The 69,593-nt window shown below is 53.9% G+C and overlaps 1 protein-coding gene, 1 long non-coding RNA gene and 1 other non-coding gene across 9 annotated transcripts; all 3 read right to left on the bottom strand.

Moving 5' to 3' along the window:
• Nucleotides 1–29,670: 29,670 nt before the first annotated feature.
• LOC128310985 (uncharacterized) lies at nt 29,671–39,489 on the bottom strand. 6 transcript variants are annotated; one of them, XM_053213174.1, is made up of 2 exons: nt 35,393–39,489; nt 29,671–30,156 (listed from the first exon to the last, which is right to left on the bottom strand). In XM_053213174.1, the coding sequence occupies exon 1, from the start codon at nt 39,167–39,169 to the stop codon at nt 38,171–38,173; it is 999 nt and encodes a 332-aa protein (XP_053069149.1). In that variant the 5' UTR covers nt 39,170–39,489; the 3' UTR covers nt 29,671–30,156; nt 35,393–38,170. The 6 variants fall into 6 exon arrangements, with proteins under 6 accessions (XP_053069149.1, XP_053069154.1, XP_053069153.1 ...); XM_053213179.1 differs by having other exon boundaries at nt 36,984–39,489; XM_053213178.1 differs by lacking the exon at nt 29,671–30,156 and adding an exon at nt 35,048–35,194.
• Nucleotides 35,305–51,326, bottom strand: LOC106970568 (uncharacterized). Of its 2 annotated transcripts, none has more exons than XR_008294563.1 (2): nt 51,189–51,326; nt 35,305–37,065 (listed from the first exon to the last, which is right to left on the bottom strand). It is a non-coding gene; the product is annotated as an uncharacterized LOC106970568 (long non-coding RNA). The 2 variants fall into 2 exon arrangements; XR_008294562.1 differs by lacking the exon at nt 51,189–51,326 and adding an exon at nt 39,488–39,625.
• Nucleotides 51,327–67,142: 15,816 nt separating this feature from the next.
• On the bottom strand, nt 67,143–67,214 carry TRNAT-CGU (transfer RNA threonine (anticodon CGU)). Its single transcript has one exon. It is a non-coding gene; the product is annotated as a tRNA-Thr (tRNA).
• Nucleotides 67,215–69,593: the final 2,379 nt, after the last annotated feature.

The following is a 69,593-nucleotide window of genomic DNA, read 5'->3' as shown; positions in this document are numbered from 1 at the left end:
TGCAATTCTTCTCAGCACCTCACTGCCAGCTGGACTCAGGTTTCAAGGTCTCTGCCCGGGGAAGACATGGGGGACATGACTCTGGATTATAACCCCGCATCTCATGCCTGCTGCACAGAGGGCCAAAAGAATGTGCCAGAACTCCCTCCGTTTTTAAGTTTATTTATTTTGAGAGAGAGAGAGAGAGAGTGAGAGAGAGCAAGAGCGTGGGTGCCAGCGTAGGGGAGGGGCAGAGAGAGAGAGGGAGAGAGAATCCCAAGCAGGCTCCTCACTGTCAGCGCAGAGCCTGAGGCAGGGGTTGATCCCACGACCATGAGATCATGACGTGAGCCGAAATCAAGAGTCACTTGCTTAACCAACTGAGTCACCAAGGTGCTCCCCTCATGTTTTTTTTTTTTTTTTTTTTTAAGCCTAGAAAGGGGACCTCTTGGGTCTGGGGGTTGAGAAAGGAGTGACTAAGACCCTTTCCCAGAAGTTAGAATGGGACACTTGTATTCCTGATGAATGTGTGATGGTCTTAGGGTACAGTGGTGAGCCATGCTTTATTCTTACAGTTACATGTTGTCTTTAAAGCCACGAGGGCAGGTGTAAATGGCCCCTTGGACTGGGAGTTCACCAGGTAGTGACAGAACATTTCCATCTCAAGTGCATGACGGTTGTATTTTTTAAGGGCCCCTCTTGTAAAGGGGATTAGGTAAGTGACTGTGGGGATAACACACACCAATGCAGCGACCTGAAGGGGCCGGGGAGACAGTGATGAAGTTTGGCAAATGCGATCTTGGTGGAAGCAGCTGGAAACAAAAGCCCATAGCCTCCTTTACCTTGGGCTTCCTGCTGCGGCCACAGCCAAGTTCTGCTGCCTGGGTTGGAAAGAGTGACTCCCAGCTGGCTTGCCTCGGAGGTCAGGGTGACCGTGAGCCGGGCCCTGTGCCCACCACGCAGCCACACCCACCCAGCTTGGCCAGTAGCTCCCGTGGCCCTCGTGTGGGTGCGGGGCCCGGGGCTCCCCATCCCTGGGCCCCGCAGAGCAGACTCCCCCTGCCGACATCTGGGGAGCCCCTCAGGGTGTGCATCAGCTCCCCTTGGGGTCTCCCCAGCACTTGCACGGGCCTCGGCCTCGTGTCTCCTTGGCAGGACCCCAACGGCCAGGGGGCGCAAGCCGTTAAGCATTTGACCCCCGACCAACTGGTGTGTCTAAAGTAGGATAAAGTTCGGACCACCGGGGTCCCAGCTCTGTGGCTCCTCGCTGTGTCTCTCTGAGGCCTCCTGCGGCTTAAACCACAAAATAGGAGGGTACTTCCGGCAGGGCTCGGCATACAGTAAGTGTCAGATACGTGCGTGTTTGGAGGTTGCTGGACCCTCAACCCGCGGGTCTTCCTTCATTCATCATTCACACCCGTTTGGGAGTGTCTCTAGACATCAGGCATTTGCCTTTGGGTGTGAGCGGAGAGCCAGGTGCTACCCTCGGGGGACAGGCAGGGGACAGGATGGTGTTTCCAGCCACCCTCCGCTCTGCCTTTGCTGGGGCCCGTGCTGAACGTGGGTGATGGAACGAGGCTTCTAGGAGACAAAGGGATGGGACAGAGGCCCTTTGGATCGAGGGCTGTCTTAGAGGAGGGTCAACCCTGGCCTGGTGACGGCTCAGCCGTCTTTGTCCTTCACTCTGAGGGTTGAGGTGCGTACTACAGGGGATGGGTCCCCAGATAAAGGCCAGGAAGAAGCGGGGGGCTCCCTGAGGCCCATCCCATGGGTTTGGTGTCGGCCAAGAGGCAACTCTTGGGGATTCATGAAGACCTGGCGTGCCACCCCCTGTCCTTCCGTCTTGGGAGTGTCTTCTTGATATTGAACATGCCCTTGACCCCTTCCAAGTATCAGGAGCATGGCCAAGCGGTGCAGATGTATGGACTGCTGAATGGAATCCCCCTTTAGAGGTGCTGTGATAGAAGTGACCCTGGGTACACAGGGGTTAGTTCTACCAGGGGAGGGGGGTAAAGAGGAGCTGGGGAAAGTTTCAGGAGGGAAATGTCCACAAAGCAGCTGGGACAAGGCAGAGAAGGTGTTCCAGGAGGAGAGCGCAGCCAGTGCAAAGGCCCTGGGGTATGAAAGAGTCACGACATCAGCCCAGTTGCATGGCCTGAAGCCCCTCACACTGTTGTTGTTTTACAGATGGGGTAGGTTTGGGGTCAGCTGAGAGATGGACCGGCTGCCCTTCTGGGGCACGAGGTACCACGTATCTCCCCGATCCCAGCCCAAGTCAGAGGATCGCTGGTTTCTACAGAAAATGCCTCCGCAGCATTGTTGTGTGAGGTCTAAAGAGGAGAAGACTGAACCTGAGGTGGGAGCTGGGCCAGAAGGGCAGCTCCTCCCCGGGCCTGGGGGCAAAGGCCATGTCCCCTAGAGGCTGGGCCCGCGAGCAGATCTGTCCATGTGCCAGGCCCCGCTGATTCACTGCCTGTGCATGTGGATGAAAACATTCCAGCAGGTTCTCCTCTGGGGCCACCCCAGCAGGGCCACAGGAAGCGGCTCCCCGGCCTGGGGCTGGGCTCAGAGCTGAGCTTTCTTGGCAGGCATTCTAGCTGCTTCCTCCTGTCCCTACTTGAGCTTCCCCATGACAGCCCAAGGGGCAGACTGGGGAGTGGGGTGGGGGGGCTCATCTTCAGCCTCCCGAGCCAGCCTCAGATTCCTCATCTGAAAAATAAGGATAATGCCACCTGCTGCCTGAGCCTCTTACAAGAGGTCGTGCTGGCCTGGCACTCGCAGATCTGGTCCGTGCTTCATACTCCATATTCGTCCTCTGCGGAAGGAAGGGCCTGGAACGTGGGGTCACAGCCTCGAGCCACCGAGATGCCGCCTGGGGCCAGGCACAGGGCGCCCAGGAGAAGACAGCACAGACATGTCCTCGTAGGGGGCAAGGGTGCCGAGGGCGTACCTACTTTAGACACGATACTTTCTTGCGTCTGAGATGTCGTTGTTTCCCCTCCGATGTGAATGATTTCCAAGATCTGAATGTCTTCCAAATAGCAAGCCTGTTGAAGAGGCCTTGACATAACGTGTTTATTGTCGCTCACTGACGGCTGGTGGCTTGCGGGGCCCTGGGGAGGCAGCAGGAAGGAGACCCATGAGAGCCCTGGCTCTGTGGCGTTCACATCCACCCGGGGAGACCAGGGAAAGGAACACCTTAACAAGGTGACGTCAGGGAGCCGTGGGTTCCAGAAGGAAATAAAGCAACGCAAAGGGACAGGGAGTAGCCAGCCAGGGGTCGCGGGGAGACCTGCCCTGGAGACGGTGGGCGGTAAAGCTTCTCAAAGGGGATGACCCCAGAACTGAGGCCTGAAGGGAAGAACTGATACAGGGTTCAAAGGGGTTAATGTTACGAGAGCGGAAGGAATGGAGTGGCAGGGGAGGTGGAAAGGGGGGGGAGGAAATGTCTGAGAAGGAGCTGGTCTTGGGACCAAGTGGGAACTGGCATCCTTGGCTACGGGAACTGCCCGGACAAAGGCCCTGAGGTATGCAATAATCCGTGATATCGGCCTGATTGGGTGGCTTGAAGCCAGTGAAGGGGTCACTTTACAAGGGAGTATGGTTGGGGACGGCCGGCAGATGAGTGTTCTCCCACCCACGCACACCCACCGGCTCAAGCCGTCTCTAGATCTGCTGGGAAAGTATTCCAGGCACAGAGAGTAGTGTGTGCAAAGGTCCTGAGGCAGGATGGAGTTTGACACATTCAGGGGCTGAAAGATTAGTGAGGCTGTTAGAGAGTGAAATGAGGGAGGGGGTAACATTCAGAGAGGTTGCCAGGGGCCACATCATGTTGGGTGTTAGGGATGAGGTGGGATTTGAACCAGTATATATGTACATTTTTGGTCTCCTTAGATGCTTTTACCAGCTCAGCAGTGGGTTAGGGAGGAGAGCCGTTAATTGAATCCTGTGTGCTGCACGACTTTAAAAGGCTCTGGGGGCCCCAGGGAATGGGGTCCCCTCACCCCAGGGAGTTCAGGGATGCTTTTCTGTGAGATGAAACTCCAAGGCGAGGGGTAGTGGAGGAAGCCGGGAACCACTGTCTGTGTCCGAACTGCAGCTCCTCTAGGATTCCCTGAGGGCAGGAGAAGGAGGAGAGGGGCCTGGGCAGGCGGCCAGAGGCTGGTCCACCAGGGTTCCCTCTGTCTGAGGCCGAGGGGCGGAGCCGGCTACAGTCCAGCTTCGCGTGGCTTGTCCAGCCCCTAGATTCTATATATATTTTTGGAATTGTGGCGTTTATAAATCAGGATTAAAAAATAATCCAGGTGTCTGACTTGCTGGGACAACAGAAAACTCTGGCAGCCCTGGGCCCACATTCCTGCATGACAAGCACCGGTTGGAGCCGAGTGACTGCTGTCCACCGTTGGGGGCCTGGGAGCCCCCTTGTTCACAGCCCCCATCGTCTCCCACCTGCCTCCTGCACTCCTGGGTCCCTGGCCTCTCCCTGAGGGCCTGTGAGTCTGTGGTTCCAGCTGGGGGCAATGAGAGGCCTCGTTAGGGAGCGCCATGGAGACTGGGGGATGGCTTGGAGGGGACAAAGTGTGCCAGGAGCCCGAGGTGTCATGGTCTCCCCGCCCTCGGGAGCTGACAAGCCTTGACCGCAGGCAGTGGGTGTGGGATGGAAGGATGGCTCACTCTAGCCTCTGGCCCAGACCGGTCTTTCTGGATTTCTCACGATGACAGCCCGGGGCTTTGTCACCTTCTCCCCGTTGCCCTCCATCCCTGTCCCATCAAGTCCTTCCAGCTGACCTCTGATCCCGCAAGGAACCTCTTCAAGTCTGGATCAGACCCTCCAGAAATTGCCCCATAAAGCTAGCCAGGAGGTGGTCATCGGCGATAAGTGAAGGCTTTCGGCCCCACCCCGGGGCTCCCTGGGTGCGGAGCCTTGGTTCGGGGTGCCTGGCTGGTGGGAGGGCCTCTGCAGGGTCCCCAGGGCTCTGCTTGCATTTGCCCCGTGCCTGTGTGCACCCTCAGTCAGGAACCACTGACCAAGGTTCTCGGTGACTCAGCACGCCGTGCTGACAGTGCCTGTGGAAACCAGAGTTCCTCAGGGCTTTTCAGAAGGGGACCCTAGATAGAAGTTTCCGGCCCAGGAGGGGGCAGAGCCGTGGGGCTTCCCCTGCGTGTGCGGGTCTCACCGAGCACAGATGGTCTTGTCCCCGCGGGCTTCGGGCTGGAGACATCGCTTCTAGCTGCTTCTAGCCGTTTGTCTCTCCCCCACACACCAGCCTTTCATTTTTGTGTGGTATGGCCTTCTTTTCCTCTCTGGGGGGAAGAAACGCTTCAGGAGGGAAGAAAAGTCACGGATGGCTGTGGATGTGTTAGGAGCACTGGCCACAGCTCAAAGCCCCTGGATAGTACTGGCCCCATTGCGCAGAGGGGGAAGTAAAGGCTTGATGGCACAGTGATGAGGGAGGGGGGCATTGTTTCTGAGCTTGGCAGCCGGGAGGCCTGCCCTTTGCCTTCAAGCCCCTGCTGCAGCCCTCTGGCTCCTCTGTGACGGGTGATGTCGAGAAGGCCAGCCACTGGGGTGGCCGGGCTGGGGGCTCCCTCCCAGCTCCCCTCACCCCATTTGCCAAATCTGACTGGCTCTTTCTGGCAGGAGTTGTGGTCTTTGGCCTGGACTAGCCAGGCCCCTCTGGTCCCCACCTTCCCAGCTATGGCTAAGGGTGGGCAGGTGTTCAAATGGGAACAGAGAGACATTTTTCCGTTTCCTTCCCAACACGGGCTTCAGCTGTGTGCACATACTTTAAAACTTAAAATCACCCTCACGCCTGGGGGGCTCAGTTGGTTAAGGGTCCGACTGCTGCTCAGGGCATGATCTCGCGGTTCATGAGTTCGAGCCCCGCGTCGGGCTCTGTGCTGACAGCTCGGGGCCTGGAGCCGGCTTCGGATTCTGTGTCTCCCTCTCTCTCTCTGCCCCGCTGCCACTTGCCTGCACTCTTTCTCTCCCTCAAAAATAAAAAAAATTAAAAAATTAAAAAAAAAGAGAGAAAACTTAAAATCACCTTCAAAATAATGTTTTCTGAGGGTCTTAAACTTGGTGCTTTACCTGCACATTTGAATCACAGCTCTTCAAGCTAATGCCTCCGTGACCTTGGGCAAGTTTCTTAAGCTCTCTGTGCCTTGCTTTCTCGTTTGGCAGATGGGGGTGGTGATGGTGGTCTAATCTTGAAGGATCTGGTATGCACAGAGTCCTTAGTGCAGGGCCTGGCACCACGTGCGTTCAGGGCATGGCTGTGACCAGCTCACTCGGCCTCCGCAGCAGCAATCCTGTGACTTTCATTCATGCCTCCACTGGACCCATTTTATAGTTGAGGAAACTGAGGTTCAGAGCAAGAAGTGACTCCCCCCCACCCCAAGGTCAAGACATCATTGTAAAATCTCTTGAAGTAATAATGCCATTGAGGAGATGAGGTGGGGTGGACAGTCACGGCCACCCCTGTCCCCCAGGCACACTGAGAGACCAGATCCCCCTCCCGGCAGTGACCAGCCCCTCCCCCACCCGAAGCCTCCCTTGCCTAGGAGCCAACTCCCCCCAGGTCTCCAGACTCTGCGGCCACCTGGGGACACTGCTGTGGATCTGACCTCTTCTCGGGACTCTTCTCTTCCTAACACCCCCCACCCCCGCCATTAGGAGCCATCTCCCACCCCCCATCACTCACCCTCTAACCCCACTTCCCAGAAAGTTCTCTCTCTCTCTCTCTCTCTCTCTCTCCTGGAGTTCAAAACAGCCCTGTGGACCCCTTTTGGCCTGGCCCTGCCCTGCAGATGGCCCGACAGACGTGTGACCCGGCGTGGCCGGATTCCACAGCGGTGGTTAAGCGTTATTTATTTCCTTTGATGCGCGCGTATACACGCACAGCCGCCTGGCAGGAAGCCCGGCTGCGGGCGGACAGTGAGTCAGGGCGCTGGGCTCCCGCGCGTGCGCGTGGCTGTCCGGGCGGACGCGGACCCGCCCCTGCATATCAGCGTTTTTAATTTAACGTCTTTACTTTGGAAAATTTCGGACATGCACGGAAGTCGGGAAGACCAGACGGTGATTCCGGCATCCCCACCCCGCCGCATCACCCCTGGCAAGGTTTAGCAGTCTTGCTTCATCACCTCCTCATGGGCTCCCTCTCCTGCTTTTTCCCCATTTGGCTGGAGTATTTCAACGCAAACGGCAGACATCGGAGCATGCGTGTCATTTACAAAAAAAAAAATTTTTTTAATTTGAGTTATGAAATAATTTTAGAGCCGCAGGGAATTGAGAAGATAAAGCCACATGGTGCTGTGTTCCACCCTTCACCCGGTTTCCCCCAATGGTTACACCGAACGTAATTATGCTACAATACCTAAACCCGGAAGGAGATTAGGAAGGTGTGTAGGTGCCTGTGGTTCCACGGCATTCTGTCACGTGTGTGGATTCACTTTGCCACCACCACAGTAGAGAACAGAACTCCTGAATCACTGTGAAGATCTCCTACACCCACCGCCCTGTCCCCCCATCCGCGAGCCGCGGGCAACCACTGATCTGGACTCATCTGTATAGTTTTGTCGTTTGGGAAGGTTATATAAATGGAATTACATCGCACGTTCCCCTGGAGACTGGCCTTTTTCTCCACCCCCCCGCACAGCGTAATGTCCCTGAAAGCCATGAGTTGTCTTGCTTTTTTTTGATTGTTATTTTTTAATGTTTATTTAATTTTGAGAGAGAGAGAGAGAGAGAGACAGAGACAGAGCATGAGCAGGGGAGGGGCAGAGAGAGAAAGGGAGACACAGAATCCAAAGCAGGCTCCAGTCTCCGAGCCGTCAGGACAGAGTCCGACCCGGGGCTCGAACTCCTGAACCGCAACATCATGACCTGAGCTGAAGCCGGACACATAACCGACCGAGCCACCCAGGCGCCCCTGAGTTGTCCTGCCTTTTAAGGCTGGGTAGCAATCCACCAAATGGATGAAGCTCAGTCTGCTTAACGGGCCACCTCTCGAGGGGCGTCCAGGCTGCTTCCGGTTCTTGGCCACCGTGAGTAAAGCCGCTACAGATGTTTGTGTGGATGGAAGTTGTTGTTTCTCTGGGGTAAATGCCCACTCAGGAGTGGGGCTGCATAAATGTCTCCTTCGGCGTTCAGTATTTAAGAAGCAGACAAGCAATTTTCCAGAGTGGCTGTACAGGCTTACCTTTTGGAAGAAAAGCTTTTGTAAACAGGAGCTCCGTGGGGCTGGCCCGGGGCGTCCTCAGCAGCCTGTCCGCGCCCCACATCCCATCCACTGAACACCTCCTGTGTCCCGGGCTCCCCGTGAGGTCCCTTTCCCGCAGGCGATGTGCAGCCCCGCTTTCCAGGAGAGCGTTCTCCAGCTCAGAGACAGCTTGCCTGAGGCCACAGCCAGCAAGTGGGGAGCACCGGGATTCAAATCCAGCCCCGTCCAGCCCAGAGCCTGTGAGGTTGACACCCACCCTTGCTGGGTTGCAGAACGTGGTACTGAATGTTTGGGGGAGCAGGGAGCAGACCGGAGAAGGGGAGGACGTGGTGGGGAGCACAGACCTGGTGATAGGAGGGGAGACGGGGCCTGCCCAAGGCCTGGCTTCTCTCTCCTTGCTGGGCTGACTTTTGTAGTACCCCCTCCCTCCCTCCATCACAGGTGGAGCTGGTCCTGTGTTGTTAGCTGGGTCTCCTTGGCCCCAGGAGGTGACCTTGCCTTCCCTGCCACCTTGGTCCCTGCATGGGTGGGCTCCCCACCAGCCCCATCTACACCCTGGAACTTCCTGTCCTCCCCTGTGAGCCCGAGGAGCTGTGGATAATGCACAGAAAACCTGTCCTCTGCTCATCCTTCTTCCCTGCCGCAACTTCTGAGCCTCTATCCTCTTTGCTGTGTCTGATGTCGTGAAGATGCCCTTGGCGGTGAGAATAGCAATACCTACTGTTCACTGGATGCTGTGGCTGGTGCTCGGATATATGACTTCATGTGATCGCCGTGGCCATCCTGTAGGCAGCCCCGATTACCGCCACTTTAGAGATAGGCATTCAGAGGCTCACCCAGTTCACAAATGGTCCGGGTGACCCTGGAGGCACCCTAGAGATGAAGTTTCTGCCTGGCCCGAGGTGTTCCAGGCTGGCCCTTCTCTTCAGCCAGCCACTCCTTACCTCACACCTTGCCTTTCCAGCCGTGTGAGCCCAGGTGGGTGACTTGGGCTCTCTGAACCTTCTTGTCACCTCCCAGCAGGGGAATCAGGCTTTCCCAACCTGGCCTGACCATCAACAGACTGACAACCTGAAAAACACCCAGTGGTCAGAAGGCAGACAGGGGCACTGGCAGGTGAGGGCCCTGTACCCCGGGCGTTGGTCCCAGTACTGGCTGTGACCCTGGGCAAGTCACTTTAGCTCAGGGCCCTGTCACATAGCAAAGATGATTCTTCGGACAGGATTTGCTGAGTTGACTCCTACGACAGCTCTCTGTGAACCGTGGTGCCCGGCGCCTGGTGTGTGCTTTACCCTTGAGGGACTCACAGCACACTGGGGAGTCAGGAGTGAACAGACCATCACCATAGAGCGTGGTCTGGGGGCACCTGGGTTGCTCAGTCGGTTAAGCGTCCGACTCTTGATCTTGGCCCAGGTCATGAACTCATCTCAGAATTCGTGGGATCGAGCCCTGCGTTGGTATCTGTGCTGATGGCATGGAACCTGCTTGAGACTCTGTCTCTCTATGCCCTCCCCTGCTTGCTCTCTGTCTAAAAGAGAGGAAGGAGGGAAGGAGGAAGGAAGGAAGGAAGGAAGGAAGGAAGGAAGGAAGGAAGGAAGGAGGGAGGGAGGGAGGGAAGGAAGGGCACGAATCAAGGTCCTGAGGTGTACAAGTATAGTCACACACCCCTCCCCATCGCCATGTGTCCCAGAGGGTGTGAATTGCCCAAATCACTCTCCACAATGGCCTCCCTTCTGGGTGCTGAGATTTACTTTAAGACTGGGCAGTTTCTGTCATGCCCAGTGGCATGACACTGCAGCGTCTTCTCCCCTGTCCTTAAAGATTTACAGTGTCATCTCTGCTTCCATCTGTCTGTCCATCTGTCCATCATTCATCCATCTACCCGTCCATTTATGTCTGTTCATCATCCATCCATCCATCCGTCCGTCCATCATCCATCAGTTCATCCCTCCATCCGTGCATCTGCCTATCTGTCTGTCCATGCATCATCTATCTGTTCCCCATCCATCCATCCATCCATCCATCTGCCCTCTGTCCAGCCATCCGTCAGTCCAGCCAGCCAGCCATACAACACGTATTTATTGAGAGCTGATGGCGTGCCAGGCCCTGCTGGGCACAGCCTTCCCTGGAGAGGCACAGAGCGGGTGATGAGCAGACGTAGGCTGAGGTTTGCTTTGCTCCACTGGGACCCTGCCCAAGATGTGCACAGACTTGCCCCCAGAGTCCCTCCCTATCTCGGGCTGCCTGATCTTGTTAGGAGGGAGGCGGCCCTTGCCTCTCAGCCTGGGAAACCATCCCTGACAATCTGCTTTTGAGAGAGTCGCCTCCGCAGACAGAGGGTGAGGAAATCAACCCAGACCACAGACGGCTGCGTGCTCCTCAGGACGTGGGCTTCCCACCCGCCTCTGCTAACGACGCCACCCCTCGCTGCCTTTCTAGGGATGTGAACCCTGGGTGCTCTTAGTCACTGCTGATGGTGTGTCCAGCTTTGTCTCCCCATCCCAGGCCTTTGAGCTTCTAGACAAAACTCCAAGTGTTCATGCTGCCCATGGAGCATTTTTATAGCCTGTTCCACCTGGTCCCAGAGCCTGAAAGCTACCTTTTTCGGTACATAATTCGAAGCAAGTCCCCACCGATGGTACTCGGGAAAACCAAAGCCCTAATCTCACTGTGGACCCTTGAGTAAAGGAGTGGGACGTGTTTTACATGGAGCTCTCAGCTGAGGGTGGAGAGTAGATGGGGGAGAGACACCAATACAATGCCAAGAGGAGGCCGTGGATAGTCAGAAGGGGTGAGATGTGGGAGATGTTTGAATGGGGTGCTGGGGACCCATGGCCAGTGGTGGCTTGGGGAGGAGGTGTCCTCTCTGGGAGCTGGGGAAGCCGAGCCCCCTCCATAAAGAGAAGTCACAGATCACTGGGCTACAAGGGTACATGATGTGGGCGGGGGTGGGGGACAGGAAAGAATTTAGATCTGAAGAAGGGCGATGAGCTACATCCATGTCAAGGGAGAATGGGGGCATCTGTGGCAGATGGCACAGCATGGACTAAGGCCCTGTGGCAGCAGAAACAAAAAGGAGGAGGGGCCAAAGGTGGCCCGCATGGCTGGACAGGAAGCAAGGTGTAAGATGAGGTAGGAAGGTGCAGGAGCCAGTCGATTAAGCGTCTGACTTCGGCTCAGGTCATGATCTCATGGTTCGTGGGTTCGAGCCTTGCGTCGGGCTCTGTGCTGACGGCTTGGAGCCTGGAGCCTGCTTCGGATTCTGTGTCTCCCTCTCTCTCTGCCCCTCCCCGCTCACGCTCTGTCTCTCAAAAATGAGTAAACATTAAAAAAAATGAAAAAAATTAAACTGTATACACCCTACGTATCACTGTCCTCAGGCTGTCGTTGCAAGTTGATAGCAAGAGCTTGTCTGAAAACAATAGAAGGGGGTTCTCACAGAGTTCTTCAGGCTCTAACTCTGAAATTAAGGAGCCGGCAGGGCTGTGCTCTGTCTGAAGGTTCTAGTTTCTCGTGGCTGTAACAATCCTTGGTGCTCCTGGTTCCATAGGTACATCACTCCATTGTCTGCCTCAGCTATTACATGGCTTCCTCACTTCTTTAGAAGGATCCCAGTTCCTGGATCAGGGCCCACCCTAATTCAGTCCGATCCTACCTTGACTTTGACTATATCAATAAAGACCCTATTTCCAAATCAGGAACTTGGAGTTAGGACCTCAGTGTATCTCTTGCAGGGAGGGGGGCGGGGGCGGGGGGTTGGGTGCGGGGGGGAGAGGACATAAATCAAGCCACAACACAACAGGACCCTGATTTTGTTTAAAAAAATGCATTCGTGGTCACGTTCTGTTTCTTCATCGGGTTGCTCATTACGTGAGAGATTTCGCTCTGAAAATCCAGAAAGCTGTACGTTTCTGATCCGTGTTCTTTTCCACACATGTGTTACATTTCCATCAATGTATTGGCCGATAGGCCCGTGCTGGAAACAGACTGGCAGCTGCTGTATCGTGATGCTAATGGAGGCTTCTCCTGGGTAATGGGTTTATGGATCAATTTCACTTTCTCGCAGTATGTTCCAAATATGCTGCCCTAGGCATGCACTACTTTCATCAAGTAATAAATCCATGCATATCCTAAGAGAAGAGCTGGGGTTGGAACCATCGTCAGTCACCCATCCTTCCCTGTCCTCAAAGCGATTGGAACAGGAGGTGGGTGACTGGATGGGAATGTGGCCTGCCCGGAGAATCTGCTCCGAATAAACATTTTTAGCCCCATTACCCACCCCCTTCAAATGGCCTGCTCATGACTGTGGCCCTGATGATACGCACAGGCTTTCTGTGGAGCGGGGCTTGGCAGTTACCTCACCTGAGTCCTCTTTGGGAGGACGGAGAACCGGGGTAATAATAGAACTGACCTCACGGGCGGCTGGAGGCTTCACTGGGATAATGCACGTGAAACCCTGGGGCCCTGGCACAGGGACGAGCTGCCACGAATACCGTCCTGATGAGAAAATGCCCAGAGTACGCGGCAGGCAGCTCAGTGTCTTTGTTTAACGGTTCCGCTTGTCGGGGAAGGTCCACTAAATGACATCTCGCCCTGTTGCACGGCATCCCTGGGGGACACACAGGGTGGCGAAACCTGCCCCCCCCCGGCAAGTTTTCCCATTTTGCTCCTTTTTAACACACCTTGGCGCTCGCCCCCGCTCACCGTGGCTGTATGATGTTTTATCATGTGCCTTTAAGGCCATGTGCTGCCATCACAGCGAAGCCATCACCGGAAATTTTAGAGGAAGCAGGCGGGCTGAGATGCTGGGATGCTTGTGTCGCCCTCCAGGCCCCGCCCCTGCCCTGGCCCCACCCAGACCACGCCCCCAAGAGGCGGTACTTCACCAGGTCTCAGCCCCCGCCCAGGGTTTGGCTCCCCAGGGTTTTGGGGATGGGAGCCCACTGTGTTTGGGGCTCGGTCTCCTTTGGCAATGTCTGTCCGAGTGGCAAATGCAGAAACCCTCTGCCCCAGCTGGGCTGCAGCCCAGCGGCAATCCTGCAGATAAACTTAGGCTCGTGGGACGTGATTTATGTACAAGGTTATCCTTTGCAACATTGTTTATAAAAGGGAAAGATTGAAAACAGCCTAAACCCACATCGGTAAGGAGCTGATTAAAGAAACTGGCAGAATCCACATCACGGGATACTGTACTCGGCCACTGTAAAGAACAGTGAAGAACCATCTCTAAGCTTTATTAGGCGAGTAAAGCAAGGTTCCAAAAGCATTTAGCACATACACACCTCTTTGCATTAAAAGGGAAAGATGCGTCTATATTTGTATTAGCTTCTATTTACATAAAGAAACTGCAGCTACCCACTGAATGACTAAGTGTTACTTACGGAGGTGGGGGGTGAAACATGGGGACTTGGGGAGGAGAGGGGACAGAGATTTGTTTGAGGCCTTCTTTCTTTTTTGGACCCATGTGAATTTCCTACTTTTCAAAATTCCAAATTGAGGGAAATTGTAGCCTCTGTAAAACAAAGGCTGTCTTAAAGCAGCAGCTTTGGCGTGAGTGTCACTCTGAATGTCATTTCAGGCCCTCAGAGCAGTGTGACCTTGGGCAAGTTACTCAACCTCTCTGTTTCAGTTCCTCCATCAGTGAAACAGGGGTCATAACAGCTCCAACTTTGGGCCGTTGGGAGAATTGAATGAGATCAACTGTGTCTAGCGCCTGGCCCGAAGTAGGCAAGCAGCAAGAGTGAGCGTCCGCGGTCTTCCTGAAAGTGTGGCCATCTGGACTGGGACCCGGGTGGCAGGATGTGAATCCCGGGGCCGCTGTGAGCCCTCTTCTGTCAGTCTGGTGGCTGTCTGTCCTCCATTGCGGGGGCCCTGGCCTCGTGGGAGCTGCTCATTAAGCAACAGTGGGGTCTCTCCCCGCCCTCCCCCTCCCATCCCCACGCAGGCAGCAAGGAGGGGCGGGCTCTGGTAGGCTTGAGTCCTCAGCGTGCATCCGCCGGGGACCTGGGGGGAAGAGGGTTGATGTAAAATGCATGAGCCTCAGATTGCTGGCGCTGTGCATGAGGACACGGAATGGGGAGTCCCCCTTGGGGCCAGCTCCGGCCTCCTGCGCTGCCTGAACCTTTGGCTCCACTTTCTGGAAACCCTAAGAATGAGGAACCCCAAGTGTAGTCCACAGCACCAGCCGAGAGGGACGCCACCTCCCCCAAGTCAAGCATTGCCTACAAAGCATCCAGACTCTAGCAGTTTGCGGGCTCTCCCACTTCCCAGGGAGAGCTTTTTCTAGAAGGTTCAATAGAACCATGGCTTTAGGGGGTGGTTTCACTGAATAAACAGCCCCTGTGCCTCCCTTTGTTCACCTGTGAAATGGGGATGATAACCTTCCCGCCTTCTCCTGGTGAGCTGAGGCTGGCGGTTGCTCTGGAGGGACCAGGGGATCTCGTTTGTGTGTGTGTTGTGTGTCGGTCGGCCTTTACTCAGTGGAGACATTCCTGAAATATGAGTCAACATGACTTCTGTCACAATTGCTTTTTTTCTTTTTTTAATGTTTATTATTTTGAGAGAGAGAGAGAGAGGGTGTGCACAAAAGCAGGGGAGGGGCAGAGAGAGGGGGAGACACACAATTCGAAGCAGGCTCCAGACCCTGAGCTGTCAGCACAGAGCCCGACGTGGGACTCGAACTCATGAACCGTGAGATCATGACCTGAGCCCAAGTCAGATGCTCAACCGACTGAGCTACCCAGGCACCCACAATTGCTCTTTCGATAAGGTGAACTTGGGTGGCTGTGTAAGACACAGCTCCAGGCTCAGATATGTTGGAACTCAGATTTTCTGTAAATTCATTTCATTTCTGTTTAAGCCTCCATCTGGTCAGGCTGGTGGAGATGTTCCGCTTGGCTTTTTCAGGACTAACCTGCCTTGCAGAGTTGACGCTGTGGTCCGAAGGCCCTGACAGAAACAGGTGATGTGTGGGGATATCAGGAACCCCTTGAGGTTCCGGAATTGGGGACTGCTCGGGACAGGACCCTGTGTTCAGGGTCCTCTTTTTTTCCCTCTAGCAGTCTAACACTCAAGAATCAGAATGGTGTTCCCTTCCTCCTTTCTTCCCCTCCTCAGTGTAATCTTTACCCTATTGGCTTCCAGCATGTTCTTGGCGCAAGTGTGGTACCCTGGCCTCAATTCGCCGAAGCCCCTGAGGGCTAGGACAGGAGTTGGCAAAGCATCCATAAAGTGCCAGAGAGTAGATATTTCAAGCTTTGCAGGCTGTCTGGTCGCTGTAGCAATGACTCCACTCTGCTGCTGTAGGTCAAAAGCAGCCACAGAGAGGATGTCAAGCAAATGGCCGTGACTGTGTTCCAATGCAACTTTATTTGCATCACTGCAAAAAAGAAATGATAAATACGCGACGTGAGAAAGATGTTAACTGATGCTACTGTGTAATCATGTTGCAATATCTAAATGTGTTAACGTATGGTACACCTTAACCTTACACAACGTTCCGTCCCTTCTATTTCAAAAAATGTTTCTGATCTAAAAAATACTTGAAAGCTTTGTTTCTTTTGCTGTGCTAGTCTTGAAAATAATCAGCAGACTGGACCGGCAGCCTACGGAGCAGGAGAAAGTAGCTGCGCGCCACATACTGATCAGGGTTGACATCCAAAATATATGAGGAAGAATTCCTGTAGCTCAATAGCAAAGCAACCAACCACCCAGTCAGAAAATGGGCAGTGGACTTGAATAGACCTTTCTCCAGAGAAGTCACAGCTGGCCAACAGGTGCATGAAAACATGTTCGACATCACTCATCGTCAGGGAAGTGCAAATCAAAACCAGTGAGGTATCACCTTGCACCCATTAGGATGGCTATTATAAAAAAAAAAACGAACCCAACGAAAGCAAACCAAACCAATACAAGTGTTGGGGAGGAAACGGAGAAATTGTACCCTTGTACACCTGCTGGTGGGAATGTAAAATGGTGTGCCTGCTCTCGAAATGCTGTGGCGTCTCCTCGAAATATTAAAAATAGAACTACGCCTGGGTGGCTCAGTCGGTTGAGCGACCGACTTCGGCTCAGGTCGTGATCTCGCGGTCCGTGAGTTCGAGCCCCGCGTCGGGCTCTGTGCTGACGGCTCAGGGCCTGGAGCCTGCATAGGATTCTGTGTGTCTCTCTCTCTGCTCCTCCCCTGCTCGTGCTCTGTCTCTCTCTCAAAAATAAATAAACATTAAAAAAAAGAATAGAACTACCAGATAATCCAGTAATGCCACTTCTGGGCTGGAAAGCAGGCACCAGGCACAGCAGCCAGGATGTGGAAACGCCCTAAGTGACAGAGGGATAGATCAAGACAACGTGGTCAGGACCTGCAAATGGGATACTATGCAGCCTTACAAAAAGAAGGAAGTTCGGCCACGCGCGGCCTGAATGCGCTTGGAAGGCAATAGGCAAAGCAGCACAAGCCAGTCACAGAAAGACAAACACCGTGTGATGGTACTTCCTCGAGGCATCAAAAGTAGCCCAGCTCCCAGATGCAGAGAGTCAGAGGGTGGTTGCCAGGGCCTGGGGGCAGCGGGAATGGGGAGTTCTTCTTCAACGGGTATATAAAGTTTCGGTCATGCCAGTTGAGAATGTTGTGGAGATCTCTACGATGCTGTGCCTGGAGTTAACAATAGCGTCTTGTGCACTGAGAAGTTTGTCGGAGAGGGTAGATTTCATGTTATATGAAATGTTACCACGCTAAAAGAAAGAAGGAAGGAAGGAAGGAAGGAAGGAAGGAAAGAAAGAAAGAAAGAAAGAAAGAAAGAAAGAAAGAAAGAAAGAAAGAAAGAGACAAAGAGACAAAGAAAGAAAGAGACAAAAGAAAGAGAAAGAAAGAAAGAGACAAAGAAAGAAAAAGAAAGACAAAAGAAAGAGAAAGAAAAGAAAAGAAAGAAAAAGAGAAAGAGAGAGAGAGAAAGAAAGAAAGAAAAAGAAAGAAAGAAGGAAGGAAGGAAAGAAAGAAAGAGACAAAGAAAGAAAGAGAAGAAAGAAAGAAAGAGACAAAGAAAGAAAGAAAGAAAGAGAAAGAAAGAAAAGTACAGTGTGCTGTAATTGGCCCCACCCTGGCCTAAGCCTTTGGAAGCCAAAGCCGCACAGGTCCAGAAAGTGCTCCTGTTTTGAAAAGCCACGCAGATATTCACCCTCAAACGCCAGCTCATGCTTGAAAACCTTTGTCAAGTCAGATATCACTCCCTAATTGACCTTTGGGAAGGAAGAGATATTCTCTGGCCCTGGTTTGCCCACAGTTCCCTGTGCTTCATGCTGCCTGGGTCATCTGACTCTTGGCGTCTCTTTCTTGAATGCCCTGGGTTTTTGTTCGTCCCAAGAGCACCAGATGGGCGGCTAAGGCCTCTTGCTCGGGGGGCGGGGGCCAGGGGGGTCCAGCTGGTCTGGGGTGGAGTCCTGGTCGCACCACTTTCTTTCTTCCCTTGGGCAGCATGCCCATCATCTCTGGCCTTCGGTCGCCCAATCTGTTAACTGGGAAAAGCACCTCTGCTCAGGGTTGCCCCAAGGCTCACGTGCCACAGTGTCAGCTACCTGGCCCTGGGCCTGGAGGAGGTGGGTGTTTAACCCAGCAACTCACTCCAGTTATGCTGGCAGGAGACTTGAGGCACTTGATTAGAGAGAGGGTTCGAAGGTAGAAAGGGCAGGACGTGGCACGTAGAATCAGTCAAATCTCTTCACTCCTGTGTGTCCGTAGGTAGCTCCGTAACCTTTCTGAGCCTCACTTTCCTCGCCTGTAAAACAGGGCTGCTAAACGGGACCGACTCGGTGAGACAGCACGCAGTGTTTGGTATGCAGTAGGCGCTTAATAAGTGTGGCTGTTGAGTGTTTACTTCTGCCAGGTCCCGTCCTCAGTGCCATGTGCTTTGTGGACTCGCCTAGGTTTACTGGCCAGGTTTCTGTTGAGCACAGAGTCTGGTCGGGGTGGGAGCAGGGGAGGGTCCTCTATCCCCGGGTCACTCAGCAGGGGAAGTCCCTTGCTGAGGTTTCAGTCGTCCAGAGCAGTCGTCCCATCTGCTGGGATATATAATATCCCTTCCTTCCTTCCTTCCTTCCTTCCTTCCTTCCTTCCTTCCTTCCTTCCTTCCTTTAATTTGTTTATTTTGAGAGAGAGACGCAGCATGAGCAGGGGAAGGGCAGAGAGACGGAGACAGAGAATCCCAAGCAGAGTCTCCTCTGTCAGCACAGAGCCCGACACAGGGCTCGAACTCATGAACTGTGAGATGGTGACCTTAGCCAAAATCAAGAGTCAGTTGCTTAACTGACTGAGTCACCCGGGTGCCCCACATCGCTTCCTCTTGATCATCTCTGCACAGTTATCTTCTACTTACGGCCAATAGTTGCTTTCTGCAGTGATAGATGTGTGGCAAGCACTTTCAGAATGTTACTTGGTTTCTGGGACACCTGGGTGGCTCAGTCAGTTGAGCGTCTGACTTTGGCCCAGGCCATGATCTCCCAGTTTGTGAGTTTGAGCCCCTTGTTGGGCTCACTGCTGTCAGTCTGTCCGCGCACAGGCGCTTCAGATCCTCTGTCCCCTTCCCTCTCTGTCCCTCTCCCACTCGCACTCTCTCTCAAAAAAATAAACATTTAAAAAAAAATGTCATTTGGTTTTTATTTTCTATTTTTTTAATGTTTCTTTTTCTTTTTCCTTTTTTTTTTTTTTTTGAGAGAGGAAGGGGCTGAGAGAGAGGGAGAGAGAATCCCAAGCAGGCTCCATGCTGTCAGCACAGAGCCCAACACGGGGCTCAAACTCACCGACCGTGAGATCATGACCTGAGCCCAAACAAAAAGCCAGACACTTAACCCATGGAGTCACCCAGGTGTCCCTGTCGTTTGGTGTTTAAAAAGTAAGTTGGCTTTAAAAAAAAAAAAATGCAAAGAAAGTACAGGAGGGAAAAACGTGACTCGAGTTTGGGAAGCCCTGGAATAGGGCAGGGGCTTGGTAGGTCACATGGCAGGGGTTTGAGATGGTGAGATAGCAGCCAAATTCGGTGGGAGTGCCCGAGGCCCTCTCCTTCCTTAACATCAGCCTCAGTTCCCCCATCTGCAAGATGGGGGCGGCAATAATTATGACAATTCACGGAGGCTGAGCCTATGAAATGCTAGGGACAGGGGCTGGCACGTCGTAACACCGAGGTACTAATTTTTAGGGTAGGGGTGGGGAGCCAAATGCCATGTGGCGCCCCCGGATTGGGTCCTGCGAGAGAAAAAAGACATCGGTGCAAAAACCGGGAAGTCTGGATCAAGTCTGGGGTGTAGTTAATAGCCACGTACTAATGTTGATATCTTAGTTTTGACAAAAGTACTGTGGTTCTGCCAGACGTTAGGTTCGGGGAGCCTGGACGAAGGCTGGGCAGTTGTGTCTTTGCAGCTCCTCCGTCGATCCAAAATTCTTCCGTAAGAAAGTGTGTTTACAGGCGTTAACATTGACGGGGGGGGGGGGGGGGGCAAAATGCTCTAGTTAATCAGGGACGGGAGGTGCTGAGTCGAGGGAGTCAAGGATCGGTGTCCTGAATGGGGGTGGGTGGAGGGGAAATGCCGAGTCCTGGAGGAGAAAAGGTGTTCCTCACAGAGGGAGCTGCTGTCTCTGGGTGAGGAAGCATGGAACCAGACCCTTCCCCACCACCTGGCCTTTGCCCCTGCTGTTCCCCTACCTGGAACACTCGTACTCACCACCTCAAAGAGGTCTCGGGGCCCCATCCACTGTCACCCACTCTCAGGGACCCCTGTCCTTTTGCTTCTTGGCCTGAGCCCACCGTGTCATGCATTAGTTCTTTGTGGGATTCAGGGTGGGCTGTGCCGCGCACGGGACCTCGCTCAGAGGGGCCCCAGCCTTGGCTGAATGCTCTGCTGGCGCCATTTTGATACGCTTAGTAAGTCTTAAACCAGGGCCCGCGTTTTCTTCTGCACCGAGCCCCCCGCAAATCGCGTAGCTGGTCCTAGTAGGATCCACGAGCTGAGCACCTCCCTCTGCTAGACCCCTGCCTTCGCTCCCTCTGGCCTTTGTAACAAATTACCACAGGTGAGGGAGTTCAAACGATGCCATTTGTAGTACCCTTGCCGTTGTGGAGGTCTGAAGTCTAACCTGGGGCCTCGGGGCTGTGTTCTTCCTGTGTCCGTTTGCCTGCCTTTTCCAGGCTCTAGAGGCGGCCGCACCCCTTGGCTTGCGGCCCCTTCCTGCATCTCTGAGGCCAGCGCTGTAAGCATCTTCTCTCCGCTCTGACCTCTGCTTCTGTCCTCACATCTCTTGGCCTCCGGCCCTCCTGCCTCCCGCCTACAAGAACTTGTGAGTGGGTGGGGCCCACCCACATAACCCAGCTGACTCTCCCCATCTCAAGATCTCGAATTTCGCCACCCCTGCCACGTCCCCACTTCTGGTGAGGTTACAGGCACCCGTTCTGGGAATTAGGGTGTGGCCATGCTGGGGAAGCCATTATTCGGTCTCCCACAACAATGGCGGCTGGGATCCCGGGCCTCCTCTGCTCACCACCGCATCCCCCTGCCGCGGTATCGCACATGGCTGACAGCAGACGCTCAATAAACAACCAATGATCGCATGGGTGGGTGACAGGAGCAGCCGTGTGCAGGCTGGGAGGGCAGGAGACTGGCTTGAGCCGGGACGGCCTAGTCAGTCACTCGGCTGTGGGTCGGTCAGCAGCCACCGAGAAGCTGGCCAGAGGTGCCTGGAGCCGCAGAAGGTGGCCACTTCCTATCACAGGCCAGCTGGGGTGGTCTTCAGCCTTTCCACGATGGCCCGGTGACCCTCATGGCCTTGATTGTCCTTGGCTACCTGGGAAAAGGGCACGTGTGGCTCTTTTCTAGCGCCCCTCACCTTTCCTTCACCAGGGTCACCCCTCCTCTGCTTTCTGGGGAGGAGGCTGCTGGGTGATGGCGGGAGTGGTGAGGCCACTGGGATATCCCAGCACCCGGCAAAGGGGTTGTCGTTGTGGCAGGGACACTGCGACCTAGTGACCTGGAGGTCATGCCCTAAGCCCCTGGCCCCCTCTTCAAATGGGCTGTGGGGTGGCCTTTCTTTCCATGACTGTAACTGCCAGCACGGGCTGCATGCCAGCTACTGTGCCGAGTTCAGGGACGGTACAGTGGGAAGGCCCGGTAAGTCTCTGTGCTCCCAGGGGACGCTCTGCAAGGTCCATATCGTGGCTTAGAGGGACACGTGAGGACACACTTCACGGTCATTTCAGAGAGAGCAACACGCTGTGAAAATGGCACAGTGGGTGACGGGTGAGGGGCCAGCCTGAGGTCGGTCCCCCCAGACCTCTCTGAGCAGGTCCCGCCTGAGCCCAGCCCGGAAGGACAGAAGCACCAGCCCCGTGGAGAGCCCGGGACACAGCCACAGGCAGAGCCAAGAGCAGAGGCAGAAGGCAGAGGGCAGAGGTCAAGGTTGGAGCTGGGGTCTGCGAGGAGGGGTGGGCGGGAGCACCTATATATCTGTACTGTCTGCCGGGTGGCGAGGCTGGCCCACACACGGAAGGAACGGGGTGGCCGTTGGTGTTCGACTGAGGCCTCCCTGCTCCACTTAGCCTCGGTTAGCATTCATGCGGCCAGGAGGAGAGAAGCCACGATGCACAACACCCTCCTTCCCTTGCTGTTGCTCCAGAGAAGAGCTTTCAGATGCCGGTGTGGGTCTGGGAGGCAGGACGCCCCTCTCTCCCTGCCCCCACCCCGCCACGGGATCCCAGGGTCCACAGTCTGGCCACGGAGGGCCATGCCAACCGGTGGCAGTCCCAGGTGAAGCAGTGAGGTGGGCTCAGCCCTGGTGGTGGTGGTGGTCGGGTTCCGTTTCTCTCCAGAGCCTCGGCAAGTGGTGTCGAACGTTTATGGCACCAAGAGGGCTGGGCCGCGTAGATGAGCCAGGCCAACGTGCTCACCTCCGGGTGAGCTTAATTAGAACTTGGCTGATATAAAGAATGGTTGGAACTGTCTAGCTGTGGATAGAAAGCATATGGGGAGATGATGAGGTATTTTGTCACTGCTCTAAGCAGTGACACGTGGCCCTCAACCAGTGACTGGAGAGATCTGGCGTATAAATACCCCAGCTCCCTCACCTCCCAGATGTATGTTCAACACTGTCTCCCCAGGTTCCTCGGTGGGATTGAGCCCTGGTTGCTCAAGCAGCAGTAACTTGCTTTGTGACACGTCCCTGCTGTCTTGTCTCACATCACCCCCTCCCACGACCTCTCCTTGATGTATTGTCTGCCCAACAGAAGTATTTATTAAAATCGAAGTAAAATCATGTTCCTCTTCTGCTCAAAACTTGCTATTTCTCCCAGCGCATGTGGAGAAATTTCCTTTTTTTTTCCCCTATAGCCTCTGCTATAACCTGAAGGTGTCCCCTGAAAATTTGTATGTTGAATCCTAACCCCCAATGTCGTGGTATTAGGAGGTGGGCTCTTCGGGAGGTGACCAGGTACAAGGGTAGAGCCCTCGTGAAGGGACTGTGCCCTGATAAAAGAGGCCCCAGACAGTTCCCTTGCCCCTTTACCATGTGAGGACACAGCGAGAAGATGGCCGTCTGTGAACCAGGAAGCTGGCCCTCACCAGACATCAAAATGGCCAGCACCTTGATCTTGGACTTCTCAGCCTCCAGAATTGTGAGAAATAGATTAAATTGTTGATAAGCCTCCAAGTTTGTGGTGTTGGGGTTATAGCAGCCCAAATGCGCTAAGCCAGCCTCCGAGGCCTCGTGATCCGGTCTGGCCCACCCTCTGTCTGTGTCTCCATCAATCCTCCTCACCCTGCTCCCTCTGTCCTAGAAATCCTCGGCTCTGCTCTAACTCAGGGCCTTTGCTCATACACTTCCTTTGACCTGGATTATTTCCCCTGTGACTCTTTGTATGTCTGTGTCATTTTGGCGGACTCAGCTTCCGCACCCCATCTTGAAAGAGTCTTTCCTGACCCGCTCCTCTGAATGACCCAGTAGGGTCTTCCTTGGAGCGCCCCTTCCCCGAGCTCTCCACACTCAGGGGTGTGTCCCCTTCAGTTCTGTGGCCACAGTCCCTGCTCTGAGAGGCCCAGATTCTGGACATGGGAGACCTGGGGTCGAATCCTATCTTGGCTTCTTAGAACATGTCTCAGTGGGCCTTCCTGAGCGACACCCCCCCGAAACACAGCCACTTAAAACAGCGATTGGTTATTTCTCGTGAGGCTGTGGGTTAGCTGGGGAGGTCCTCTGCTGGCCATGACTGTGCTCACTCAGGGCGTCACCCGGACGGGAAGGTGCGGATGGCCTCCACCATGGGTGTGGCTGGTGTTGGCTGTTGCCTTCAATAGCCTCCATTCTCCTTCCTGAGGCCTTTCATCTCCTGGGAGGTGAGACCAGCTTCCTCATGTAGAGGCCTCAGGTTGCCCTTCCACGTCAGCGAAGACGGAAGCTGCCAGGCTTCTTGAGGCCTGGGCTCGGGGCTTGTACTACTGCTCACGCACTCTATTGGTGAAAGCGAGTCACGAGGCCAGCCTGGGGGGCGGGTCGAGAAATACAGTCCACGTCTTGGCGGGGGAGCAACAGGGGATGTCTGACCACGTTTAATCTCATGCAGTGGGCTGTGAGGTCTTCGGCCAGCGACCTCACCTCTCTGTGCCTCACTTTTCCCCACTGTGAAATGGGTCTGTTGGCATCTCTTGTATAGAACTGTTTATGGGGCTCCAACAGATGACGCGTGCGAAGTGCTTGGCACCCAGTGTATCTGTCGCAAGGTGCCCAGTGAGAAGCAACGATTATTATTGTCGCTGTTAGTAACAACATTACAGTAACGAGAGTGGGAGACTGGCAAATGATGGGTAGATGGATGGATGAACGAACAAATGGCTTTCGACATTCAAACAGCCTACAGTCCCGACGACCCATCTGGGGATAAGTCCTCTTATTTCATGGAGTTGACAACTAACAGCACCTGGCAAAGACCAGGGAGTTCAAACACTCTGATTTCTAAAGACACCTGATCTCTTGCTCAGTTTACTTTTTCGTCATCCGGATTTGGGAAGGGGGAAGGTCAGATAATTCTGCATGCTTTGTGCACAAAAGATTATATACAGCGCTCTCTGTCTCTTTCTCTCTCTCAAAGACACCCCCCGTCTCCAGGGCCTCGGTTAAATGTAACCAAACACTACCAACTGTGACAAACTCAGCCAGACTTCCCACTGGAAGGCTCAGCAGCAAACCACATGTGGCCGGAGCCCCAGGGAGTTTGTTGGCACACAGTCCCCAATGGGGGCCCGGCTGGGGTGCAGCCCAGGTGGGGCAGCTGTGAGGGACTCGCCAGCTGCTGTTCCAGAGCATAGCGCACCTTCTAGGTCCTGCTGTGGGGACCCTGCCGTAGCCCCTGGAGCGGGAGGCTGCCCGTGGGGCTGTGTGGACAGAAGGGAGCTGATCTTCCTGGGAAGGCTGGCCCTTTAGGAGCATTTTGGCTCTGAGGCCGTCTAGGTGAATTGTCAGCAACTGGGGAATGTTGCCACCTGCTAGTGACAGTGTCCCTGCCGCAGCCTGACACTGGGTGCGGGAGGGGCCGGGAGAGGGAAGAGGGAACAGGAGCTACCTTCGTTTCCTAGGTCTGCTGCAGCAGCTCTGAAAACCTGGCGGTAGAAAACCATAGAAATTCACACTCTCACGGTTCTAGAGGCCGGAAGTCCCAAATCAGGGTGTCGGCAGGACCCTGTCCTCAAAGGCGCTAGGGAAGAATCCTTCTTGCCTCTTCCTAGCTTCTGGTAGCTTCCCGTAATCCTTGGTGCCCCTTGGTTTGCAGCCATATCCCTTCAGTCTCTGCCTCTCTTATCACATGGGCTTCTCCCTGTGTGTGTCTGTGTGTCCTCTCCTGCTTTTATTGTATATTTTTTGATGCTTATTTTTGAGAGAGAGAGAGTGAGAAAGAGAGAGAGACAGAGTGCTAATGGAGGAGGTGCAGAGAGAGAGGGAGACACAGAATCTGAAGCACCTTCCAGGCTCCGAGCTGTCAGCATAGAGCCTGACGCGGGGCTCGAACTCACAAGCCATGAGATCATGATCTGAGCCGAGGACAAACTGTCCTCGCCTCTTCTTACAAGGACCCCAGTCATTGGATTTAGGGCCCACCCCAATCTAGTAGGACCCCAGCTTATCTCGATTGCATCTGCAAAGACCCTTCAAATAGTGTCAAATTCTGACGTTCCAGGTGGATGTGAATTTGGTGTGTGTGTCGGGGGGGTGGGGTGGATACCGTTCAACCCAGTATGGGAGCTAAGGCGGAGGCAGTCAAAGGACGGATGGTCAGGGTACAGATGCCAGGGGTTCTGCATATGAACCGGAAGCCCACGCGCAACCCTGCGTGAGACTCAGGCGAGGCTGGCCGCGGGATTTGGACGGGGCTCCCACCGGTCCTTCTCTGGTCAGGCCCTCCCCCACGAGGCAAGTAGCCATGGAGCCCGGGGCACGTGCCCACCTGGTGCCCACACAGTCGCGACTTCTGCACCACGTCCTGGGGATCCAGGACTCCAGAATTCCTGCCCCAGCAGCCCTGAGCCATTTCCAAAGCCTGTTCCGGTGTTTCTCTCAGTCTACCCTGCTGATGGTACACCAGCCTCCCAGTGTGTGCACCCCTAACCTGAAGGGGGGCTCAGCGACAGCCATATGTGGGGGTCAGAGCAGAACTTGCACTTTCAGGCTGGGGTATCATTTCAGGTGCACAGGGCCCCTCAAGCTGCAGAACGGAGAAGGGTGGGGAGGGAAATGGAGTGCTCTGTGGAAGTCAAGAAATCTGGGAGAATTCTGAATTCAGTCCTGACCTTCCAGATGATAGTGAGGGTGTGTTTATTGAAGAGAGAGGACAGCACATATTTTAGTTACATGATTTATAACTTTTAAATCTGTAGACATACAGTACCTGGGCCCCCATTTCTCTTCTTGCCCCGGGTCCAGCAGTTGTTATAGGCTACAAGTTGAAGCAAAGAATGGGGAAGGTTCAGCATCCAAGAATCACCCTTGGTCTCATCACTCTCTTAGTTATGTTGTATATGTCGTGTGAGTGTGTATGTGCATAACTTGATTGTGTCCGTCATTCTCACTAGTATATAAGCTTCGTGAGATCAAGGACCTCTTTGTTCCCCTCTGTTAAATGGGATTTGTAATACCATTGGTTGGTGTGCCTGGGTGGCTCAGTCCGTTAAGTGTCCGACTTCGGCTCAGGTCATGATCTCGTGGTTCGTGGGTTCGAACCCTGCGTCGGGCTCTGTGCTGACAGCTCGGAGCCTGGAGCCTGCTTCGGATTCTGTGTCTCCCTCTCTCTCTGCCGGTCCCCCACTCATGCTCTGTCTCTCTCAAAAATAAATAAACATTGAAAAAACGTTGGTTAAATAAAGAAATAGCCACTACTCTACAGGGCTGCTGGAGGAGTGAGCAAGTTAGTGGTCATGAAGCCCAGAGTACGGGGCCTGGCCCATGGCGGAGGTCTGTGAGATTCACTTGAGTTGCTGTTGAGTCACCTCTGGAGCCCCAGAACAGCGAACGGCGCCTGCCGAGTGCCAGCAACTATGGGTGGGATGAATGTCGGAATGGCTGAGTCAGTCAAATCTGTGCCATCTGGTCATCAGACCCAGTGTCCCCCAGCAAGGCAATGTGATCACACGGGCGTTTTGAGATAACTCCTCTGGATGCCAAAGGCAGCCATCCTGGAGGAGTGAGGCAAGGATGAGCCCCAGAGCCCCAGGTGGGAGGCAGTTCTTGAGGCCAAGGTTTCAAGAAATGAGATTGCGGAGAAGGTGGACGGGTGGACAGGGAAAGACGTAAATGCTCAGATTCAGTTTTGGACAAGTTGGATTTGAAGGGTCCCCAAGACATCCAGGAATTAGCCCAGGCTTGAGTCCCGGAGTCCATACTGGCAACATTATCTGGACAAGGCTCCCTCGCCACTCCAAGCCTTAGTTTCCCCATCTGCAAAATGAAATACCTCACTGGGTAATCGTTAGGACCCCCTGTGGGAATATATGCACATCGCCCGACCCACAGCCAGGCACCCCGAGGAGAAAGTGCGTGTCTGTATTACACTGTCACTTAGAAGCAGCAGACACACCGGGCGCCTGGGTGGCTCAGCAGGTTAAGCGTCCGACTTCAGCTCAGGTCATGATCTCACAGTTCGTGAGTTTGAGCCCCGCGTTGGTCTCTGTGTGGACAAGTCAGAGTCCAGAGCCTGCTTCGGATTCTGTGTCCCCCTCTCCCTCTGCCCCTCTCCTGCTTGCGCTCTCTCTGTCTCTCAAAAATAAATAAATGTTAAAAAAAAGAAAAGCAGACACACAAGGCCAACTGGCTTCAACACCGAATTTACTGTTCCTGTCACTAACATTGGGGAGTAGATTTGACTTCCCCTACAGCTGCGTCTGGGGCTCAAGCATTGTCACACAGGCTTCATATCACCCTCAGGTCCCCTCTGCATGTGTTCATGATGGTCACCGGCTCAGCAAATCCAGTGGCGAGGGGTGCCTTCTCCTATAGTTCTGGCAGAAAAGTCTGTTCAAGGAAGATTCTGATTGGCCCAGCTTGGTCATGTGCCCATCTTAGAGCCAATCACTGTGGCCGGGCTTGGGTCACATGACTTCCCTTCTAGCATGGCTCCCCTGTTACTAAGAGGTGGAAGCAGCAGGAGCAGAGCCAGCAGGAGTCCAGCACGTTCTGTCTGTGCATTGGGAGTTTCAGGATGGGAAGACCCGTGGACGTGAAGTTTCTGGCACAACAGTTAAGACCGAGATCCAGCCACAGTGCCCATCAGTGGATGGCTGGGTAAAGCAGACCTGGCATATACCCATGATGGAATATCACTCATCCGGAGAGAAAAGAAGGAAATCCTATCATATGTGAACCCAGGGATGAACTTGGAGGACGTGATGTTGCGTGAAATAAGCCAGTCACAGAGGGACAAGTCCTGTATGATTCCATTGATACGAAGACTCTAAAATAGCCACGCTTCTAGAGCCAGAGGGTAGAAGGAGGATTGCTGGGGACTTCGGTAGGCGGGGAGGGAGAGGGGAATGGGGAGATACTGGTCAAGGAGTACACAGCTTCAGGTGTACAGGATGAGTAAGTTCTGGAGATCTCAGGTGCAGCAGAGTGCATATAGTTGACAATATTATGGTGTGCACTTAAAAATGTGCTAAGAGAGTAGGGGCACCTGGGTGGCTCAGTCGGTCAAGCGTCCGACTTCGGTTCAGGTCAGGATCTCGCGGTTTCGAGTTCGAGCCCCCCATCAGGCTCTGTGCTGACAGTGTGGCGCCTGCTTTGGATTGTGTGTCTCCCTCTCTCTCTGCCCCTCCCCCACTCGCACTCTGTCTCTCTCTCTCAAAAATAAACATTAGAAAATATATACTAAGAGAGTAGATCTTACATTAAAGGTCCTGATCGCCAGAAAAATTAAAGACGGCAAGACAAAACTTTGGGAGGTGAAGGATATGTTCATGGCATAGGTTGTGGTGACGGTTACATGGGCGCGTACTTCCCTCCAAACTCAGCAAGTGTATACATTAAATATATACAGCTCTTTCTAGGTCACCCATCCCTCAATAGAGTGGTCTTAAACATAAATTGTTTTAGGGGAGCCAGGGTGGCTCAGTTGGTTCAGCATCTGACTTCGGCTCAGGTCATGATCTCGCGGTCTGTGAGTTCGAGCCCCGCGTCCGGCTCTGTGCTGGCAGCTCGGAGCCTGGAGCCTGCTTCCGATCCTGTGTCTCTCTCTCTGCCCCTCCTTCGTTCATGCTCTGTCACTCTCTCTCTCTCTCAAAAATAAATAAATATCTAAAAAATTAAAAAAATAATAAAGTTTTTAGCACACAGAAGGGATTGCGCTCCTGGTGGTGGTTTCTGGCATTAGGATTCTGACCAGAATGGCCCTCGCCCACATGTTCTAAAGTCCTTGACAAATGTGGCCTCCACATTCAATGAGTCCACTTTTCCTCGTCCTTCTCCAGGGATTCACCAAGAGGTCAGTCCAGGGGGGCTTGAGGCATCCCACGGTCTGCGTCACGGATTCACGCTGTCATCCACGGTCAGCCACACATGGGCTCTAGGCATCCCTGTCGCTGACCCCCACCTGGCCACCGGGGGACTCTCTCTCTACTCCGGCGAAATTCCTGGACTTGGGGCACCACCATCTCCTCCCCCAAAGCCTGAGCTCTGGAGAGAGGCAGACAAGATCAAGAGAACAGGTTTTGCAGAGTTAGACAAAAAACCTTTGCGGTTCATAACGTCAGCGAGAAAATTCCAAAACCCCGGGGCGAGCTGTGATGTGGATGCTGCTATCAGAGGCCGGCCTCTGATTGGAGCCGCCCGGGGCCTCCCTGCCAATCAGCGCGCGCGCTGCGAAGCCTGGAACTTGAGAGCTTAGCAACGAGAAATCCGGAGGAACTCTGGAATTAATTTCAGGAAAGGGGCAGAAAAAAAGGAGAAGGGAATTAGTAGGCAGATAATCAGGCAGCGCAGTTTTATGATTACCTTGCGGCCAAGGCAAGTCAGGAACGTTTGCAGCATTAATTACAAGCCCAGAGGGAACCAGCCAGCTATCTTGTCTCAAACGCTGGGGCTCGTGTTTTGTTTATATTTTGTTTTGGTTTTTCTTCCCCCCTGAGCTGGTGCTGATGTGTTCAGATGTGAACAGGGCCAAGAAAGAAGGGGCAGAACAGGTCCAATGATTAAAGAAAACGCTCCCTCCCTCCCGGATCCTGGCTGCCACAGCTCCTTCCAGGAGCCTCTTGGCCAACCTTTTCCTGGGATCATCTTCTGTCATGTGACATCACGGATGCCAGCCTGTCTGAAATGGGAACTGGAGGTCGGGGTGGCTGTAGATGGTTTCTGTGATTTCAGACGGAGGCCCAGGCGAGGTGATGGCGGCATTGGTTGGGCCATTCGATGACTGTTCAGTGACCGCCTTCACCACCGAGACGGGGGCTGTGAGACAGAAGTGAACATCTCTTAACAGTCCCTGCTTCTGCGGCCTGACAGTCCAGCCGGGGGCCGGGGACACTAGGTATTCCTGATGACTTAATCACGCAACTAGCCGTGTGATTACAACCGGGCTGATTCTGTGCAGGGACGGGTGGGTGCTAGGAAAGGGGCATGTGGGTCGGGGCCCCTGCAATTAGAAGGGCCCTGACTATCCTGGTCCTATTTTGTGTAGCATGCAGCCTTCTGGAGGCTTCTGGACAGCCCAGCTGAGCCAGGCAAACCCAGCGCGGGGGGCCTCTGGGCCGGCAGAGTTAAGAGTTTGTCCTAAAGCAACGGGAAAAATGAGAAACCATTTAGGTTTATAAACTGGGACGTGGGGTAATTAGATTTACAGCTGAGGTACAACACTCTGTTGGAGGAGAAGAGATCAGAGTCGGCAAGGAAGGGAGCGGGGTGATGATGTGTGGGTGGTACCCCCCCGGGGACCACGAGCAGGACCCCTTGATTCCATGGGGGCCTTGTGGATGGTTGTCCTCAGCCAGCTCCGCCCCAGGGCCCCGGGTCCTCGAAAACACCCCTTAAGGCGCCTTGCTCTGCGATATAGCGTGACCGACTCATCCTGATTGCCTATGACCTGGTTGGTGTCAGCCTCTAAAGATCCCGTTCCCCAGGAACCCCAGGATTGTTGGTCCCCCTCCTCTGGGACGGGATTAAGTGGGTCAGAAGAGCCAGCTTCGCTCACCACGTGGGGGCTTCCTTGCGTCTTCTCCCCAAGCAACCTCAAGTACAGGCTTAGCAAGCTGACTTGCTGTGTGGTCTGGAACAAGTTACTTGGCCTCTCTGGGCCACTATTTCCTCATTTGCAAAATGGAGTTTGACCTGGGGAGAGCCTGTCGGTCTCCTTGAAGCCCTGATTTCCTAACTCGGCTGCTGCATTTTCAAAGCTCGATCACACCAGAGGACCGAGCAGAGAGGACAGGGCCATATACCCACGGTGCAGCCTTGAGGAAGGTGGCTCGCCTCTCTTTCCCTAGTTGCTTCTTGCATAAAATGAGAATAATAGTACTTATCTCATGGAAATGCGAGCATTAAGTTAAATAAAATTATTCTGTGTCTGGCATAGTTGGATCCTCTGGTTAACCAAAAATAAGCTGGAGACTTAGGATATTCCTAAGTAGTGGCTTTATTTACCGCACTTCTGCTCTTTTTAAGACTGCCTTTTACCTCTGTCTGGTTCCATCAGGTGGAGCCAGGGTCCTTTTTGCCACTGTCTCCCCATAATAAAGGTTTGTTGAGCTAGTCGAAGTCACATTCTGCCCATTTTACGGGTGAGAAGACTGAGGCTCAGGGAGGCTACAGGTCCTGCCATTAAGTGATGAAGGCAGAATTTAAGTCTGGATCTGATTCAGGGTCCTGTTCTTCTTTTTTTTAAAGTGGTTGTTTAGTTTTGAGAGGGCACCAGCGGGGGAGGGGCGAGAGAGGGGGACAGAGGATCTGAAGCGGGCTCTAGGCTGACAGCAGCGAGCCCGACGTGAGGCTCGAACTCGTAAACTGCGAGATCACGGCCTGAGCCGTCGGAAGCTCAGCCGGTTGAGCGTGCCCGCGGGACGCCCCCGGGTCCTGTTCTGTCTGCGAACTGGCCTCTGCTCCCTCGGGGTGGGGGGCGGCGGGGAAGGAGGGACAAAAGTGATAGGGAAGGGGTGCGAGCAGGCAGATGTGGGGAGGGCGCCCCCTGTGAAGATGTGTGAGTGGCAGTTCTCTGAAGGGAGCAGCTCCAGTGGCAAGGCATGACAGGAGCAGCCTGACCTGATCCTCATGTGGACAGGAGCATACGGGAGGCTGTTTGCTCCCATCACTGGTTGCTGTGGAAATGGATGTGCATGTGTGTGCGTGTGCGTGTGCCTGTGTGCGTGCGTGCTGAGATGGACCTCAAGTCTACGACCCAGGCTTGCCCCAGCGCTGCCAGCAGTGGGTGGGCAGACCAAGCCAATACCCTTGAGAGGAGGGAGGGAAAAAGGGGGCGTTCTCATTTTTATCACGAAAATCTTTGTACACAGGCGTGGGGTCTACGGTACAGTAACCCCCAGCTACCCACCACCCACGTCCAGCAATCCCACCTCTTGGCTGATCTCATTCTGTCTCTCCTCCCTTCCCTTCCGCCCTCATCCCAGATACTTTGAAGCACATTCCAGACATCAACCGTTTCTTTTGCAAATATTTTAGTATATGACTCAAAAAAAAAAAAGAGGGATGTTTTTTAACCACCATCACCCCTACGAAAACAAACAGTAATGCTTTCATATCGGCAAATATCCGGTGTTCGGATTCCTCTGGTTGTCTCATGAATGTTTTCGTCACAGTTGGTTCAAATCAGGACCCATATAAGGTCCATACGCTGTGGATATGATGCGTTCTTCTCCCCGCTATATTTCTTTCTCTCCCTCCCTCCCTCCCTTCCTTTCTCTCTTTTCCTTTCCTTTCCTTTCCTTTCCTTTCCTTTCCTTTCCTTTCCTTTCCTTTCCTTTCCTTTCCTTTCCTTTCCTTTCCTTTCCTTTCCTCTCCTCTCCTCTCCTCTCCTCTCCTCTCCTCTCCTCTCCTCTTTTCTTCCTTTCTTTCTCTCTCTCTCTCCTTCTTTCCCTCCCTCCCTTCCTTAGCGAGCTCCTGGAGTCACGACACGAGCCACCATCAAGAGTCGGACGCTTAACCAACTGAGCCACTCCGGCCTCCCTCCCAGCTGTATTTCTGATAAATCCCTCGTTAGAGCTAGAAGCTCACTTAGATTCATGTTTCGTTTGGTGTGTGTGTTTGTATGACTACTCTTCAGTGGCCGTTTAATATTTCCCTTTGAAGGCACATAACGTCTGGCTGCCCCTCTTCGCGGCGTTGGCAGTCACTGATGATGACGGTCCGGGTCGACTGGACCTTATAAGATTTTGGCATACCAGTTCTGTCCTTCTGTCTTCGCCCGTTAGCTGGAACACTTCCATAAAGAGAAACTTGCCCTTATCTACCGTCTGGTTACTGCCAGGTAGATATCGTTCATACCAGAAACGACAAGGGCTTGCTTCTTTCCCTTCATTTGACAGTTTTCAAAATAATGAGTTAGTTCCTCAGTATCCTCCAACGATGACAAAGGAGCTGCTGTTTTTCTAGGTATCTTTGTGAACCCATAGATTTCGATGCAAATGGCATGTTTTAACCCGTTGGAGTTACTATTCCTATTGATATCAAACGGTCCCATCTGTGGCCAGTGGGAGCCTCTTCACACTGTCCCCTGCATCCTTTCCGACGCGACCCCAGAAGTCTCTGACAGCTCCACACGATCTGGGTGACAGGATGTTTCCAGGCTCATTGTGCACACTTCCTGCCTCACACCTGCAGTCGGCCATATTTCCACAGAGCCCTGGTCTCTGGCGAGAAGTGGTGTTTAGAGACCATAATGTGGGTGCCAGGAGTGCTGATAGCTACTGAGCTGGTCGTTATTTAAAAAAAAAAATTTTAATGTTTATTTTGAGAGAGAGGGGGAGAGAGAGAGGGAGGGAGGGAGGGAGGGAGAAAGCGCACAAGTTGGGGAGGGGCAGAGAGAGAGGCAGAGGCAGAGAAGCCCAAGCCCAGTGCAGGGCTCGAACCCACAAAACCACGAGATCGTGACCTGAGCTGAAAGCAAGGGTCAGACGCTTAACTGACGAAGCCCCCCAGGCGCCCCCATACCGACACTTCCAATTCAAATCTGGGGCTACAGGCTTTTTACTCTGTCTCTCTGATCTTGCATTCACCACTCCTTTCTTTCATGACATGAGACAGAGCCTGCTTCTAAAAGCGGAGATCTCTGTTGGGTCTCCCCTTGAGCAGGACGCTGAAATCTTTCCCCTCAGACATGAACCCGAGCTCTCTTTGAGGAGGGTGTTTAGAGGTGGTTCGGGGGAGCCCACGTCCAAGTCCACCAGGGGCCACGTTCTCACGGGAGATGAACGAGCTCCGTCCACCATCCCTTGTGTGTGGATCCCCTCACCTAGCTGCTTTCAGTCCTGCCTGCAAACTTGAATCACTTGGAGACTTACAAAAACCCCTCCCGGTCACATTTAAGTCGGAATACCTGGGGCTGGAAACCTCTGATCCATAAACCAGTCCAGGTAATTAAAATAATAATATATTTTTTTATTTTTTAGAAAGAGAGCGGGGGGGGGGGGCAGAGAGAGAGAGAGAGAGGAAGAATCCCAAGCAGGATCCACACTCAGCTTGGAGCCCGACACGGGGCTCGATCTCACGACCCTGGAATCATGACCTGAGCCAAAATCAAGAGTCAGACGCTCAAACACCTAGCCACCCCTAGTGCAGGTAATCTTAACGTGCAGCCAAGATTCAAATCACTGCTTTAGCTCACCCTCCTTGGCCAAAGGAAGAGAAGGAGGAAGTCAGGGGCAATGATGGAATAGTGTTGCCTTCGAAGATCATAAGCTTGGGTCTGAACCGTGGCACTCCCAGCTTCTGCCCTTGGAATCTTGGGAAGAACACCCACCGCTAGAACTTTCTGCAGTACTCAGAATGGTCTCTATCGATGCTGTCCAATGTGGCAGCCGCGAGCCACATTGAACTAATTGCTGATGCAACCCAGGCTGGGAATGTGTGGATTTTTAAACTTAAAAAAAAAAAAATGTTTATTTATTTTGAGAGAGAGCGCGTGCGCACGCAAGCGAGCAGGGGGGGGCAGAGAGGAGGAGGGAGAATCTCAAGCAGGCTCCACACTGTCAGTGCAGAGCCCGACACGGGGCTCAATTTCACAAAACACGAGATCATGACCTCAGCCGAAATCAGGAGTCAGACGCTTAATCGACTAAGCCACCCAGGCGCCCCTAGAGATCACGTATATTAAGCTCACGGTGCACACAAGGCATTCAGTAAAATGCCCGTTTATTTTCCTTGTTAACATCGGCCTGTCGCTCTTTAAAAAAACAAAACGAAACAAACTTGCCGTGAAAGTGAGCGCTCAGAAGCACCCCGCCACCGAGACGAAAAGTTCTAAGCGGTTCCACAGGACCTCCTGGAAAATATTCCTTAATCGTAGAAGTTCAATTGCAGCAGGACGTTATCAGTTGCAAGGGCTGTATTTCATTACAGATCTAGCCGCAGCTCAATAAATTAAGCAATCACTCAAAATAACATGTTGCTTTAATCCCCTCTTGGAACAATTTCAAGTTGTTTGGTTTCATATTAGCACAGCGCTTGAAAGGAGACTCACGTTGGCCTCGTTTCTTGTTCCTCAATTCATCAGCCCTTCTCCGGATAGGTCTTTGCGCGACTCGCAGGAGGGAGCCGAGCCAGAACTGCTTTTTTATCAAAACCCGGAGCGTTTCCATCCTCTGGCCTTTATGTGTGCCACGGCTCATTCGCTAAAATTACTGGCGGGCTTATCTGCAGCGAACACAGAAAGAGACACCTCTCAGCAGCCAGTTCTGGACGTGAAAAGCAAACTTGCAGGGGCTTTTCTGTTCCCATCTTCTCCCAAGTGGTTGGTTTACAATCTCCCAGCAGAATTTCATTTCTCCTAGAAACTTGGCACCGGAGGTGTCAGCCAGGGAACATATTTGTTTGTGTAAATTAAAAGAAGAATATGTTTTGACCATATTTAAGTTCTAACTGCACTAAAGAAATAAATACTGAGCTGCACAACGCTTCTCCCTGCACGGTTCTGGCTCCCCTCCCCAGACTCTGCCTTTGTTTATAAAACCCAAGCTGATGAGAACTCTGAACAGGTTATCATCCCCGAAAGCTCAGGGGCCACGTCCACCTCACCCGAGGCCACGTGGGAAGCCCGCGTACCTCACTTGGGACTTGCTTCCCCTGACGGACTGTGCCCTTGATGGGGCGGGTGAGGGTGCGGAAACAGGCACCCCGCGCATGCGCTGTGGATGGGCACCGGACAGCGGCTGTCGGAATTAGAAATGCACATATGCTCTGGACTGAGAAATCTCGCTTCTAGGAATGTATCCTAGGAGTGTACTTAGATCCGTGCCAAAGAGAGTGTATGTTATAATGGCGAAATCCTGCCGTTAAGTGAAATGCTGGCCGGTAGGGGACAGGTGACGTATGGTGCAATGCTAGAAGTCATTAGAAAGAATGGGGTGGGTCTGGGCTGTCACGTCTTCAAGATACATTGGAACGCCCCCGGCTCTCTTGACGTTAGGAGCAAAAAAAAAAAAAAAAAAGTGCACTTGAACATGCTTTGAAAATGTATGGAGATTATGCAAACTGAATACAGTGGCTACTTTTTAGAAAGGGCAATTAAAGAGAAATCGCCAAGGGGGTCCTTCATTTCCCACCTTTTTCTCTTCTGTACTATTTTTCTTGCCATGGGCATGGTATTATTTTTACAATTTGGGGCAATGACATAACATAGTGTATTTAAAACGATGTCCAGGGGCGCCTGGGTGGCTCCGTCGGTTAAGGGTCCGACTTCCGCTCAGGTCATGATCTCGCAGTCTGTGAGTGCGAGCCCCACGTCGGGCTCTGCGAGGACAGCTCAGAGCGTGGAGCCTGCTTCGGATTCTCCATCTCCCTCTCTCGCTGCCCCTCCGCTGCTTGCCCTCTTTCTCTGTCTCAAAAAGAAACAAACATTAAACAACTGAATAAGATGAAGTCCACACTCAGGAACAATATAAAAGGGTAATAATACTCTTTCCTTACCTTTCTGGCAGGCCAATGAAGTAGTGGTGGGGATCCTTGCTTCTCTGGCTTCTTAATGCAAATAATCTGTGGTGGGCTGCATGGTGGGTCCCAGAGATTTACCGGATACGTCTACCCTCCCCGTCACCGGAACCTATGAACATTACCTTGTGTGGCAAAAGAGGTGTTTAAGTCAAGGATCTGGAGATGAGTTTATGCTGGATTATCCAGATGAGTACTATGTGCCTCCTTAAAGAAAGAAGCGGAGACAGACACAGAGTTAGAAAGCATGAAGACGGAGGCAGAGATTGGAATGATGGGGCCATCGGCCGAGGACAATGGGAGCCACCAGAAGCTGGGAGAGGCAAGGTACAGATTTTCCCCTGAAGCTCCGGGGCGGGGGGGGGGGGGGGGCCTGTGACCCTGCCAGACTTTGGACTCCTAGCCTCCAGGACTGTGAAAGTCTCCATTTCTGTCATTGTAAGCCTCTTGGTTTGTGGTCATTTGTTACGGCAGCCCTAGGGAACTAACACTACGCCTGCTTTTCTAACACCTCTAAAATGCAAGAAGGAAGCACAGAGGTATTTTAAGAAACAACTTTGGGGGCGCCTGGGTGGCTCAGTAGGTTAAGTGTCTGACTCTTGATTTCGGCTCTGGTCATGCTTTCAGGGTTCATGGGTTCGAGCCCTGCGTCGGGCTCTGCGCTGGCCGTGTAGAGCCTGCTTGGGATTCTCTCTCTCTCTGCCTCCCCTGTTCATGTTCTCTCTTTCTTTCTCTCTCTCTCTCTCAAAATACATAAATAAACTTAAAAAAAGAAAGAAAGAAAGACTGGCTGGCCTGTGTGTTTGGGGGGAACACAAAAGATTCGTTCATTCACAGCACGGGTATTTCTTGAGCATGTCCTTGGTGACAGGCCCAGGTCTAGGTGCTGAGGGGACAGCGGAGAACAAAGATGCCTGACCTCCTGGAGCCGGTACACATCCCTGAGGTGGGAGGGATAAGTATGTAAGATAAATGGAACATAGAGAAAGACCCGCGGTGGTGGAGGGGGCCAAGGAGAACAAGAAAACATGGGAGGAAGACAAGTGTCCAGAAGGGGGCTGGGGCATGGGGAGGTGACACTGGAGTAGAGCCCTGAAGGCGATGTGGGCAGGAGCTGTGTGTCCACCTGAAGGGAGAGTATCTGGCAGAGGAAAGAAGCACAGAACTTGACCCTGCCAGTGACCCAGTGGTTGGACCACAACAAATAGGAATGAACTGCCCTTTCTCCCCTCAAGTTTCCTTCCCCACCTCCCTTCCTCCCACGCTTGCTGCCTGCCTACTGTGTGCCCAAAGATGTCCAGGGTCCCCAGGCTCAAGAGGTGGGGGGAGGGGACAGCCCTAAACAGATCACCGCAAACAACATGGCAGGCATCGGAGCTTGGCCAGGATAAGCTGCCTGCCCGGCCCATGGCGGAGAGCAGGGCCGGGTGGGGAGGAGAAGTGGGTGTGTGTTGGAGGCGAGGTTGGGGAGACCGAGGCAAGCAGGAAAAGGGTGTGACGTCAAGTCCAAGGACGTAGCTCTGATCCAGTGGGAAACTAACGGTGCGTTGTGGCGGTGCCTCGAGACGTGCCTGGGGGTTGTCGTAGTCTCAAGCACAGCAGGCACACCTGGGGGGGGGGGGGAGAATGAGTTCCGAGGATAACCCACCCCTGTCGGTTTCACACAATCCACCAAGGGAACAGTCCCCACGTCCTGAGTGGGGATGCTCTGGGTCGCACAAACACCGGAACTGATCTGAAGTACAATCAGGGATTCGCTACTCTGGCAGCTGCGATGGAGAAAGGGCAACACTGAGCTGCTCCTGGATCCGGGACCCGTCAGGCTCTGGGGTCCGAAATTAGCGCCGGACTCTTTCCGTCCTCCCCACCCCACCCCCTCGCTCATGTCTCCCTCTTGCAGCTTATTAACCTCAGTCTCTGAGATCGCGGGTATCTCTGGACGCCAGAGAGTGGGGATGAGGCAACTTTTCCTCCAGGTCCAGGTAGGACGAGCCTTGTCTGGCCTTGCTTGGGTCCCATGACCCCACGCGGACCGCTTGTGGTCAGGCACAGAAGTGGGAGGCGGTGATTGGCCATATTTGGTCACGTGCCCATGTTTGGCCCCATTACTATAGCTGAAGGATGGGTGACGGCCACCTTCGGCCATATTTGCACATGGCGTCCGGTCTGTTGGCAGAAGGCGGGAAGCAGGTGCTTGCAAAAAACAAAAAGTAAAAAACAAACAAAAAAACCCCCCACGAAACACAAGACCCACAAATAACAACAACAACAACAACAAAAACCCAGAGGCACCCAACCCCTCCGGAGACATCTGCTGGCTGTGCTGCTTCTACCCTGACTCTGCCGAGAATTGCCTCAATCCTGGGTCAGACGCTTTGAGATCCACTCCTCTGTCCCCCAGCCCCAAAGCTGCCTGCGGGATTTACTCAGACCTGGCGTAGTTCTTTTTGGCTACTGCCATTATGTTACTCTGATCAAATTAAAAAAAACTTTTTTTTTCTTTTCACCTTTGGTTTGCGATGGCCTCTCCTGCCCCTATAGGTCCGCCCCTGTGTTGAGCGGGGCATTGCTTGACCCACAGGTGAAGGTGTAGGTGGAGAACGGAGTGCGTGGGTGAACGTTCACTTACTGCACATGCCGCCGGAGGAGGTGCAAGGTCCTTATCTGTTCTTTCCTCAAGGAGTCCCTCTCTCGTCCCCTGGCCCGCCTTCCCAGCCGTGTCGTATGCCCTCCGTGACAGGGCCCTGGTGGCATGAGGGCCTCGCTGGGCATCATCCAAACACACACTTGGGGGCTTCGAGTCTCTCGCGGTCTTGAGTAAAGCTGATACGTTCCTGGGTTGAGACGCGAGCGCGGGAAATCCGGTTCATTTGGTCGGTGGAGCTCTTTGGAGCTGAGAGGGTTTGGGGCGCTATGATTGGTTGCCGGTGTCCGCCATGGCCACCTACCTCGAAAGGGCACCCCGGGTCCTGCCGCTGCGTTGGACTGTTTGCTAACCAGGGGGCCTCTGTTCTTCAGCCTGAAGCCCCGTCACCCGCTGTGAGATCAGGGGACACTCAGGGTCCAGGACAAAATGGCGTGGCTTAAATAAAACAACTGCAGGCTCTTAGGGAGGAAGGCTTAAGGCCAATGGCTAATTCTTTTTTTTTAAGTGCTTATAACCCACAAGTCAACTGGGGTCATCTTATTTTTGGAGATTCCAATGGAATAGGCTTGAACTCTGTCCCACGTGCCACTGTCTCCCACATGGGAGACCCAACTTTCCTTGGAAACGTCCCAAGCCTTGGAGGTGAGGGGTGCTTAGGTCTCTCCTAGGCACCAAGGCTCTAACTTCCCGTGTCTGATGAACTCGTTCTGCCTGGGCACCCTTTTCGCTGGCCTCCTGGGGACGTGACATGGACGGTTGCACAAGGCCTATGTTTGCTTTAATGCTCCGATGTTGTCATCTTGAACTCCTTAATACTTTGTGAACCAAGGGCTCCACACTTTCCCTGTGCCAACTATGTAGCCAGTCCTGCTTTTCTCAGGAGCTGTTTCCTTTCCACCCCACGTCGACCCACTTGGGACCGTGCCCCAGTTCGCCCATTCTCCCCACTTCGTCCACACAAGGATGTGGGTGTAGGAGGCTCTGTTGGTTTGGGACAAAAGACAAGCGCCGACCTCTCAGCCAAGGGAGCAACCTCAAGTCAGCGCTTGAATTGGCTTTGGAACTCTTCAGAGAGTCACGGGGCGGGGGTGTGGGGGGCAGGATGGGAGGCAGATGAATCAGAACTGGCGAAGGTTGGTACTGGGTGGCCCTGGATGGTGGGCCCGGGGTGCTCCTAACAGCATTTTCCCTCCTTTGAGTATATACTCCTTAAAAGGCTAACCACGCATCTTCCACATAACCCGGAAAATGCCACCTGTAGGTATAACGCGGAAGAGAAGTGACCGTGACAGGGCACACCTACGCACGTGTGGAACGCTGCGTTATCCCTGACAGCCAAAACGTATGAACGATCCAGATGCCCATCAGCTGGCAGGTGGGTGAATAAAACGTGGACAGCGCTGGGCCACAAAAAGGAAGGAAGTGCTGCCACGTGCTGCCGCGTGGACGGACCTCGAGAACGCGATGCTGAACGAAAAAAGCCAGTCGCAAAGCGTCACGCCGCGTGTGATTGATAGGAAATGTCCAGAACAGGCGCATCGATGGAGAAGAAAGCACACGAGTGATTGCTCAGGATGCCGGGGTGGGGTGGTGGGGGGTGGGGGTGGGTGGTGGCAGATGCTAAATTTTTGGGTGATAAGAAGGAGCTCTGTCTCTCCTGCATCCTCTCCCTGCGCACGCACGAGTGGCTGTCTTCCTTTCAGTCACCTTCTCGTGCCTTAAGATGTTTTTCATTCTATTTCCCAGTCGTACAGACTTCAGAAAACGATCTTCTCTGAGGAGAAGCTCCTTCCACAGCCACAGTGCCCCGCTGAGGTGTCTTTCTAAAACTCGAACACTTTCCTCTTCAAAAGTTCCCCAGTCACAGCTACTAAAATCACAATTTTAAAAGCCCTCCCCCCCCCCCCCCCCCGTGTTCTGTTATGGCAGTCACTAATAATTCCTAGCAGTTGTAAATTCCAAGAGCTCTGTGATTCCCTCAAGAAACGAGAGGCCGACTCAGTCTCTCCAGAGCCAGGGGTCTCTGACCGAAAACGTAACTCTTAGTAGCCGCACAGGTAGGGAGAGAGGGTGGGAAAGAAATGTTGCCGGGGCCGAACCTGAAGGCAGGTTTCGAGTCTGAAACAGACACGGGCCGATCGCAGCCTGTGGACCAAATTCAGCTCATGTCTGTTTTTGTAAATAAAGTTTTATTGGAACACCCAGGCATGTCTGTTCTGTATCGTCCGTGTCTGGTTTTTTTGTCCTAATGGCTGAGTGGAGTAGCTGGGACACAGACCACGAGGCCTGCAAAGCTGAAAATATTTAGTGTCTGGCCGTTTACAGACAAAGTTTGCGGGTCCCGGGGATGGGAGAGCCAGGCTTGAACCGCAGCTCATCACCTGCTGGGTGTGTGACCTTGGACAGGTCAGTTCCTCTAAGCATTTCCTCATCGGCAAGCTGAGGACAGTTGTGCCTCCTTTTCATGTTGCTTGGGCAACTAAAATGACCTCGTATGTGTAAAGTGCCTCGTATATATAAAGCCCATATACATGGGTGGTTATGTTATTTAGAAAAGGAAGCTGCTAACTCCTCCTTTACAGGGTTATCTGCAGCAATGGAGATAATGCCTGTGAAAACAGTTGGCGAAAACATATGTTTATCATTGTCATAAATATCTTAAAGGCTTTTGAGATGCGCCTGGGTGGCTCCGTCCGTTAGGCGTCGGACTTGGGCTTAGGTCGTGATCTCACGGTTGGTGAGTTTGAGCCCGGCGTCGGGCTCTGTGCTGACAGCTCGGAGCCCAGAGCCTGCTTCGGATTCTGTGTCTCCCTCTCTGACCCTCCCCTGCTCGCTTGCTCGCTCGCTCTCTCAAAAATAAATAAATATTAAAAAAAAACAAAAACAAAAACATTTTAAAAAGGCTTTTGAGATGATTCCTTGCTTCTTAGTAATATTTATAATTTGAGCTTTGAGGGTATAAAAGACCTGTAATAACAGAGGAAAAAGGACCTTTAATCCACACATCCAAATCCTCTCATTTAACAATCCAGGAAACGGTGCCCCCTGGTCCCCAGCTGGGACTTGAACCTGCCCAGAACTAGAACCTGAGCATTTTTTTCAACTGAACTCTGCGTCTTCCCCAGTAACAGATGCTCAGGAACCCAGGCCCCCCGCATGTCTCTAAATATTTGTGCCATGGCTGAGCTCCCCTCCAGAAGCTGTTGAAGGCGCTCTGCTACAGAGCGTTGGCACACGGGTTTGGGACGGGGAGGGGAGCAACCAGAAGCACATCCGCACCCCCTCCAGGGGCCATCAGGGCTGGCCCCGTACCACCGACGACCTGCTTTCCTGGAAGGTGTCATTTAAATAGGTTTGGATCAGGGGCACCTGGGTGGCTCAGGCAGTCAATTTTCTGACTTCGGCTCGGGTCATAATCTTGCTTTTGTGTCCCAGGAGCCCGCACATTACTGACACACACACATCGGAGTACACACGCGTGTATGCATGCCCCTTCTCTCAGATGCTGCCGCCACGCACACAGTGCAAAACGTCCCCCCCCCCCCATATGGGATAATTTCTTTGCTTACTCTTCCACCTGTGCCTCCCAACTCAGCTGGGAGCCCCATGGGGACAGGGGCTGTCGGGCTCCCGGCTGTGCCTCTGGGACCCAGCACAGTGCTTGGCACACAGTAGGCCGTCAATAGACACGTGCCCAGTGACAGGAGGCAGGAAGCCCGTGTCCAGCCGGGGCGCTCTGATCCAGAATGAGCGGCTGCAGTTCTCAGAACCTCCAGACTGAGTGGCTCAAGAACTTGTTTGGGGGAGATCCCTACCTAAAGGCACTCCTGGCTTTTCTCACCTGGGGGTCTCCCCCCTGAGCGGGAGAGAGGCACAGAAGGGGTGCCTGCGGGCCCAGCCCCCATCCTGGCAGCCTGCAGGGCAGGGGCGTGGGCTGTGCTCTGGCAGCTGGGCCGGCAGCTGGCCGCCAGGCTCTCGGTGCCTGCCCCAGCTGGCCAGCTGGGCCCCGATGCCACCCCCCACCCCATGACACAGCAGAAAGTGAAACCAGAGTCCGCCCCTGCCGGCTGGGGCCGAGCGCCCGCTGTTTCCCTGTAAAGCCACCAGCCCGGGGTGCGGGGGGAGGCAGGGAGCTGGCGCCCAGGCCTGGCATGGGGAGTGTCTCTCCAGGCTGAAGGCACTGCTGTGGCCCCTGCCTGTCTCATGGGGCTGTTGGTGAACCATCGTAGCTGCCCCATGGAGCCCTGTGAACTCCTTGATCTGGGACAGAGGGTTCATTATTGTCCCCATGTCGCCGAGAAACTGAGGCCGACAGGTTCCCTGGTGAGGTCATGGGTCATCACGACCCCAAGATGAGAGACGCGTGGGTGTAGGGGCGGAGGGCTCTGCGTTGGCGAGCAGGGAAGGGGTCGGGCACCCCCGAGAAGGGAAGACATGTGACATCCAGGCTGTCACAGGCAGACCCCTCCCCAGATTTGAATTGGGAACCCACCCCGCTCCATCTTGATTTCTGCCCCAGGCTCAGTCAACCGTGTACCACAAAGGGCCCTTCTCCCCATGTCCCAAATTGCAAACCAACTGCTTGCCGTAAATAGAAATGAGCTGTACAAAGAAATACCTATGAGAGAAACGTACATCCTTAGCCGGGTGCCGCCTTAAAGTTATTGAGTAGATCTGTGCATCAGACTCGGGAGATCGCTATTCCGAGGGGTGGGTTTCACGTGGGAGGAAATGGCAGTGCGGAGAGGTTGAGTCATTTGCCTGGGTGGGGGGGGGGGGACACAGCAGGGGTCACAAAGTGCAGGCAGGCTGATTCCAGAAACCTGTGCTCACTGTTGGACTGTGGTCTCTCCTCCATGTCTGGGTCGTCTCAGCATATAAGGCGTGTGTTCAGTAAATATTAGTACTAACACCTTCCATGGTTAATGCCTCAACTCCCCCATTTTCAAAGCACCTTCGGGGCTTGTACTGCACTTGAGCGCATAGCACTGGGTACAACCAAGAACCCCTTGAGGCCAGATCCTGGGGTGTTGCCCTCCCTTGGCAGATGGGGAAACCGAGGCAGAGAGTGGGAAAGTGACGTGTCCCGGGGAGCTGGGGAGAAAGCCAGGACCGGCCAGGGCCCTGTGCCAAGGTGAAGATCCCAGAGGCCCAGGGCCAGGCTGAACGTGAAATTTTCGCCTCATTCGCCTGGTCAAACAGGTAATGCCTGTTTCTTTTCCACTTTCCCCACCTCCCCGCCAGGAACCCCCAGAGCAAAGGCCAAGGCCGACAGTCCCCATGGCTGCCCTGTTTCCCGGGTCTGACTTCCAGCCCTCTGCCCGTGGAGACAAAAAGCACGTTTAGCAACCAATGTCTGTGTGTGGCGCCTTTTTCTCGCTCGTGGCAGTGACCAGTTCTGAGCGCTGTGAGTGGAGAAGGAGGTGTCTGGGGAGAATGGGGGGGGGGGGGCATCTTTCTCTCTTCCTTTGGGTGCTGGAGGAACTCAGAGCTGCCGTCTTCCCAGCCGGCCCAGGGGCCCCGAGGAATACTGCAAGAGCAATAAGGATTTTTAGGGGCATTATGATAGTGGAATAGAAACACATCTGCCCCCAAAAGTCCCTCATTTTCCCTGCGGTAACGAACCAGCTGGGCAGGAAGTGGTGGCTCCCGGAGCACCAAGAGCCAAAACTAAAAAGGAAGAAACGTACAAAGTTAGAGCAAATTTTAAACAAGCCAAAGCTTTCACGGTATGCGGCGGCTCCACCCAGGCTCCCCCAAAGGCTGACGATTATTGGCTGGTAATTGGCTACATGTGTCTGTGTGCGGCGGCTTCAAGACCGACGCGCCTCCTCTGTGCCTGGAAAACCAAGATCTGGAATCCCAGCGCGGGTCATGAGGCTCGTCCCCTGACACCAGGTGACTCCCAGGACTCGCCCGTGACGTCTCTCCAAGACCCCGAATGGTTGATTACTCCCCACTGTCGTTACTGATCTAAGGAAACCACGGATCCGTCGATACCTCCTCGCGGGGACTGTGGGAAAGGTGGTCAACTTGGGAACCTGCGAGGAAACACGCGGGAAGGGAGCAGCTGTTTCCAACCAACTGCAGGTTGAAGGCTTGGGGAGGGGAGCCTGCTGGTCATCACTGATGGGGCACAAGGAGGGGAGAATGCCTGCTAAGATCCGGGATGCCACCTCTCAGGTCTGGCCGCTAGTGATTGAGGACTGGGAAGTCCAGGGCAGTGGCTCCCCTGGGGCCTGTGGCCTTCAAGGTCTCTGCAGGTGGGCCGCCCCCCCCCCCCATGCCAGCCAGCACGCCTGGCTGAAAGGGTTAACCCTGAAAGGGTTAAGCTCTCCACAGTGGCTGACACCCAAGGAGGAGAAGGCTGCTCTCACGGCAGGCTGGCATATCACACTGGGCCATCGAGACAAGAGAGGGGCTGAAAACAGCCTCTCAGAGCTCTGTCAACGGAGGCCACCTTATCACCATCGGAACGAAAACGGGACGCAAAGCCTTCCTGACACAGAACCGGCTCCCTGGGCGCTCGCCGTCTCCTTGGCACCTGCCGCGTGGCCCCGGAGCCCTGGCGGGGACCCTGGGCATCTGTGCTGGTGAGCACCCAGCCGTCTGGGCCAGGCCTGCAAGGGCGCGATTCTACACTCGCCATGTGACAGCTGGCAACCCGGCCGGATCTCTTCTTTCAAGCAGCACCTAAAATATTCTCTGGGTGAATCCGAGGCTAAATATGGCCTGGCCTACAAGTGCCTGGTCTGGACCTTTTAATGCCATCCTAAGAGACAATCAGGAGCCCATGAGGCCTTCTGGTGGCCTGGAGTCTGGTTGCTGGGGCCAAATGGGAGTCCCGTGGGACTGGTGACTCAGGGCTGGGTGCACCTTGCCTGAGCGGGCTTCCTTTCGGCGCGTTCTCCCTGGCATGCCCACCCAGTTCTCTCTGGGCTGCTGGTCCTGTGCCGTGCCCCCCGGGCCCATCCCAAGTGGAGAGTGGAGAAGACTTCCTGCTGGCCTGCAGAAGCACAGCTCCGCCCCTGAACCTTCTAGACTCACGTCCACTCTCTCCGCTCTCGCCCAGGAGGATTTGCCCCAAACCCATAGGGCGGCCTCCTCTGTTTCCCTTTGAGCATCTGGGAGGCCGGGCTTAGCAAAGTGAGGTACTGCCCTCAGCACGGACCACGTGATAACGGCCGGTGAGCCCTGAGAGTCTCTGGGGAGTCCCTCAGGAGCCACGCACCCCTCCTGTAGCCAAGAAATACTGCCGGCTGGGTCCCGGGAGCAGAGACCCCCGGACACCTGTCTTGGGGCTCGTGTGGGCTCCAGTAGTGCCTCTAGGGCCACGTTCAGGCCTGGGCTGGCAGCGGTCCACGCTGTCTTGGGCAGAGATGCCAACAGGCCTGAGCACTGATCTCACGCACGATTCCAACAAGAGAGCCTAGTTTTCCACACACCTCTGAGAACACCGCGCTGCCCGGCTGGCTGAAGACTGAAGGTAGACACCGACTCCCTTCCCTGCGGAGGCCAGATCCTGAAGAAAAGGCTCAGTTTGCCCCCCTCCCTCCCGCCCCCCTCTTCCCGTGGCTTTCTTGTGACAGCGACGTACACATTTTGTAGGTCTGTCTCCCTTTTGTGGAGTGGCGTGGCCATTCAGGGACACAAACTGGCCTCGTGATTCCTTAAATGCAGATGTGTTATAAAAGGAAGATGATGTAAAATCAGAAACCTGAGGGTTCTGTAAACACTGACGTGCCCCCTATAACTGAAGATGCGAGGTAAGGCTGCTCTGAAGAGAGCCCCAGGGGGTGCTCAGGGTGACGGGAGGGCCCCCAAAGTTCAGTCCTTCCAAACTCTCCACCACATCCACCCTTTTGCTTGTAAAAGCCCGCGCGGCTACGGGGCCCGAAGAGTCTCTGGTTGTTTAGCTCATGTTTGCGTTGTGTTTCAGGGTTTCTTTGCACCCCATTCCATGCACAAGCTGCAGAGAAGCCTTTTACATCATCCCGATACCAGGCAAGAGAGAAAATTCCGGCTTACGTGAATTCTGCAACACCATTTTCTTTTGTTGGCGTAGGCACCTCGGGGCTGGCAAACGAGTCTAAGGACCTGAGTTTGCCTCAACTTTCATCAGGCTCATTTTTATCCTCATGCCCCTAAGAGTTGTATTTATTCTCCGATCCCAATGAAAAGAGGGCGCACCGATCCACTTCTAGAAAGCCATACCTTTAGCTGGCAAGATTCTTCTTTCTGTTCTTAATATAAAGTGTGTGTGTGTGTGCGTGCACACGTGCATTTTTGGGAAGCGGTACTGGGGTACTGGGAAGGGAGAAATAGAGGGAGTGGTCCCTCACAGGGACTTTCCCACTTTTCACTGGTTGGCATCACAAACGCGTTTCATTCTTAAGGAAATATTCGTCACACTACGCCCTCTTCCTCACCCCTAACTGGCTATACATTTCCACCCCCTTCTAAAACTTTTTGTCCCTAGGAGATGGGCTCTGCTTGTATATAGCGAAGAACTAATTTCAAAGTTGCTATTTTTTTTTCCTTCTAAACCCACACTTCTTGGTGGGGTGGGGGGGGGATAGCAGCCGCTTCATGAAATTTCACACAGACGGGCCAAAGGAGAAAAGCCAAAATGCATTCAGCATATTCAGTGGTTACACGTTCCTTTTTTTTTTCTTATTGCTGCAGGGAGGGCAGGGAGAGGGGAGGGTGGTGGGAATATGAAAAGAAGCTGTGATTCTCTGCCGAATCACTGAGGACCTCTCACTGCAAAGTCCTGATTTATAATCTCTCCACCATACTACTTTGCCTGTTTCCAGACTCGGTGCAGGGGGTGGGGGGGTGGGGGGGCAGAGTTCGCTAAATGTATTCAGCGTTACAGGCTCGGTTTCAGAGGGCTTCGTGGAAGCAAGGGCTGTGCTCTCTCTTGTAAGTGCTCGCCTGACAGCCGACCAGCTCCATACACAGCTCGCAACTCCGCCTGGCTCCCCGCGCTTCGCAATCCAGCAGTGTTAACATACGGCTTCCCCGCCCGGTTCTATGGCTCAGTATCTTGGGGCCACGTTCCCGATTCCGGCCTCGTTAATTCACGTAAAACACCCTATTTGTGGAAGTATCATTAAAGGCTAATTTGGCGAGAGATCCTTATTTAGCAAAGCAAATAGGATCTGACAGCTCTCTGGTGCGGCCAGGGCGGTGACAATTCAGCAAAGCACAAACACAATTTATGTCACAACGTGACAACTGCCCATCATTGAGCCACGCTGCAATTCTGGGCTCCTGGATTTTGTGCTGTTTCATCGTGTCCCATAACAAAGAGAAAGAGCCCGGGGAGTAAAGGACAGTTTTTGCCAAGGCCCCCAGCAGCGCAAATGTCATCTGTGTGTACATGTGTCGTGTCTATTAAACACAGAATCCTCTAGCAAGAACCTTGTGTTCCCAAGTTCTTCAGGAACAGCTCACTTGGCTATTCTGTGCGGTGGACACCTGATTGAAACCCAGGTTTGCAAGTAAATAAACTTAAGGTATGTGGGTGTCTGTATAGGTCACGGCTGGAGGGCAGGGCTTTGTGTGTAAATTAATACGACGTAATAAGGTCAGCGTTCTGGGAAGGGTATGGGTGCCCCCACCTCCCCCGCCTTGCAGAGCTCCTGGGAACCCAGTGTCCTGAGTTTCTTATAAAATGGCTTAGAGCGAGGTGGCAAAGAAATCCTGTGACTGCCGGTGGCAGCAAGCAGAAGGTTGCTCCTTTGACAAATTTGAAGACAAATCTAATGTAATTACCATTCCCAGTGTGATTCTGGGGTGTCAAACAAACACTTTGACATGACGGGTATGCCACTCAGTCCCTTCAAATCCTACGACATCTCACTAAACCACAGGGTGGGGGGGGGAAACAACAACTGTACAATTCCCTTATCTCTCTGGCCTCGCAAGGCAAGAGGCCCTTAAAAACATAGCAGGTTCAACAAACTGAGAACACACGCACGCACACACAGAATATTCAACCCACCCCCACCGTACAGCCTTTCACTTTTACCAAAAGTAGCAAACCTCCCCCCTTTTCTCCAATCAGCTTTTAGACGTGCAGCTTGGAGGTGTTAGCTCTTGGCTGGCTGTCTCCACGGGCTGCTGGGCCCGAATCCCTCGATGCTTAGAATGACCCCAAAAGCGGGACTTTGTGGGCCAGTTGGATAAAACATAAACTCATCTCGCCCTCAAAACCCCGATTCTGGGACCACAGCCTCCGAAACGGTTCCAAAGAAATATGTTCCCCTCCACAGCTCACAGCACTGGGGCAGGCTGCCTCTGAGGCAGGATTTTGGAGAATCCTGGATAATTAAAGGAATCCTGGGTTTTCCTGCAGGGATGACAGTTGATCTCATGGAAAAGCCAGCACCGTGGTGGGAGGGATGGGGGAGGGTATCTGCCTGCCCCTTGGGGGTATCTTCTTCTTCTTCTGCTTCCCAGCCCCACTGTAAGGCCTGAAAGCTTCCCAGGAAAGACGCTGGGCGCCCAAAATGTCCCTCAGCGAAGCGCAAGTGCCCCTGGTGCCGCATACGGCCCCCACCCCACCCCCCATATCCAGCTAAAGTTTAGTTATTTATGCTCCTAATTGTCCTTCATTAAAGTCAAATTTGCTGCTTGCCCGGATTGGGGGAAATTATTTCCACCTTAATAGCTCAATTAGCCTCCGGGTTCTGACAAGGCCACCCCCCCACCTTTTCTCCCCACTTGCACCCCCCTCCTTTTTCACAACTTCTCCTAAAAATAAATTATAAATATGGATGTGTCCTCAGAGGATCTGAGCGGCACATTCCAACGCTCCCCACGGTGGGGATTGGAAGCGAGAGAAAGCAGAAAGGCCACTCCCCCCATCCCCAAATCAAAATGCCTTTTTTTCCCCCCTAACTTTTGCCAGAGCAACACGGTGTGGTCTCGGGCCCTGGCACCCGTATCTGCACCCCGGAACCTAGGTTTCCCCTAACCCTCCCCCCCCTCCCCTCGCGCCTGCCCATCAGAAGCTAAGCCAACGTGCTATGGCCGCCTGCTCCTCGGAAGGAAGGGGGGAGCCGCCAACTTTACTTCGGGGAGGTGGTAACTCTCTGGGGACTGTCCTCCCTGCTTCTCCGTTGGTCCCCAGGGCCCGGCCCGAGCCCGCGCGGCCCGGGGCGCACGTGGAGTGGCAGGGCGCGGCGGGCGCGGACCGGCGGGCGGGCGGCCTGCTCTCCGCGCGGCATTGATATCGGGGTCACGCAGCGAGTCAGTTTCCCGCACGGGCTTTCCGGGGTGGGGGCGGGGTGGCCGCCTCTCCAAACGCCCATTAATTTCCCAGCCCCGGCATCGGGGGAGCGGGGGGCTGCCTCGCCCCATCCCACCTTCTCTCCTAACACGCCCCTCTCGGGAGCCGGGGAGGGGGCTGGGGGAGGTGGCCCAGCTCCGCCGCCTCGGGGGGCGGCAGCGGCGGCGGATCGCAGCCCAGACGAGCGTCTAGCGCCGGGTCCCCGGAGAGCCCGGCGCTTCCCCCGCCACCACCTCCCCGCTCGCGTCCCCCCTCCGCACCCCCCCCCCCCACCGCCAGGCGGCCGCCCCGCACCCCTCCGGCCCGGGGGCCTGGGCACCCACCTGCCGCGGCCCCTGCCCTGGCGCGGGGGAGGGTGCCGTGCAGGCAAGAGGGTAGACTCACCGCCGCTACCTCCTCCGGGGGCGCAGGGGGCCCCCCGGGGCTGCGCCTTCCTGGGCTCCCGGGAGGCGTGCGCGGGGCGGGGGGCGCCCGCGGGCCCTGCAGCCTCCGCCTCGATTGGAGCCCAGCCTCAAATCCTTCACCGCGGGGGGTGGGGGGGAGACTTCCAGAAAAAGATCCCACCCCTCCCCAGACAAGATCCAAGTGATGGGCGGGGGGCGTAGAAAATCCTTTTCTGCCGAGAGCACGGAGCCGACGGGGCTGCACCCGGCCTCCACGGTCCGCTGCCGCCACAAAGCCGCGCCCCCGCCCCCCCCCCCGGCCCGGCCCCCCCTCCCCCGCTCCCCCCCCCCCCCACGCCCTATGGCCGGCCCGGGGCGGGGGCTGGGCCGGCCCGGGGTTGGCGGCGCTGGGGAGGCGGCGGCGGCCCAGGCGGGGCGGCTCCTCCCCGGCCCGGGAGAGAGGGCGAGAGCCTGGAAGCGGCGCGCGCCCGCCTGCCCGGGTGGGGGCTGGGGCGGGGGCCGGGGTGGTGGTGGGGGGGTGCCTTCCTAGAAACCCTCGCCAAATATAGTCAGCGGATAGGGGCATTCCTAGAAATGCGGCCGCGACGTCAACCTCGACCTGTGGGGGCAGAGCCTGGGGTTCTCCAAACTGGGGGGGGGGGGCTCGGGGGAGGGGGAGATCCCCACTTCCAACACCCCGTGGGCCGGAGGAGGGAGCCTGGGCTGGGCCTCCCTCCTGGGGGCGGGCAGGCGTCCTCCACATGCGCTCCAGGGATCCCTCAGCTGGGGTGCAGGGTGCCTGAATGGGGACACATCTACTTGAGATTCAGACTCGCCCCCAGATCTGCTAGCCTCTTTTGGGAACACTCAGTGACAGCGCCAGCAGGCGCTTTTAGCCGGTCCTCCCAATTTTCTTCATCCCCCCCCCCCACCCCCCATGTGCAAACTGTACAAGTAGGAGCAGCCTCCAGACTGGTTCCCAGCCGTGGTGGCCACCTCTTGGTGGCCCCGAACCTGCTTGGGGATGACCGGAGTCCTTTGGAAGCCCCAGGTTTGAAACTGGACAGACAAGCTCTGTTCCCAAGAACTCCCCAAATACCAACCCACTTTCAGGCCAAAAAATAAAGTTGTGTTTTCCGCCCTCCCTGTTCCAATGCACTCTGTTGCTGTTTTCACAGCCACTGGCCACCAGCTCTGGGAGATGTTCTGGAAATTGGAGGTGGGGCATTGAGGGTCCCCTCTCCACCCTGCAAAGATCTGGCCCCTGGGGTGACACCCCACTCCATAAGCTACATAAGGTTCCAGCCGTAAGGGGGACCCTCCCCTACAGCTCAGCCCCTCCTGAAATCTTCCCCACCTGCAGCCCTTGCCCAGGAACCCCCTGATCATCATGCAAGTGTCCCCTCTCGCCCAGACAGGATCCAAATAACTGAGACATGACTTGTCCCCTTCCACTGCCCAGCCTCTTTTCGAGTAACTGTGACGGGATTGAGAGCCTCCCAGGATCATAAAAAATGTATTTGCTGTCCTCTGTTGGCCGACATGTGTCACACTCAGAAAATATATCACCCAACCCAGTGGGCCCTCCTCATGCCATCAAGGGGGTCCCAGGGACCCCAACCAGAGGGAGTGAGCCAGGCAGAATCCTCTATTCCTTCTCTCCCAGGTGCACCCCTATCTCCTGCCCCCACTTTGCAGGGAGGAAGGGAGGAGGGGGTCCTCATTTGCAGCCGCTGCACAGGACTTTGACCCACTGGTTTGTGACTGAAGTCCCTTCTCCCTCACTGGGCTCTAATTCCAGAAGCCTGGAGGACAGTGCTCAAGAAGAGGCCAGACAGGCTGTGTGTGTGTGTGTGTGTGTGTGTGTGTGTGTGTGTGTTGGCGTAGGGGTTCTCTGGGTTTACTCTGGGCCGAGGGACCCCTAGGGGATAGTATTTCTCATAGCAACTTGGAGGGGAATGTGACAGAAGAGGATAGGTCAAATGCCTCTTAAGGCAAAGGGCTGATCGCTGATAATCATCAGTCCCCATTTCCTCCTGAGGCCCTACTGTGTGCCAAGCATGTGACATATACTAACTTACTGAGCTCTTCCCATTTTCCAGAGGAAAACACTGAGGCTTTGAGGTCAGTTGTTCCTTGATCTAAAGCTTGCTTGCCCTCTTTGCGCCAGGCCCAGAGCTGACACTGGAGCCCCTGTGGCCAACAGGACGGGTCCCTGACCCCAAGGAAGGCATCGTCTCTGGGAGAGACCTGAGCCAGCAGCCAGTTACCATGCTGACCCCTGTGGTCCCGGGCACGAGCTCTGGAGCCCAGCTGCCTTGGGTCAGGACACCATGAGAGACCAAAGCTGGGCTGAGGGTGTCCACTGGGACCCCCCCCCCCACCGGTCCCACTGGCGTGTGGTCTCCATGACTGGATACTGCCATGGGGTAGGACATGGGAGAGGCTGGACTCTCCCTGCTGGTGCTTCTCATCAGCTAGGTGACTCTGCCTGGGCCTCAGCTTCCTCATCTGCAAAGTGGGAGTTATTATTATTTTTTAAAGTTTATTTACTTAGAGAGAGAGAGAGAACACAAGCTGGGGAGGGGCAGAGAGAGACTCCCACGCAGGCTCCACATTGCCAGCACGGAGCCTGACAAGGGGCTCGAACTCACGAACTGTGAGATCAAGACCGAGGCGGAAATCCAGAGTCAGATGCTTAACTGACTGGGCCGCCCAGGTGCCCCTGTCAAGTGGGAGTTATAGAACCTGTCTTCTAGGACTTTCACAGGGATTCAGTGAGACAAATACCCTGATAGGGGTATTTGGCTTTTTTTTTTTTTTCATTTCTTCTTCTAAGTTTCTTCTTTTTATTTATTTTGTGTTTAAAAGTTGCAGGGTGAAATACCACTAACAGAAAATCCGTCACAAAACCCTCCTAACAAGTGGAAAAAATAATAATCAGAAATGCCGCAAAAGTTGGCCCCGTTCACATATTTTCAGACTTTTACTGAGTATTTCCTCTGCTGCAAATTGGTTCTGTGACATTTATACAAGCATTTCCGGATGGCGCTGCGCGCTCCAGTTCATCACGGTCTCTCACCCAAAGCTGAGCGTCCCCGGCTTCTGAAGGCAATACCTGGGAGCTCAGGAGACGGTCCATCTGAGGCGCTGCGGACGTTGCTCTGTTCCTTCACCTAAAGATGTTTCCAGGGAGGCGGTGTTCTTGCGTTTCCCCCTTCTCTTTGCTCTCACCTCCCCACAGCGTCAGAACGAGGTTTTGGAAATCCAAAACAGATTTCCTCTGTTTTCGCGCTCATTCTTAGGGGCAGGGAACCCGCTTGCCAAGTTCATAGGTAGCTCCACACTGAGAATGGGGTTTCGCCCAGAATTTGAGCAACATTTGACCAAAGAAGGGCCTCTGAGTGAGTCTGCGAGATGGTTGGTTGTGCGTGGGATTATTACCTGGAGGAGGGGCTATTGGAGGAAAGAGGAAAGAGCTGGGGGCGGCGTGGGGGGTGTGGGCGTGGAGTCTGGGCAGCAGGTATGGCCTGTGCAAAGGCCGGACCGCTGGGGAGTGGAAATAGCTTCCTGGTGCCACAGCGGCACAGGCTCAGGGGCCTGGAGGGGCTGACCCCCACCCACGTCTGTGCACAGGGCCACAGGATTCTGGAAGCTCACTCATCACCCCCGGTCCAGGCCCTCGGAGCTGGGTGCAGAAAGAAAACGCACGCTGTGTTGGGACCAGCAGGGCCTGGGGGCAAGACCCCCCGAAGGCAACCAGGGCCCTGCCTTTACCTTGGACTTTAAAAGCCCCCTAAAAGATGTTCCCCCAATCCCTTTGAGGCCTGCTCTTGCCTGTTCTGGCTCAGCTGCCTGGGACTCAAGCTGGTGGCCAAGCTGAAATCCAGTTCAGCTCTGGAAGAGCCGCCAGACTCCGGAAAACACCCCACTCTCCAGCCGGAAGCCCCAGGGGCCCGCTCCGGCCCTTCTCCCAGGAAGGAGCCTCACCCGCACCCGAGTTTCTGGCCCAGAGCAGATGCCAAGGCCCAGGCCGGAAGTGCAAGGTGGCCACACCAGGCAGTAGGAGCCTCAGGGAAAAGGCCTGGATTCCTGCTACCCTGCCCTGTCTAGCCCCCACGGTAGGTGGGGCGAAATCAAGTTTTGTTAGAGAATGAATTAAAGAAAGAATGAAAAGTACTGGAAAGGAAGCAGCCGGGCTGGGACCATAGTGACGTCCCATCTGTGAAAATGTTGAGACTCCCAAGAGGGGGAGAACAACAGGCCCTGTGTAGACCGAAAGATAAGCTGCCATTTGGTGAGACCGAGGGGTCTGTGGTTCCCGGTCTGCTGGCGACAAGCCCCTCGCCTGCTAGAGGCATCATGACACAGATGTGTGAGAAAGGCCGGTTAAGAAAGCCTTTGCAGGGCGCCTGGGTGGCTCAGCGGGTTAAGCGGCTGACTTCGGCTCAGGTCATGAGCTCACGGTTCGTGAGTTCGAGCCGCACATCGGGCTCTCGGCTGTCAGGGTGCAGCCCGCTTGGGAGCCTCTGTCCCCCTCTCTCTGCCCCTCCCCTGCCTCTGTCTCAAAAATAAATAAACATTTGCAACGGAGAGAAAGCCAGAGATCAATCGGGCTGTGACCTGGGACAAGTCCTTGGCCCTCTGGAGTTGAGTTTCAGTTAGTTTCCTGATCGCCAACAATGGGGTTGTTAAAAGGATTAAATCGCCTGATTCACAAAGTGCTTGTTGGGGTCTGGCGCGGTGAGCACTCAATAAATTGTAGCAACGATCAGTCGCTATTAAACGGGCTAGGAGTAGATTCAAACGCCTGAGGGTTTCTCCCTTGTCTACTCTAAGTTGTGGTTGGGGTCCCAGGCACCAGGGACTGGGGTGGGTGGGTCAGACTGGCCCACGCGGGACCTAGTCCCCTAGAAATGCAGAGTCGGCTCCTTGGAATTTCAGCAGAGTGGCCAAGCTGTGTCAAGAAACTGGAAGATGAAGGAGTGGAGGGGGCGCCTGCGTCCGCATAGATCTGCCTGGAACCCGTGTGACAACGGACCTCGCGACGCCTCTGGGGCCGGCACCAACTTAAAAAGAAATGCTGTTGGATTTGAAGTATTTGACCAGAGGTGGTGACGGGCAGCCCACAGGCCAAGTGGAGCCCGCGGATGTGTTTCGTTTGGCCCGCAGACCATTTAAAATAATAATAATAAATTTGACTTGGTGGCCAACATTTTTAAATCAGGAAATTTCATATTTAAAAAATCCAGATTTCTGGCTTCTCTTTAAAAAAAAAAATCAGATGATCAAAAGACTGGGCAACGCGGGGCCGCATTCCCACAGGGCAACAGTTGGCTGGAGCAGGACAGTGGGACCCAGTATCAGTCAGGGGAGGCCAGCTGTGTGACGAGCCCAAACTTTCAGTGGCTGACCACAATACGGTTTCATTTCTTGGTCATATTATCACAGCCCAAGAAGTGGGGAGCACAGGGATCCACAAGTTCTCGAGGAACCGAGGCACCTTTTCTTTCATGGCTCTCGTATCTTCCAGGACTTCCTTCTTTCTCCGTGAACTGGGAAGACAGTGAAGGAGCCTCCAGGGAAAGCAAACCAACTAAGTGCATCGGCTAGGAAGTGTCCCACACCGGTGGGAACCAATCAGGAGGCCCAGCAGGCACCTTAGGGGGCTGTGAGTTGTGGTGCCTGGCTCAGAGACCAGGAGGAAGAGGCGGCTTATGAACGCCAGCAGCTCTGTTTCAGGTGACCGTCCCCGATGCTTCCTCAGCTCAGTCATGGAAGTTCTCTTCTCATTGTCTTTCCTCACCCCTCTGCCGCTCAGCTCTTTGGCTCAGAGGAAACAACCAGTCTTTGGTCAGAGAATAATCATGTGATACAATCCCCACCAATGAGACAAGATGGATTTAGATGTGATGCCTGGAACTGCAGCAGCCATTTTGGGCCAGCGTTGGGGTGAAACCGACATGCTGCTGGCAGAGAAGAGAGACGGTGGAAGGAACCTGTGTCCCGAATGGCCGCATGTCGTTGCTCAAGAAATCAGCTGAGAAACCCACCCTGCCTCTCGTAGTAGTACCCCCTGGTAAATGCATAACAAATTTCCTTATTTTTAAAGGCAGTTTAAGCCAGGGGAGCTGCTGTTCCTTGCAGAAAGAAGTACGCAAAGTGCTAAGGCCATATAGTTTTTGCCTGGCTGGATTCACTTAGGTCAGCTGCCTGGCCATATAGATATTGGGCTTTGACCCCTTGACTTAAAATTCTTTCTTTTTTAATGCAAAGCTTGGCCAGCGCCAAGCTTTATGGCCTGAAATAGAAATTTCTGAGTGTCTACCACTGGAGAATGCGATGTGTGACTTTCAGTGCTGCCTGGGACAACAGGGTCCCATCCAGGGCCTGAATCTCCACCTGCAGCCTTGGGAGTAAGGCCTTGATATGCCCATCAGGGTAATGGGTGAGGGGACTGGGGAACCTAGACAGGGGAGGGATACATTAGAAAGGGACAGAGAGTCTGAGAAAGAGAACGGATCGTGTAGGTGACAAGGGGACAGCTGGTCAGAGGAGAGTCACCGCAGCTGGGTTGGGACAGCGTCTGGGGAGAGGCCAGAGGCAGCTTCCTATGAGATGGGCCAGCAAAGAGAAGGTAGAATTCTTAAAGCCATGGAGTTGGGTTGTTGGAGTCTCTCCCCACTCATGCTGGCTCTGGTATCTTCTGGAGGCCCACAGGGGGGCTTTAAAGGGCTGTTCAGTCCCTCTGGAGTGTGACCTTGGAATGCCACATTCCGCAAATGTCTGCATAAATCTGAGTCAGAGAAGGCTGGTTCAGGAAAAGGCCCAGGGATGGGCCATTTCTGCCTCTGCCCACGTGTCTCTAACCCTACCCTGTGCCATTCCATCCTCTGGACCCTGGGGACAGTACCTCCTCTCTCTTCTTCTCAATTATGCCATTGGTAAAGTGCAAGTAGTATTTTCCTCATCATTTATGTGCCAGGCTCTGAGCCAGGTGGCCTGGTGTGGGTTAGACCACACTAGACCCACTTTTTTTTTTTAAATTAAAAAAAAAATGTTTATTTATTTTTGAGAGAGACAGACACAGAATGTGAGTGGGTTAGGGGCAGAGAGAGTGGGAGACACAGAATCGGAAGCAGGCTCCAGGCTCTGAGCTGTCAGCACAGAGCCCGTCGCGGGGCTCGAGCTCAGGAGCCGTGAGATCATGACCTGAGCCGAAGTCGGATGCTCAACCGACTGAGCCACCCAGGCGCCCGCCCACCTTTTTTTTTTTTTGCCTGTAATTGGGAGGTATTTCAGGCTGACCCAAAACAATAGAGAATAATTTTTTTAAGTTTATTTATTTATTTTGAGAAAGAGAGAGAGAGAGAGAGAAGGCGAGGGGCAGAGAGGGAGAGAGAGAGAATCCCAAACAGGCTCCATACCAGCAGTGCTGAGCCAGATGCGGGGCTCGAACTCATGACCCATGAGATCATGACCCGAGCCGAAACCAAGAGTCTGATGCTTAACCGACTGAGCCACCCGGGTGCCCCAAAACAATAGAGGATAAGTTAATAGACACCCACAGACTACCACCTATGGTGGCTTAATTAATACGCAAGTCAAATAAATCAAATCGAGATTCACTCAGTACCCCTCGTGTGCCCTTTCTCCCTCTCGGCCACCTCGGACATCCCCACAGACAACGCCGTCCTGAATGTAGACGTCATCACTTGCAGGCCTGTCTGTATGCTTTTACCACCTATGTAGCCAGAAACAACTACAAGATATTTGCTCTGTGCAACTTGCAAGATGTTTGCTCTGTATAAATGGTATCGAGATGCCTCCTCGTTCCCTGCCTGCCTTGTGTTTTGCTCCACGTTTTGTGTGCCTAATCCACGGAGTTGGATGGAGTTAGGGTTTATTTATTTGAACTGGCTGAGCTTAATTCTCTTCTGTGCGCACTCCACAGTTTGCTTTTCTCTTTTCCTGGACGGACACTTCGCCCTTCCCAGCAACGCTGCTATGAACAGCCTAGTGTAGACGAATTTCCGCACGGTTTACGGGCCAGAGCGGAGAGGCTGGATCTCACTGAACACGAGATTTTCGGAAACGTGGTGGCTCTTAGCCCGGCGTGGCCTCTCAGAGTCCTTGTTGTCTTAGACCCAGAAGGTCTCACACATTCACACACCCTGTCTGGCTCCCCTGGGCATCCGAGCTTTCGACCTCTGGTCTCGTGGGAAATGCATTGGGCATGCAAGGCGGTAATTGTAATGATTTGTGCTAGGTGCTGTGAAAGCAAGACACCCCAGGCACTGGTGCTGCATCGAGGAAATAGCAGCTCCAACTGACGAGTTCAGGAATGATGCAAAATCATAGTTAAGTTAGGCGAAGTTTTGTGGTATGAGTAGGAGTTTTCCAGGAAGCTGGAGGTGGAGAAAGGCCATGATAAGTAGAGGGAACAGCCTAAGTGCAGGCCCAGAGGACTGAGGAACAAGTCGAATTGAAGGAATAAGAGAGGCTGCTGTAAAACACTGAAGAGCACGGGGGAGATCGGTAGGACACTTGGGGCCCAGAATGCCATGCTAAGGAGGTGGGATTTATCCTGGTGGTGGTGGGCATATGGTGAAGGATGGAACGATAAGAGTGGCACGTTCACTGGTGTTTTCGAGAGAGGTCAGGTGACAGTGGAAGAAGCGTGGAAAAGAGACAAGACTGAAAGCAAAGGAAACCAGGCGGGAGTCTACTGCAATGGTCCAAGCACCAGTCATCAAAGAAGAAATGGAACCGTGAAGGTCTAAAGCAACACACAGGAGGTGACTGGCGAGAGTTTAGGCACTGACCAACTGGATGAGCAGGGGAGGAAGGAGGGGTGAGTCAAGGGTTGGGGTAGGCAGAATAATGGTCTCCCAAATATGCCCACGCTTTAATCCCTAGAACCTATGAACATGTTGTGTTTTGTGGCAAAAAGGACTTTGAGGATGTAATTAATGTCATATACTTTTATTTAATGTTTATTTATTTTTGAGATAGAGACAGAGCATGAGCAGGGGAGGGGCAGAGAGAGAGGGAGACACAGAATCCAAAGCAGGCTCCAGGCTCTGAGTTGTCAGCACAGAGCCCGACGCGGGGCTCGAACTCGCAGACCACGAGATCATGACCTGAGCTGAAGTCAGATACTTAAGAGACTGAGCCACCCAGGCGCCCCCTAGAGTCATAGACGTTTAAATAGGAGGATTAGACTGGATTATCTATTGAGATTGAGGCGGGCCCAGTCTCAGTCCAGGAGCCCCTTCCAAGCAGAGAACTTTCTTTGGCTTGCATGAGAAAGAGGCAGAAGGCGAAGTAAGATTTGAAATGTGCGGATGTCAGGACACACACGTGCAGGGACTGGAGAGGGGCCTCGAGGCGCCACGGAAACAGAGCCCCGTCCTACCCACGCGAGGAACTGAATGTGGCCACCAAACTGAGTAAGCGTGGAAGCGGATTCATCCGGAGCCTCCTGATAATAGCCCAGCCGGGCAGCACCTTGACTTTAGACTTGTGGGAGACCCAGAACCAACCTGGGCTTCGGACCTGCAGAAACGGAAAGATTAGCAAACGGGGCGGTTTTAGGTCGCTAGGGTTGCGGTAAGGTGGTACAGAGGCGGGAGGAAAGGGTCGCTAGCATGGGTTCTGGGTTTGTCGCTGGGCTGCGGGCAGCTGTCCCCGTGGACCTTGTGGGGACTTGGATGGAAACTAGATCTCCGTGTTCCTCATCAGACTCTTCCTGTGTTAATTATCTGTTCCTGCAGCAGCAAGATTACCAGGGACTTGGCAACTTGAGGCCACAGGCATTTATTGTCTCCCAGTCTGCACGCGGCTCCGCTGGGTCCTCTGTGAGGCTGCAGTCCAGGCTGGGCTCTCTTCTCGGTGCTCAGCTGGCGGCTTCCTCGGTTTGGGCTGCTGTAACAGGAGACCACAGACTGGGGGCAGGGGGTGCTTAAACAGCACACTTTTATCTCTCACTCTTCTGGCCGGGAAGTCCAAGATCAGGGTGCTGGGAGATTTGGTGTCCGTTGAGGGCTCATTTCCTGGCTTGCCGACGGTCTTCTTGTCCTCACAGGGTGGAGAGAGACCGAGCTCTCGTGCCCTGTCCTTTTTTTATTTTTTATAAGGCATTAATTCCACCGTAAGGGCCTCAACCTCAAGACCTCATCCTGCCCCAATTACCCCCCAAAAGGCCTCTTAGGAGTAATACCATCACACTGGGGATTAGGGCTTCGACATACGGACTGGGGGAGGTGGGGAGTAGGCGTGAGCTACAAACCTTCAAGCCCAGAGCAACCGGAAGGACTCATTTTCTTCCCTTTTTTTTTTAAGTTTTATTTATTTATATATTAAAAAAACATTGTTTTAATGTTTATTTTTTGAGAGAGAGAGAGAGAGAGAGAGAGAGAGAGAGACAGAGCATGAGCGGGGGAGGAGCAGAGAGAGAGGGAGACACAGAATCGGAAGCAGGCTCCAGGCTCTGAGCTGTCAGCCCAGAGCCCGACACGGGGCTCAAACTCACAAACCGCGAGATCATGACCTGAGCCGAAGTCAGACACTTAACCGACTGAGACATCCAGGTGCCCATATGTATGTATGTATTTATTCATGTATTTATTTTTCAGAGAGAGAGCCCAAGCAGGGGAGGGGCACAGAGAGAGAGAGAGGGGACACAGGATCCAAAGCAGGCTCTGCACAGATAGCAGAGGGCCCTGCGTGGGGCCCGAACCCACGAACCGTGAGATCATGACCTGAGGCAAAGGCAGATGCTTCACCGACTGAGCTACCCAGGCGCCCCGGGACTCCCTTCCGAGTCCCTACGGCTGCTGACAATTCAGTCCCTCGTGGCCTGTTGGACTGAGGGCTTCGATTTCTTGCCATGTTGTTGGCCGGCTTCCGTTCCTTGCCGTGTGGGCCTCCCCAGCACGGCCGCGCGTGTCCTTGAAGCAGCCAGAGAGCGTCTGCTATCCAGATGGGTGCTGCCGTCTTATGCAACATAATCAGAGAAGTGACATCACATCACCTGTGCCGTATCCCGCAGGGCACAGTCGTCCCACTTAAGAAGAAGGGAAGACACGGGGTGTGAACAGCAGAAGGCAAGAATCGCTCAGGATATTGTCAGAGTCTGTCCGCCAACGCTTCTCAAAGGAAGGTACGGGGTTTCTTTTCTGGGGGTGTTTCAAGAATTGGGAGGGATTTTGCAGCCCGCCCGGCCTGGAGTTCAAGGGTTCTCTTTTTTTTTTACCCACGGTAAGCCAAAACCCAGGTCTGCTCACCTGGGTTCGAAGGGCCGGGCGGGGACGGGAGGGAACAGGTTCACGGGCAGCGTTCTTTGTGGGCCGGCCTGGTGGTTTGCTAAGCAAAACTCAAGTTGATATGACATAAACAACGTCTGCTGCCTCCAGGGGCCTGCCACAATATTTTCTTTTAAGTGCTACTCGTGCCTGAAATACGCTTCTGGTTTTGAAATGTGGTTCTCCACTCATGCACGGCTACAAATCACTGACTCTCTTATTAAGAGCGCCGTTTTTTATTCTTTACTGGAAGTTTGGAAAGCACATGACGTCATTCCAGATGGGAGACATGCCAGGGCAGTGGGCTGGAGGCCTCTCCTTGGAGGGGGTCAGTTTGGAAGACAAGAGTGAGCTTTTTCTTGTTTTAATGTTATTTATTTTACAGAGGGAAAGACAGAACACGAGTGGGGGGAGGGGCAGAGAGCGAGGGAGACACAGAATCCCAAGCAGGCTCCAGGCTCTGAGCCGTCAGCACAGAGCCCGACGTGGGGCTCGAACCCAGGAACCGTGAGATCATGACCTGAGCCGAAGTCAGAAGCTCAATCGACTGAGCCACCCAGGTGCCCCAAGAGGGAGCTTTTTCCCTGCAAACTTGGCATCTCATCCATGCAGGGCCAGCCCTGTGTGAACGCCTGTGCCCTCCAGGCATCTGTTTACTCTTTATATTTTCTCTTTTTTTCCCCCCTGTTGTTAAGTTTGTAAGTTTTTGCTGCCAAAACAGTGCATCCAGAAGTAACACAGCTTCCCTTCCTGAGGCCATGATAATAGGAAAAAAAAAAATGGGTCCTTTGCTCTGTAATCCCTCTGTACCCCTCACGCCACCTGCACGTCTTCATGATCAACAGCAGGACATGGAGCCTTCTGCATGGGATGTGGATGTTCTGGAACATTCTGAGAAGCCAACATAAAAATCTCTGTGTATGGGGCGCCTGGGCGGCTCAGTCGGTTAAGCGTCTGACTTGGGCTCATGTCATGATCTCACGGCCTGTGAGTTCGAGCCCCGCGTCGGGCTCTGTGCTGATGGCTCAGAGCCTGGAGGCTGGTTTGGATTCTGTGTCTCCCGCTCTCTCTCTCTCCCTGCCCCTCCCCCACTCACTCTCTGTCTCAAAAATAAACATTAAAAAAATTTTTTTTAATCTATGTGTATGGATAAATATGCTTATTTATAAGCATATCGGCTAACGTTACAGCTATACAAGATGGACAAATTCTAGAGATCTGTACAACCTAGCGCCTATTGTTAACAGCTCTCTTAAGGGGCCAGATCTCACGTTGTGTTCTCAGACACACAAAAGAGCAAAAGGACACAGGAAACTTGGAAGTGATGGTATGTCTCTCACCTTGAATGTGCTGATGGTTTCCCAGGTGTGTGCCTATGTCCAAACGCATCAAATTGTATACATTTCAATATGTGTGGGGGTTTATTTGGTTGTTATACCTCAGTAAAGCTGTAAAACCACCTCCCCCAAACGGGGCACAGCTTTTCTTACTAAATGAATCTCCAGATCCATAAATCAATCCTTCCTTTTCATGGCGGCCCATGACGCCAGGGGATGGATGGATTGCCCTTTCACGTCCTGGTTGGTGGATGTTTACAATGTTGTCAGAAAGCCTCCGTCAACCAAGTGAGTGTGTGCCAGTCCAATTATAGAATGGGAGAAACTGAGGCCCACAGAGATTAAGTGGAGGGTCCGTGGCTCCCCCCCCAGGTTCTGGTAGATTCCCCTAGCGGAGAGAAACCATGGCGGCCCTGCTATTGCATGCTGCTGCCACACGGTGTCACTGTTGAAGCTTGCTCTCCGTGCAGCCTCTGCTAACAAACAGCCCCTCCTAGCTACCACCAGGAACCTGGGCTCCCTCTTTGCCGTCAGAATTCTTATATCACCTTCTTCTGTCACTGATCATCGTGATCTCTCCTTACAGAGCTCCCTGTGCAAACCCACCTTTTCCCCAGTGGTCAAGTTGTCACAGAACAAACACAGCGGACTTCAAGCTGACTTTCAGAAATTCACAGACAAGTTACGGGAACCCAAACATGGCTTTACAGATTCAGGAGCGCAAGTGGTTCAAACCAACATACAATGGCTTGCTTATTCAGACACACCATCAGCTTTACCCACTTCCGTGAAAAGAGGACCCAAACTCAGAATTTGGCTCACTAGTGTCTGATTCGGCAGCCTGCACCCAGCTGGTTTCACAGCTCCGTGGTATCCCCAGATTTCCAGCAGAGGTGATGATTTTGAGCTTCATATGTAGTCTTCCAGGCTTAAAAACAAAAAACCGGGGCACCTGGGTGGCTCCGTCAGTTAAGGGTCGGACTCCTGATCTCAGCTCAGGTCATGATCTCACCTTTCATGAGTTCGAGCCCCACATTGGGCTCTGTGCTGACAGTGGGGAGCCTGCTTGGGATTCTCTCTTTTTCCTTCTCTCTCTGTCCCTCCCCCACGTGTGCGTGCCCTCTCTCTCAAAATAAATAAACTTAAAAACAAACAAACAAAAAACAGCAAGCACTTCCCCACACATAAATATATACCCTTAGTTTTGTTCCATTTTTTTTTTTTTTTTTTTTTGGAAAAATGGTACCTACAGCACATTTTGTAACTTGCCTTTTCCTGAAGCCCATTCATCATGTGGGGCCAAGGAGGGTGGGCAGGGTGGGGACAGTTTTGGGGGGTGGTGAGAATGGGTGTTTTCCTAGGATGATGGCACTGAGTGAGGCTTTACTCTTTGGAAAGAGGGACAGGAAACTGTATGTGGACTACTAACATCCTCCCACAGATACTGGCCTAACTGAGGGGGATGGGGGGAGGAGGAGTGTGGGTTTTTTGTTGTTGTTTAATGGAAGGAACCTAAGTGTTCCTTTGTGACTTTTTTTTTTTTTTTTTTTGAGAAAGAGACAGAATGCAGGGGAGGGGCAGAGTGAAAGGGAGACACAGAATCTGAAGTAGGCTCCAGGCTCTGAGCAGTCAGCACAGAGCCTGACTCAGGGCTCGAACCCAGGAACCACAAGATCATGACTTGAGCAGAAGCCAGATGCTTAACCCACTGAGCCACCCAGACACCCCTGTGGCGCTTCTTTAAAAAGAAATGAATGACTGCTCCAGGGGAGAGAAGACAACACTCAATCATTATCTGTCTTAATTCTGGATCATTCTAACTCGCCTGCCTCCTAATAGGTTATCTCTGGGTTTGTGGGCTCTGGAGAGATTCTGGAAAAAAAAAAATTCTGCACGTGATACAATCATCTCCTATTAAATCTAAACAATGTGAAAGTTTTCAGGATAAGAAGTGAAGGAATCCTTTGCACAGATCTCCGACTGGCCAGCTGTTAATTTGATGTGGATCCTTCTACCCTCTGCCCAGTCAGGGAGGGCGGGGCCCAGCCACACGAGCGTCACCCAGCCGCAAGTTAGAAATGCAGGGTCTCGGCGCCACTAAAGAACGAGAACCTGTCTTTTAAGGCGACCCCCGGGGCGAAGAGAGCTTCTCGGTGTGGTCTGGCAGCATCAGGGCCACGTGGGGGGTAGTCAGGCCGCATCTCGGATTTACCGAATATGCAGAAGCCCCGGAGGTGGGGCCCAGGGATCGGTGCTTAACAAGCCAGGGGATGCTGAGGAAAGCCGACGACTGTGACAGCCGCTGCTGTGGAGTCGGGGACTCTCAGCCCCTGGCCGCTGCAGCTAGGCTCCTCGCTCCCCATCGCATCCCCCAGGCGCCCTCCCTCCAATCCGAGAGAGCCCGCCCCGATGTGGCTCGGTCACCGAGGTACCCCCAGAGTCCAGCTCCACCACGTATCCATCAGGAGCTCCGTTAACGCTCCCTTCGATTAGGAATCTCGGGCCGATCCGGGTTTCCCCGAGGTCAAGCTGGTTTTCAGAGGGCACAAAACCCCCGCGGGTCGAGGCCACTGCACGCGTGGTTAAATGCATTCGAGCAGCCCCGCGGTGCATCCTTTCGTGATGCGAAGAAAACAGGTTCCCTGTGACCCCAGCTCCGTTTCCCGGGGCCGCTTCCACGGCCAGTCCGTCTGGCAGCACACAAACGCCTACAGCTGGCCAGGCGTCCATTTCACAGAAGGGCAAACGGAGGCTCAGGCGGGTCTAGGTCGTCACGTCAGAACGGCTCTAGGTCTGGGCAGGATTTCCTCTCTTCATGCAGTGCCTGCAACGGATTTCTTTTTAAAAATAGCAAGCCAGCAGCAGCTGCCTCTGGGTGTGGGCCCGGCATCAGGCAACGGCAGTCCTCTCATTAGAGAGGATAAAATTGGACTTTCAAGTTCAGGGGAAAAGCTTAGCGGCTCTCGAGTGGAGTGCCAGCAGCTGTGGGGTTTTTGCCGGGGGCCACGGTTTCTGGGGGCCCCTCCGCTTCCCGCGGGGGGCGGCAGGGGGCGCCGTCCGCGGGGAGCGCCGCCCGGAGCGGGAAGAGTTTGCGGACTCGCCGAGGCCGGACCACCCAGACGCTCACCTCCTGCGAGGGCGGGAGCAGAGCTTGGAGCCACACGAGTTGAAAACAGTTGGCCGGCTCCGCACCCATCTGCACCCAGGGGCGAGGCTCTCGGCACGGCAGGCTGGCGGGGGCCTCTCCGAGGGCCAGCTCTTGAAAAGTGGTCCCAACCCTAAAAAGTCTCGCCGCTTAGTGAGGCTCACGCCAGGCACGGACGGGGTTCGAACCCGTGATCTTCGGTTTACGAGACCGACGCCTTACCACTTGGCCACCGCGCCTGCGTTAGAATGGCGGCTCCGCGAGCCTCTATCCTGGCGTCGCTCCCGTGAGCTCGCCCCGCGGGCACGAGCGCGAGCGCGCCCGCTCGGCCCCCGCGGGGCCCCGCCCCCTCCCTGCGGCGGGAGGGGCGGGGCTCCAGCGGGCGCGCGCCGGACGCTCTCCGCAGACTCCCGGCGGCCGACCCGCTGGGCTTGGAGGGTAACCCGGTCCGCGCGTGTGGTGGGGTGGCGGCCCCGGAGTTCCCCACGGCCACGGCAGGAGGCGTGTCTGGAGCTCCGGAGTCGGCGGAGCAGTTGTCGGGTACTCAGTGCCTAGTGTTCGAATCCCAGCTCCTCCAGAGACAGTCTGAGACCTTGGAGGGCGCTCCTCGGAGCCTCAGTTTCCCCTCTGGGGCGAAGCGGGAGAAGGGATGGCAGTGCTCGTTGCCATCCGGATTCCCCGGGCGGTCCCCGGCTGCCCCGCGCGGAGCACACGCTCGGCGACGGTTGTTGAATGAATGAGTAAGTGTTTAAGAAATAAGCTCAAAGCTCCTTTCCCCCGATTGCCGCGGTGAAGCCCAGGGTGTCTGCCTCGTCCCGGAGCAGCGCCATCACCTGGGAGCTTGCCGCCCTGCGACTTGGCGGTTTCACCGGCACCTGCCAAATCACACCCGATGGTGGAGCCGGGCAACGTGGGCTTTCACTAGCCCTCCAGGCGATGCTGATGCGCCGGAAAGGCTGAGCCCGCTGCGCCAGACAACTGATAGACACATTCATATTTATATACTCAAATGTATGTACGTATTCAAACTTATTTTTATACACATGGACCGACTCTGCAGTTCTCTTGGATTTTTCATGAATGGATGTATGATGTATTAATACAGCGGCTTGTAGTCATAGAAAATAATCACAAGTGACAGTGGATTATTTAACAAACACTAATCTGTGTTTCGTTAATATTATGCATAACCCAATATTGTAAATTATATATACTACAGTATATACGGTAATATGACCATTCTACAAGGATGGGTTACCTTATTCTCTTTAATAGCTATTAGTGGTTAATTAGCTAATAGTGGTTTCCTTTTGAGTGGCTCTATCGCAGTTGATTTAATCAATTTCTGGGAAGTAGCTTTATGTTGTCCGCAGCTCTTTTGCTGCACAGAACGTTCTGCTATATGCATCTTTCCCGTCTGGTACCAGTGATGCTTGTAGGGCATATGAAGACATACATTAGGACACTACTCAACTACTCAACTCTATAGGCAAATAGGAAACTTAAATACCGGGAAGTTGTGTTCACCAAGTTGCTTTAAATGTCATGGTTTGGGACGGTGAGTGGAAAAGGCACCAACACTTACCCTCAGACACTGGGACAGGAACCCTGAGACACTGCACCCAGTGTGTGAGATCCTTCTGCAAACCTCACCGCAGCTCCCTAATTAAAAAAAAAAATTGGGGCACCTGAGTGGGTCAGCTGGTAAACGTCCAAGTTTGGCTCAGGTCATGATCTCAAGGTTAGTGGGATGGAGGGAGCCCTGTGCTGGGATTCTCTATCTCCCTCTCTCTCTGCCCCTCCCCTGCTTATTCTCTCTCTCTCTCCCTCTCCTTCTCTCTCTCTCTCCCCTCTCCCTCTCTCTCTCTCTCTGTCTCTCTCTCTCTCTGTCTCTCTCTCTCTCTGTCTCAAAATAAATAAATAAAAATTATCAAATTTGGGGCACTTGAGTGACTCAGTCAGTTAAATGTTTGACTTCGGCTCAGGTCATGATCTCAAGGTTTGTGATCTCAGCCCCACGTCGGGCTCTGTGCTGACAGCTCAGAGCCTGGAGCCTGTTTCAGATTCTGTGTCTCCCTCTCTCTCTGCCCCTCCCCTGCTCGTGCTCTGTCTCTCAACAATGAATACATGTCCAAAAAATTAATAATAATTTACAAAATTTTATAAGCATTTTTAAATAGAAAACTCAAGAACATTTTCAGAATTAAAACATTTCTTACTGAGCAATGCCTCTGACTAGTTGAGGATAAAATTGGTGCCAGTGTCTCCCTCCTTTTTTGGGTTGAGCAGTTGGGATGATTGTGCAGAAGTGGCAGAGGCTTAGCCAAAGTTAAAAGAAATTAGCAAATGAAGGAAATTCACATGGGAGCAGAGCCCAGAACTAATGGGGCAGGTGGAGCAGGAATCAGTCTCTTAACAGGTGCTGTTTTTCAGTTTTGTCTTGTGACGGAAGGGAGGGAGCAGAATAATAGAGGGGCATCTGTAGCTTGTTGGGCAGGTGGGATGCCCCAGGTGTCCAGGATCGGAGGGGCCCTGAGAGAGGCGGGCCCTGAGAGAGGCTGGCCCTCCCACCTTCTGGGAGCTGGGTGGTCTGACTTGACTTAATCTGCCAGGCAGAA

The sequence above is a fragment of the Acinonyx jubatus genome, chromosome E3 (assembly GCF_027475565.1).
Source record: "Acinonyx jubatus isolate Ajub_Pintada_27869175 chromosome E3, VMU_Ajub_asm_v1.0, whole genome shotgun sequence".
NCBI classification, from domain to species: domain Eukaryota; kingdom Metazoa; phylum Chordata; class Mammalia; order Carnivora; family Felidae; genus Acinonyx; species Acinonyx jubatus.
This window is presented reverse-complemented; position numbering and strand designations above follow the sequence as displayed.

What these genes read in the sequence shown, in the direction of transcription:
- LOC128310985 (XM_053213174.1), bottom strand. Translation starts at nt 39,169, where the DNA reads ATGTCTCCGGAGGGGTTGGGTGCCTCTGGGTTTTTGTTGTTGTTGTTG.